The sequence below is a fragment of the Arachis hypogaea genome, chromosome 1, assembly GCF_003086295.3.
Source record: "Arachis hypogaea cultivar Tifrunner chromosome 1, arahy.Tifrunner.gnm2.J5K5, whole genome shotgun sequence".
Taxonomy (NCBI): domain Eukaryota; kingdom Viridiplantae; phylum Streptophyta; class Magnoliopsida; order Fabales; family Fabaceae; genus Arachis; species Arachis hypogaea.
The window spans coordinates 60,366,612-60,438,700 of record NC_092036.1 but is presented as its reverse complement, the minus strand read 5'-3'; the positions used below and the strand labels follow the sequence as shown (position 1 = coordinate 60,438,700).

Below are 72,089 nucleotides of genomic sequence, written 5' to 3'. Positions count from 1 at the left end.
ACCCTTGCATACAGCTTGCCATGGAAGGAGCTTTGCGTGCTTGAAGAAGAAGACAGTAGGAAAGCAGAGATTCAGAAGATGGAGCATCTCTAAAACCTCAACCTATTCCTCATTACTGCAGAACAAGTACTTATTTCATGTTCTTTTACTTTTCACAATCAACCCTGATAATTATTGATATCCTGACTAAGAGTTACAAGATAACCATAGCTTGCTTCAAGCTGACAATCTCCGTGGGATCGACCCTTACTCACGTAAGGTATTACTTGGACGACCCAGTGCACTTGCTGGTTAGTTGTGCGGAATTGCAAAAGTGTGATTGCAATTTCGTGCACCAATGAGCCAATGTTAGTGACACTCACCTTTGTCACTAACGTTGGAGATGGCATTTTCTACCACGTTAGTGGCCACGTTAACTTAGTTAACGTGAGATCTAACGTGGAGAGTAGGGCCACTTGGAGCGTTAGTGACAAAGGTAAGTGTCACTAACGCTCTCGAAGGTGAGGCATAACCATGTTAAGAGCCACGTTAGTTACACTAACGTGAACTCTAACGTTGGACGAAGGGCACAAGGCAACGTTATTGGGAAAGGTGAGTCCCAATAACGCTTGCGAAGGTTTATAAGGCAACGTTATTAGGAAAGGTGAGTCCCAATAATGCTTGCAACGGTTTACAAGGCTACGTTAGTGGTCACGTTGGTGCCACTAACGTTTGAGTTAACGTGGGCTATATGGGGTTGGAACGTTAGTGAAAAACGTAATTGCCACTAACGTTCTCGAACCCACAATGTCACTTAACGTCAACTTCACTAACGCCCATGCCTAATTCATACTTCTCTGCAAGCTGAGCCCACTAAAGATTGTAACTGCTTCAACTCAAGATCTAAGGCCCACATCCAAGACTTGAAGAACTCACTAGAAGATCAAGAGAAGTAGTATATATAGGAGTAGTTTTGAACTATAGAGAAGCTTGGCACTTTAGAGAACTACCCTCTGTATATTTACTTTTCTGCATTTTTAGCTAAGGATGTATTCTTTTCATCCATTTTTCATTTCTAGAGCTATGAACAACTAAACCCCTTTTATTGGGTTAGGGAGCTCTGTTGTAATTTGATGGATCAATTATAGTTTTCATTCTCTTCTTCTTTCTTCTCTTTTGATTTACTAGAAAGCTTTCGATCTTAATTCAATTGGTTAGTTGTCTTGGAAAAGAAACTCTCCATAATTGGATCTCCTCTGAGCCTTGGAAAAGGGATGAGGAGATCATGCTAGAAATGCTTTCTCATGTTGGACCAATTTGGGGTCTGGGCGGATATAGTGACATGTAATCCTCCCAACACTTTGAATTGGAAATATATATGGTATAATCAGTGACCACACTTCATCTCTTCCCATGAGCAATTAAATCAAGGAATTGGGCAATTGTTCAAGCTTAGAGAGATTGAGTTGCCAAGGAATTGGAACCCAATCACTTAAGATTGCCAAGAAGATCAATAGATGCTTTGATTGAGGAAGATATGAAAATGAATTTGATCCAGAGAATACATCTCCTGAGCCCAATGAATTCCCCATTTCTGATCTTACCCATTCTCTTTACTTTCTTCCATTTATTTTCATGCTCATTTCCCCAAATCCCCATCTAAGATTCTGCACTTTATTTGCTGCTATTTACTTTCCTGCCATTTAATTTTCTGCAATTCTCAAACTACATTCTGTGTAGCTCAACTAGCATACTCTTCCAACTAAAGTTTCTTGACCAATCAATCCCTGTGGGATTCGACCTCACTTTATTGTGAGTTTTTACTTGACGATAATTCGGTATACTTGCCGAAGGGAAATTTGTTGAGAGACAAGTTTTTATGCATCAAGTTTATGGCGCCGTTGCCGGGGATTGATTTTGTATCAAAAATGATTAAGTTGGAAGTTCACTAGATTGAGCATTTTTTTCTTTTGTTTGTTTACTTTATTCAGTTGTTTACCTTCAGTTTGTTTCGTTTCTCCCTCACCCCCTATACCCCCTCTGTTTTCTTTCTTTCTTTGTTATTATCTGCAATTCAGCTCACCAGGCTCTGATGAATGGATTTTTGACGGTTTAGAATTCACAAATGAATTCTCGTTGCAAGTATAGTTTCTAAACCAAGCAATAACCCTTTCATACAAAAGATTGTTTGTCACAAGTAACAAACCCCTAATTTTATAAACCGAAGTATTCAAACCTCGGGTCGTTCTCCCTAGGAATTACAATAAAGTGTCTTGTTATTGGTTGTGAGTTATTTTGGGGTTTTGATAAGAGGCGTGAAAGATAAATGGCAAGAAAGTAAACTAACAACTATAAAAGGCTCTTGGTAAGGTGTGAGAACTAGAAGTCCTATCCTAGTTATCCTTCTCAATTGTGATGAGAATTGTTCATTGCTACCACTTAGTTAACCCTTACTAAATAAAGGAAAGTCAAGTGGATGAATTGACTTGAGCCACAAGTTCTAGCCAACTCCCAAGGAAAGACTAGCTTTAGTGCACTCCAAACCAATTAGCAATCTCTCCAATTATCAATCAACAAAGGAATTAGATAACTCAAGTGTCACTAATTACTCTACCTAGGCCAAGAGAAACAAAACCTACACTAAAATCCAACCAAGCATTTCATCAAACACTTGGAAGGCATAAAAGAAAAGCATAGTAAATCAACAACAAGAATGAGATCTAACAACAATTATTGCAAGGAATTAACAACAACAATCAAGGAAATCACAATTATCATGAATTACCTCAAATTGCATTATTGAAAGAAAACAAAGGAACAACAATCTATCCAAAACAAAATGAAGAATTACAATTATTAAAGCACATAACTAGAAAGAGGAAGAGGAGAAGATTAAGACTTGATAAAGGAAAAGTGAATCAAAGCATGAATTAAACCTAGATCTAAGAAGAGAGATTAACCTAACCCTAATCCTAATTCTAGAGAGACGTGAGAGCTTCTCTCTCTAGAAACTAACTAATCCTAATCCTAATGATGCTAAAAGTGATTCCAAGATTGTCTTTCCCTTCAATCCTTGATCCTTTTATTCCTTTCTATCAACAATTGGCGCCAAAATGGGTTCAGAAACCCTTCCAAATCGCCAGGCACGTGTTGCTTTAATGAAGTCATGTGCCGAATGCGATGCGTACCGTGCGCGCCCCTGGCCGATTCTGTAATGTGCGCGCGAGCGCCTTGTGCGCGTGCGCGTGCTTGGCTGATTTCACTTCTTTGACTTTTCATGCTTCTCTCCACTTGTATGCTTCCTTCCTTGCTCCCTTTGATCCATGCCCAGCCTATTTCAATCCTGGAATTACTAGCAAACACATCAAGGTATCTTATAGAATCAAAGAGGAATTAGAATTCATCAAAATAAGGCTTAAAAGGCATGTTTTTACATTTAAGCACAAATACGGGAGAGATCACAAAACCATGCTAATTCATAGGTTAAATGCGAGAAAAGGTCATCAAAATACTCTAAATTCAATACAAGATAAACCGTCAAATTAGGGTTTATCAGGCTCCAAGATGCGCTTTGGGCATATCGGACAGCATACAAGACACCAATCAGGATGAGTCCCTTCCGCTTAGTTTATGGAAAGGCCTGTCACCTTCCAGTTGAGGTAGAGCACAAAGCCTTCTGGGCGGTAAAAGAATGCAATATGGAATTTGGGAAAGCCAGAGCTGAAAGGAAGCTGCAACTGCAAGAATTAGAAAACCTTGGCCTAGAAGCTTATGAGAACTTGATGAGCGGATAATTTATACGCTTTTTGGCGTTGTTTTTAGGTAGTTTTTAGTAGGATCTAGCTACGTTTAGGGATGTTTTCATTATTTTTTATGTAAAATTCACATTTCTAGACTTTACTATAACTTTGCGTGTTTTTTTGTGATTTCAGGTATTTTCTGGCTGAAATTGAGGGACCTGAGCAAAACTCTGATAAGAAGGCTGACAAAGGACTGCTGATGCTGTTGGATTCTGACCTCCCTGCACTCAAAATGCATTTTCTGGAGCTACAGAACTCCAAATGGCGCGCTCTCAACGGCGTTGTAAAGTAGACATTCAGAGCTTTCCATAAATATATAATAGTCCATACTTTATTCGAGATTTGATGACATAAACTGGCGCTCAACGCCAGTTCCATGCTGCATTCTGGAGTCAAACACCAGAAACACGTCACGAACCAGAGTTGAACACCAAAAACATGTTACAACTTGGCGTTCAACTCCAAGATAAGCCTCAGCTCGTGTAAAGATCAAGCTCAGCCCAAGCACATACCAAGTGGGCCCCGGAAGTGGATTTCTGCATCAATTACTTACTTCTGTAAACCCTAGTAGCTAGTCTAGTATAAATAGGACTTTTTACTATTGTATTAGATATCTTTGGTCTCAGTTTTATTTTATTATTCATCTTAGGAGACTATTGATCACGTTTTGGGGGCTGGCCATTCGGCCATGCCTGAACCTTCATCACTTACGTATTTTCAACGGTGGAGTTTCTACACACCATAGATTAAGGGTGTGGAGCTCTGCTGTACCTCAAGTTTCAATACAATTACTACTATTTTCTATTTAGTTCTGCTTGTTCTTATTCTAAGATATTCATTTCACTTCAACAAGATGAATGTGATGATCCGTGACACTCATCATCATTCTCACCTATGAACGTGTGACTGACAACCACTTCCGTTCTACCTTAGACCGGGCGCATATCTCTTGGATTCCTTAATCAGAATCTTCGTGGTATAAGCTAGAATTGATGGTGGCATTCATGGGAATCCGGAAAGTATAACCTTGTTTGTGGTATTCCGAGTAGGATTCCGGGATTGAATGACTGTGACGAGCTTCAAACTCGCGATTGTTGGGCATGATGACAAACGCAAAAGAATCAAGGGATTCTATTCCAACATGATCGAGAACCGACAAATGATTAGCCGTGCTGTGACAGAGCATTTGGACCATTTTAACTGAGAGGATGGGATGTAACCATTGACAACGATGATGCCCTACATACAGCTTGCCATGAAAAGGAGTAAGAAGGATTGGATGAAAGCAGTAAGAAAGCAGAGATTCAGAAGGAACACAGCACCTACATGCACTTATCTGAAATTCCCACTATTGAATTACATGAGTAACTCTATCTTTATTTTCTGTTTTATCTATTTACTATTCAAAAACTCCATAACATTTATTATCCGTCTAACTGAGATTTACAGGATGACCATAGCTTGCTTCATACCAACAATCTCTGTGGGATCGACCCTTACTCACGTAAGGTATTACTTGGACGACCCAGTGCACTTGCTGGTTAGTTGTGCAGAGTTGTGACTAAGTCTGATTCACGTTTGAGAGCGCTACCAAGTCTTTGGAGCCATTGTTGATGATCACAATTTCGTGTACCAAGTTTTTGGCGCCGTTGCCGTGGATTGTTCGAGTTTGGACAATTGACGGTTCATCTTGTTACTCAGATTAGGTAATTTTCTTTTTATTTTCTTTTCAAAAAGTTTTCAAAAATATTTTTCAAAATTTTTCCCTTTGTTTTCGAAAATTATTCAAAAAATTTTAAGAATGAATTCTAGAGTTTCATAGTAACATGTTGAAGCCTGACTAGCTGTAAAGCCATATCCAAATCCTTTTGGATTGAGGCTTCCACTTGTCAACATAACGGGTATGTATATGGAGTTGGATGAAATATCAGCTATTGCATGCCTGATTTATATATTCTAAAGCTGGCTGGCTATTAAACCATGCCCAACCCTTGGATTGGAGCTTTAGACTAACATTGAAAGATTCCTGGAATTCTTATTAAAATTTTTTGAATCTCTTAATTTCTTTTTCTATATGTTTTTCGAAAAAATAAAAGAAAAATACAAAAAAAATCATAAAATTATAAAAATAAAAAAAAATATTTTTGTGTTTCTTGTTTGAGTCTTGTGTCATGTTTTAAGTTTGGTATCAATTGCATGCTTTAAAAATATTTCTTGCATTTTTCGAAAATTCATGCACTCGTAGTGTTCTTCATGATCTTCAAGTTGTTCTTGGTAAGTCTTCTTGTTTGATCTTGATGTTTTCTTGTTTTGTATCTTTTGTTGTTTTTCATGTGCATCTTTGCATTCATATTGTCTAAGCATTAAAGATTTTTAAGTTTGGTGTCTTGCATGTTTTCTTTGCATCAAAAAATTTTTCAAAAATATGTTCTTGATGTTCATCATGATCTTCAAAGTGTTCTTGGTGTTCATCTTGACATTCATAGTGTTTTTGCATGCATCATTGGTATTGATTCATAATTTTCATGTTGTGAGTCATTTTTGTTGTTTTTCTCTCTCATCATTAAAAAAAAACTAAAAAATCAAAAAATTATCTTTTCCTTATTTCTCTCAAAAATTCAAAATTTTGGGTTGACTTGGTCAAAATTTTTTAAAATAAGTTGTTTTCTTATTAGTCAAGTCAAAATTTCAATTTTAAGAATCTTATCTTTTCAAACCTTTTTCAAAAATTAAATCTTTTTCATTTTTCTTATTAATTTTCAAAAATTCTTTAAAATATTTTTCAAAAATCTTTTTCTTAATTTTATCTTTATTTTCGAAAATTATGCTAACAATTAATATGATTGATTCAAAAATTTGAAGTTTGTTACTTTCTTGTTAAGAAAGGTTCAATCTTTAAATTCTAGAATCTTATCTTTTAGTTTCTTGTTAGTTAAGTAATTAATTTTAATTTTGAAAATTAAATCTTTTTCAACCATATCTTTTTATCATATCTTCTTATCATATCTTTTATATCATATCTTTTTCAAAATTTTATCTTTCTCAAAAAAATTGATTTCAAAATATCTTATCTAACTTCTTATCTTCTTATCTTTTCAAATTTGATTTTAATATCTTTTTCAACTAACTAATTAAATTTTTGTTTGTTTCTTATCTTTTTCAAAACTACCTAACAACCTTTCTCTCTCTAATTTTCGAAAATACCTCCCTCCTTTTCAAAAATTCTTTTCTAATTAATTAATTGTTTTAAATTTAAATTTTAATGTTATTTCTTATCTTTATTTTCGAAAATCATTTAACTCCTTTTCATAATTTAATTTTGAAAATTTCTCCCTCTCTCATCTTTTACTATTTATTTATTTATTCACTAACACTTCTCTTCATCTCAAATCACTACCTCTATCCTTACCCTTGTGTTTGGATTCTCCATTCTTCTTATTCCCTTTCTTCTTTTACTAATAATAAGGAACCTCTTTACTATGACATAAAGGATTTCTCTTCTTTTTTTGTTCTCTTCTCTTTCATATGAGTAGGAATAAGGAAAAATGCATTCTTGTTGAAGCTGATCCAGAACCTGAAAGGACTCTGAAGAGGAAACTAAGAGAAGCTAAATTACAACAATCCAGAGACAACCTTGCTGAAATTTTCGAACAAGAAAAGGAGATGGCAGCCGAACCCAACAACAATAATGCAAGAAGGATGCTTGGTGATTATACTACACCTACATCCAAGTTTGATGGAAGAAGCATCTCAATTCCTGCCATTGGAGCAAATAATTTTGAGCTGAAACCTTAATTAGTTGCTCTAATGCAACAAAACTGCAAGTTTCATGGACTTCCATCAAAAGATCCCTACCAGTTCTTAACTGAGTTCTTGCAGATCTGTGAGACTGTTAAGACTAATGGAGTAGATCCTGAAGTCTACAGGATCATGCTTTTCCCTTTTGCTGTAAGAGACAGAGCTAGAGCATGGTTGGACTTTCAACCTAAAGATAGCCTGGACTCCTGGGATAAGCTGGTCACGGCCTTCTTGGCTAAGTTCTTTCCTCCTCAAAAGCTAAGCAAGCTTAGAGTGGATGTTCAGACCTTCAAACAAAAAGATGGTGAATCCCTCTATGAAGCTTGGGAAAGATACAAACAGATGACCAAAAGATGTCCTTCTGACATGTTTTCAGAATGGACCATGATAGATATATTCTATTATGGTCTATCTGAGTTCTCTAAGATGTCATTACACTATTCTACAGGTAGATCCATTCACCTAAAGAAAATGCCTGCAGAAGCTCAAGAACTTATTGACATGGTTGCAAACAACCAGTTCATGTACACTTCTGAGAGGAATTCTGTGAATAATGGGACGCCTCAAAGGAAGGGAGTTCTTGAAATTGATGCTTTGAATGCCATTTTGGCTCAGAACAAAATGTTGACTCAGCAAGTCAACATGATTTCTCAAAGTCTGAATGGATGGCAAAATGCATCCAGCAGTACTAAAGAGGCATCTTCTGAAGAAGAAGCTTATGATCCTGAGAACCCTGCAAAAGCAGAGGTAAATTACATGGGTGAACCTTATGGAAACACCTATAATTCATCATGGAGAAATCATCCAAATTTCTCATGGAAGGATCAACAAAAGCCTCAAAAAGGCATTAATAATTGTGGAAGAAATAGGCTCAGCAATATCAAGCCTTATCCATCATATTCTCAGCAACAGACAGAGAATTATGAACAGAGTACCTCTAACTCAGCAAACTTAGTCTCTGATCTGTATAAGGCCACTTTAAGTTTCATGAGTGAAACAAGGTCCTCTATCAGAAATCTGGAGGTACAAGTGGGCCAGCTGAGTAAGAAAATCACTGAAACTCCTCCTAGTACTCTCCCAAGCAATACTGAAGAAAATCCAAAAAGAGAGTGCAAGGCCATTGATATAATCAATATGGCCAAACCTAGAGAGGAAGGAGAGGACGTGAATCCCAATGTGGAAGACCTCATGGGATGTCTCTCAAGCAAGAAGGAGTTCCCTATTGAGGACTAAAGGAATCTGAGGCTCATATAGAGACCATAGAGATCCTATTAAACCTCCTTCTGCCATTCATGAGCTCAGAAGACTATTCCTTCCTATGAAGAGGATGAAGATGTAACTGGAGAGCAAGTTGCTCAATATCTAGGAGCTATCATGAAACTGAATGCCAATTTATTTGGTAATGAGACTTGGGAAGGTGAACCTCCCTTGCTCATTAGTGAACTAGATGCCTGGGTTCAGCAAACGTTACCTAAAAAGAGACAAGATCTTGGCAAATTCGTAATACCCTGTACCATAGGCACCATGACCTTTGAGAAAGCTCTGTGTGACCTAGGATCAGGCATAAATCTTATGCCACTCTCTGTAATGGAGAAGCTGTGGATCATTGAGGTACAGCCTGCCTTATTCTCATTACAAATGGCAGACAAGTCAGTAAGACAAGCTTATGGATTGGTAGAGGATGTGTTTGTAAAGGTTGAAGGCCTTTACATCCCTGCTGATTTCGTAATCTTAGACACTAGGAAGAAGGAGGATGAATGCATCATCCTTGGAAGACCTTTCCTAGCCATAGCAAGAGCTGTGATAGATGTTAACAGAGGAGAATTAGTCCTTCAATTGAATGGGGACTACCTTGTGTTTAAGGCTCAAGGATCTTCTTCTTTAACAATGGAGAGGAAGCATGAAAAGCTTCTCTCAGTACAGAGTCAAACAAAGCCCCCACAATCAAACTCTAAGTTTGGTGTTGAAAGGCCACAACCAAACTCTAAGTTTGGTGTTGAATCCCCACATCCAAACTCTAAGTTTGGTGTTGGGAGTCTACAACATTGACCTGATCACCTGTGAGGCTCCATGAGAGCCCACTGTCAAACTATTGACATTAAAGAAGCACTTATTGGGAGGCAATCCAATTTTTATTTATCTAATTTTATTTTATTTTCATTGTTCTTTTATGTTTTATTAGGTTCATGATCGTGTGGAGTCACGAAAAAAATATGAAATTAAAAACAGAATCAAAAACAGCAGAAGAAAAATCACACCCTGGAGGAAGGACTTACTGGCGTTTAAACGCCAATAAGGAGCATCTGGCTGGCGTTCAATGCCAGAACAGAGCATGGATCTGGTGTTGAATGCCAGAAACAAGCAACATCCTGGCATTCAAATGCCAGGAATGCACCCTGAGGAGAGCTGGCGCTGAACGCCAGAAACAAGCATGGAACTGGCGTTCAACGCCAGAAACATGCTGCACATGGGCGTTGAACGCCCAGAACATCCATCACTTCAGCGTTTAAATGCCAGAATTGTATGCAAAGGCATTCTACATGCCTAATTGGTGCAGGGATGTAAATCCTTGACACCTCAGGATCTGTGGACCCCACAAGATCATCTCAGGATCTGTGGACCCACAGGATCCCCACCTACCTCACCATCTCTCTCTCCATTCACGGTCATCCCTTCTGTTTTCCATTCACCACTCACATCTATCCACTCTTCCTCATACACCCCACCTACCTTCAAAATTCAAAATCTCTTTCCCACCCAATCCCACCCATATAGCCGAATACACACATCCCTCCATCTCCTCCATATCTTCTTCTTCTTCTTCTATTCTTTCTTCTTTTGCTCGAGGGCGAGCAACATTCTAAGTTTGGTGTGGTAAAAGCATAGCTTTTTGTTTTTCCATAACCATTGATGCCACCTAAGGCCAGAGAAACCTCTAAAAAAGGGAAAGGAAAGACAAAAGCTTCCACCTCTGAGTCATGGGAGATGGAGAGATTCATCTCAAGGGTCCATAGCTCAGTAGAAAAGCATTTGACTGCACATCAAGAGAGCATGAGGAATTCCCTCATCAAGAAATCCCTGAGATACCTTAGAGGATGCACTTTCCTCCCAACAACTATTGGGAACAACTCAACACTTCTCTTGAAGATTTGAGTTACAATATGGATCAATTAAGGGTGGAACATCAAGAGCACTCCATCATTCTCCATGAAATTAGAGAAGATCAAAGAGCAATGAGGGAGGAGCAACAAAGGAAAGGAAGAGACATAGAAGAACTCAAGGACATCATTGGTTCTTCAAGAAGAAAGCGCCACCATCACTAAGGTGGACTCATTCCTTGTTCTTAATTTTTTTCTGCTTTTCGGTTTCTTTATGTTAAATGTCTATCTATGTTTGTGTCTTCATTACATTATCATTAATATTTAGTAACTATGTCTTAAGGCTATGAATAATTCCATGAATTCTTCACCTCTCTTAAATGAAAAATGTTTATAATTCAAAAGAACAAGAAGTACATGATTTTCGAATTTATCCTTGAATTTAGTTTAATTATATTGATGTGGTGACAATACTTTTTGTTTTCTGAATGAATGATTGAACAGTGCATATTTTTGATATTGTTGTTTATGAATGTTAAAATTGTTGGCTCTTGAAAGAATGATGAACAAAGAGAATGTTATTGACAATCTGAAAAATTATGAAAATTGATGCTTGAAGCAAGAAAAAGCAGTGAAAAAGCAAAAGCTTGCGAAAAAAATTTGGCAAAAAAAATAGAAAGAAAAATAAAAAGCAAGCAGAAAAAGCCAATAGCCCTTAAAACCAAAAGGCAAGGGTAAAAAGGATCCAAGGTTTTTAGCATCAATGGATAGGAGGGCCCAAGGAAATAAAATCCAGGCCTAAGCGGCTAAATCAAGCTGTCCCTAACCATGTGCTTGTGGCATGCAGGTCCAAGTGAAAAGCTTGAGACTGAGTGGTTAAAGTTATGATCCAAAGCAAAAAGAGTGTGCTTAAGAGCTCCGGACACCTCTAATTGGGGACTCTAGCAAAGCTGAGTCACAATCTGAAAAGGTTTGCCCAGTTATGTGTCTATGGCATTTATGTATCCGGTGGTAATACTGGAAAACAAAGTGCTTAGGGCCACGGCCAAGACTCATAAAAGTAGCTGTGTTCAAGAATCAACAAACTTAACTAGGAGAATCAATAACACTATCTAAAATTCTAAGTTCCTATAGATGCCAATCATTCTAAACTTCAAAGGAAAAAGTGAGATGCTAAAACTGTTCAGAGGCAAAAAGCTACAAGTCCCGCTCATCTAATTAGAATTAATATTCATTGATATTTTGGGATTTATAGTATATTCTCTTCTTTTTTATCCTAATTTATTTTCAGTTGCTTGGGGACAAGCAACAATTTAAGTTTGGTGTTGCGATGAGCGGATAATTTATACGCTTTTTGGCATTGTTTTTAGGTAGTTTTTAGTAGGATTTAGCTACTTTTAGGGATGTTTTCATTAGTTTTTATTTAAAATTCACATTTATTGACTTTACTATGATTTTGTGTATTTTTCTGTGATTTCAGGTATTTTCTGGCTGAAATTGAGGGACTTGAGCAAAACTCTGATAAGAAGGCTGACAAAGGACTGCTGATGCTGTTGGATTCTGACCTCCCTGCACTCGAAATGGATTTTTTGGAGCTATAGAACTCCAAATGGCGCGCTCTCAACGGCGTTGTAAATTAGACATCCAGAGCTTTCCCGCAATATATAATTTGATGACGTAAACTGGCACTCAACGCCAGTTCCATGCGGCATTCTGGAGTCAAACGCCAGAAACATGTCCCGAACCAGAGTTGAACACCAAAAACACGTTACAACTTGGCGTTCAACTCCAAGATAAGCCTCAGCTCGTGTAAAGATCAAGCTCAGCCCAAACACATACCAAGTGGGCCCCAGAAGTGGATTTCTGCATCAATTACTTACTTCTGTAAACCCTAGTAGCTAGTCTAGTATAAATAGGACTTTTTACTATTGTATTAGATATCTTTGGTCTCAGTTTTATTTTATTATTCATCTTAGGAGACAATTGATCACGTTTTGGGGGCTGACCATTCGGCCATGCCTGAACTTTCATCACTTATGTATTTTCAACGGTGGAGTTTCTACACACCATAGATTAAGGGTGTGGAGCTCTGCTGTAACTCAAGTTTCAATGCAATTACTACTATTTTCTATTCAATTTCGCTTGTTCTATTTCTAAGATATTCGTTGCGCTTCAACATGATGAATGTGATGATCCGTGACACTCATCATCATTCTCACCTATGAATGCATGACTGACAACCACTTCCGTTCTACCTTAGACCGGGCGCACATCTCTTAGATTCCTTAATTAGAATCTTCGTGGTATAGCTAGAATTGATGGCGGCATTCATGGGAATCTGAAAGTCTAACCTTGTCTGTGGTATTTTGAGTAGGATTCTGAGATTGAATGACTGTGACGAGCTTCAAACTTGCGATTGTTGGGCGTGATGACAAACGCAAAAGAATCAAGGGATTCTATTCCAACATGATCGAGAACCGACAGATGATTAGCCGTGCTGTGACAGAGCATTTGGACTATTTTCACTGAGAGGATGGGATGTAGCCATTGACAACGGTGATGCCCTACATACAGCTTGCCATGGAAAGGAGTAAGAAGGATTGGATGAAAGCAGTAGGAAAGCAGAAATTCAGAAAGAACACAGCACCTCCATGCACTTATCTGAAATTCCCACCATTGAATTACATGAGTAACTCTATCTTTATTTTCTATTTTATTTATTTACTATCCAAAAACTCCATAACATTTATTATCCGCCTAACTGAGATTTACAAGATGACCATAGCTTGCTTCATACCAACAATCTCCGTGGGATCGATCCTTACTTACGTAAGGTATTACTTGGACGAGTGCACTTGCTAGTTAGTTGTGCAGAGTTGTGACTAAGTGTGATTCACGTTTGAGAGCGCTACCAAGTCTTTGGAGCCATTGTTGATGATCACAATTTCGTGCACCAGAACTCCAGGCTGTACAAAGAGAAAGTGAAGGCTGTGCATGATAAGCACATCAAGAGGAGAGAGTTCCAACCTGGGGACTTAGTCCTCTTTTACAACTCCAGATTAAGGCTCATGCCAGGCAAGTTGAGATCAAGATGGGACGGTCCCTATCGAGTAGAGAAGGCTGAGCTATACGGAGTCTTTCACTTGAGTCATCCTTCAAATTCTGAATTCATCAAGGTCAATGGACATCGCCTAAAGCTATATCATGGTGAGAAGATGCAGAAGAACAAGGAGCTAGAGATCCTCCTCTTGGAGGATCCACCAACAGCAGGAGACTGAGCTAGTGGAGCGTCCAACTTAAGGACGTTAAAGCAAAGTGCTGGGTGGGAGACAACCCACCATGGTATGACCGTTCCGTTTCAGTCTTAGTTTTATTTTACTTTATTCTATTTTTATGGTGTTAATGACTCTTCTCTTAATCTTTGCATATAGTCTGCATTCACATTTGCATTTGCATTCTACATACACAAAAAAAGGGCACGTGACGCGATAGCGTCGCCAACGCATTCGCGTCATATGTGCCTTGGGAAGAGAAAAGAATTTTACAGAAAGTCGCGCGACAAAGTGGCTGGAGGCGTGCCTTTGGCACAAACACGACCACGCAACCGCGTCATTAACACGTTCGCGTCGTTTGCGAAATAGCCTCCCCACGCGAACGCGTGGCCCTATAAAATCGACGTAAAAAGGGTGTATGCCAGCAAGTTGTGATGGAGTGGGACTAGAATCATGCTAGAAGCACAAGCTCTACCACGCGAATGCGTGCTCCACGCGTTCGCGTCGTTTTAAAAATATGGCCATTCACGCGATCATGTCAACCACGCGAACGCGTCACCCTAAAATTTGGCAAAATAAGTTTCAAACAGAGAGTTGTGCGAACACGAGGCTGCTCTCGCACCAACAGCACAAATCAACTCACGCGATCACGTGACCCATGCGTTTGCGTCACTCAAAAACACCGCACACCATGCGACCGCGTCACATGCGGTGCACAGCTTATCCAGATCAGCCAAATATCTTATCTTTTCTTCCCTAAATCCTAATTTTTCTTGTCCCTTCTTATTTCTTTCTTCTCCCTTCTTCCTTCTTCCTTCTTCCTTCTTCCTTCTTTCTCACTTTCTACTTCCTCTTTTTCACCACCATTATCAAGTTTTTTTCTTTTCTTCTTCCCTCTTTACTTTAGTTTCATTATCTATGTTTTCTTTTTCTTTTAATTGGTGTTGGAAATTTATTTCGGTCATTATTTTCTATATTTTGCTTGTGGATTATTAAGGAATTATTTGACAATTATATATTACTTTTTATAGGGTTGCTTGCATGTTCAATTTAATACTTTCAATAACTTATTTACCATGAATGCTAAGTGTTTATGAAAACGCTCGTATGGCATCATGCACCACTTTTATGTTATCCTACTACTTTAATGCCTGTTTTTCACAAAATCCCTTTTATATTTTATTAATTAAATATAATTGTCAATACAAATAGATTGTTAGTTTGACAGACTTGGTAATCTAACTTGGACATTGAATGCATGATCTATGCTACTCATGCCTTTGCCAGCATGCCAATAAATGTCTTGCATTTAATTGTCATTACATGCACTTGCTATATTTCCATTGATGGACTTTTCACATGTAGTCATGACCATGTGTTAACGACATTCTTCTTTACCGTGCATTGATTATCACCTTTTACGTTCGCTCTCTTGCTCTAACCCTTAGCTTTACAAGTTACTTTCTTTTTTCCTTTTCAGGATGGCCACCAAAAAAGGTAAAGAGAGAGCTCCTCCCAAACCACTAGCAAAGAGAGGAACGAAACAAGCATTAGTGGCAAAGCCATCTTCAACAGCGGTTAAGCCCTCAACCAAACGAATCAAGAGGATCATCAAGGTCGATGAAAAAGAAAAAGCCTTTCCATCAACGGACACTACGCGGTTCACTAACTGCTAATGTGAGCAAATGTTCCCCATTCTAGTGAAAAGGAACTATATCAATGAGCACCTTCTCATCCTCCCGACCCAAATTGCTGAATTTGTTGAGCCCCACATTGAGCGAAGACAGTGGGGATTCCTACAGAGACAGCCACGACAGGTTAACCTATCATGGGTAGTTGAATTCTACTCCAACTTTCACTTGCCAACCCTGCAGTCTGTCTATGTCCGTCAGAAGCAAGTCCCCATTACAGAAGAGGTCATTCAAAGAACTTTAGATCTTCCCCCTATTCCCGAAGGACTGGACGTATTTCAAGAAGTCGCACTCAAACGCCAGACATACCAATTTGACTGGGACGTCGTTCTCAGAGTTATCGCACAACCTGGCAGCAGATGGATTTACGGATACCATCGTTCCCGACCTAAGGGAGTATCGGCATCCACACTTACATTAGAAGCTCAAGTATGGGCGCAGATTATGTCCCATTCCATCTTTCCAAGCACTCATGAGTCCTCCTTCACTGCAGACATGGCGGTTCTACTATGGTGTATCATTACAGACCAGCCTCTAAACCTACCAAGACACATTCAGAATACCATGGGACACGTATAAATTGCGGGCAACTTATCTTTTCCCGCCTTGGTCTCAGATCTCGTCTCAGTAGCCGGTGTCTCCTACAGGACTGGGGACACCAGAGCCATGCTTCCACGGAGTGATCAATACGTCCCTAACAGGAAATATATCAGACCTCTAGCAGCCACTACCAGCCAACCTGCAGAACAGGCTGAACATATTCCTCCTTCCACACCACAAGCACCTTCAACAAGTCAACTGCTCCATCAGATACTAGAGAAGTTGGACCGACAAGAATAGAAAGCAAAGCTACGAGAGCGCCGCAACCAGCACCGATTCAAATACCTCAAGGAGCTACTCACAGGAAACCACGGACCTGACAAAGACCCCGACACTTCGGACTCCACTTCATTTACCAGCACAGGGAGCCTTGACGGTGCCGACTGTGGAGATACTGCTACCAGCCCCCTTTTGTTCCTGACAGATGGCACCGAGGGCGGTGCAAAGCCTTAAGTGTAGGGAGGTCAGTCAGTACCTAACTTCCGGAGGTAACTTCTCTTCCCTAACATCATAAAGTATGATATTTAGTTATTTTTCCTTTGATTAGGATAGGATAGATTGTTTAATGATAGGTTATTTGCATGCATGTTCTATTTGGTTGAAATATAATGAGTTTCTTTTTAAGACCTTATTTTTGAAAATTTTCACTAATTTAAATCAAAAATTTTTTATGTTAAATTTGTTTAAAGTTGTAATTGGAACATGGTTTTTGAGCTAAAGAACACACAACCCATGAGATTTTGAGCTTATTTATATGGTTATACTATTTAACAATAAACATTTTATTCTTGTGTGTTTACTTCTCTATGATTGTAATTTATATTTTGTTTCATCCTATATGTCCAATGTTTAATGTGTTATATGCATGCATATGATTGAGGCCATTATTTGTTTAGCTCACTTATCCCAAATAAGCCTAACATTTAAATTACCTTTGTTAGCCACTTTGAGCCTTTTAATCCCATTTGTTCTATATTTTACCACATTACTAGCCTTAAGCAGAAAAATAATTAAATATTCCAATTGAATCTTTGGTTAGGTTAAGATAGAAATTGTGTTAATTGAGTATGGGAAGATTGTGGGAACAATGGTTAATAAGGGAATGTGTCATGATAAAATAAGGGGAATTTGGGTACCTACTCATGTGAAACTAGAAAAATTAAAAATCCATGTGCATTGATAAGCTATGTTTATATATAAAAAAATTCAATAAATATATAAATAAATAAGGGGACAAAATTACCCCAATGCTAAGTTTAAGTAAAGATCAATGCATATGTGATAAAAAAAAATTAAAAGAAAATTTGATACATGAGTATGTAATGCAAAGTGAGAAATTATGGGTAGCTAGGTGTAATTTTTAGAATTATATAGAGTGTATGTATACTAGGTGAGAGCTTAGGTTAGTCAAAGATTCATATTTTAGCTCACTTAACCTTATATATATATATCCTTACCCTTACCCTTAGCCCCATTACAACCTTGAAAAGACCACATGATGTTTGCATTGGTACATTGAATATTGTTGATTGGTTAGGAGAAGAACAAAATTTATAAAGCATGATTAGAAAATGATGGAGTGATTACCCTATACACTAGAGAGATTAGAGTGCACATACACCATCAGTGAGGGTTCAATGCTTGATCCTATGTCCCCTGCTTTTATGAGCTGTTTTCTTACAAATTTACCTATTTTTACTATATAGTTTGAATTAGTGGAATTTGATTTATGTTTGTCTTAGAGAACTTATTTGTTTTTAACCAAGTAGACAAAAATCATATAGTTGCATTCATATATATAGGCTGCATTGTATTGCATGAGTCTTACATTTCCCCTACTCATTTATTTTACCCCCTTGAACTAAGCATGAGGACATGTTAATGTTTAAGTGTGGAGAGGTTGATAAACCATTATTTTATGATTTATATTGTGTTTAATTGAGTGGTTTTATCAAGTCTTTACCCACTTATTCATATGATTAGCATGATATTACAATTCCTTCCCAAAGTTGTTCTATGGTTGTAAACTTGCTTCCTAGAGATATTTTTATTGTGTATTTTAATTCTCTTTTACCATTCGATACCGTGATCCATGTGTTAAGTGTTTCAGGTTTCATAGGGCAGGAATGGATCAGAGAATGAAGAAGAAGCTTGAAAAAATGGAAGGAACACAAGAAATCAAGGAGATAACCAGTGAACACTAACGCGGACACATGGCTCACGCGACCACGCGAAATGAGAAAATCGCAGTGATGCGTTTGCGTGCCTGATGCGAACACGTGGATTGGAATCTGCACGAATGATGCAGACACATGGACGATGCAAAAGCGTGGCGAGGAAAACGCTGAATGACGCGCACACGTGGACGACGCGTACGCGTGACATGCGCGATCTGCAGAATTAACAGAATATGCTGGGAGCAATTTTGGGCCGCGTTTTGACCCAATTTTCGGCCCAGAAACACAGACTAAAGTCGGGGAACATGCAGAGACTCAGGGGGATTCTCATGAGGATAGTTTTTAGTTTTTAGATCTGATTTTACTCCTCCTCTAGGTTTTTACACTACGCATTCATAATTCTTAGAATTTTCATTTTGCTTTTGGATTGGGATATTGAGAAAAGTTGTTACCTCCGCCAAGACTTCGTCATTCTAGTTTGTTTTCATACTTTTCACTTACTCTTTCATATCCGTAATTTGTCTAGAGTTACAATTGGATTATTTTTAGAGTTTATTAAAACAAGAACTATTTTTATTTTTAATTGATCTTTTTTATTATTATTTATCATGTCTTTATTTATTTTCCCTTTTAATTTTATGAAGTCTACATTTATGATAATAGAGTAGTTTCCCAGTTATCTTAAAGTCTTATTTCTGAAAACTTTAAGAGATAGGTTGTTGATGTTTTAAACTTCAAAACCATGTTGTATTCAGTTTGACTAGTTGGCCTAAACTCTGCAAGCTGTGACTAGTCCTCTTTTTGTATACCATATATATATACATATATATATATATCTTGTTTAATTTAATTATTTATATATATACATATACATATATATATATATATCTTGTTTAATTTAATTATTACCTTGTGTATCCTGGAGCTATTTACAAGGTTTTGTATATATTATGTCATATTCTGTCCATGTCTACGCGTTTAGTCATCATGTGTGAATGCTTCGCGTTTTATAATTCTGCTGTATGCGACTTTGAGCTTTATTCCTTCATCAGGCTTCTAGTTATATAAATTCTTGGATATATATTATGTATTATAAGCTTTAGAACTATCGTCGTACTTTGTTATCCTTTGCTTTACAACTAGTGGTAACGCTTAGGGTAACAGAGTGTTACATATTACAACTAACAGAATAATATTTTTCTGAAAAATATGTAACTAAATATGTAATTATGTTCCTAATTATAAAATCTATAATGAATAAAAAACTGTTTATTTATCGTTAATATTTTTTATATTGAAAAGATCTAATTACAAAATTTAAAATAGTGTAGGAATTTAATAAAAAAATATAGAAACCTATTTAAAAATTTAGTGATATTATAAGGACATTTAAACTTAAAAGAACCAATAAAAGTTTTAAAATTACTTATTAATAATTGTGAACATATATTTTTCTCCAGAGGCCTCGCCTCCTACTTCCCCGGCGAGTGAGTCATACCCTTCCTCCACCTGACCCCATCGTCCCGTATCTGAGGGAGGCTAGATTCGGCTACACGGTGCCTCTTAGGAATTTCACATTCGACAATGCATTGATTACAACATTCGTAGAGCGATGACATCTGGAAACCCACACGTTTCATCTCTCGTGGGGTGATGTCACTATCACCCTACAGGATATGGCGTATCACCTAGGGCTACACGCCCATGGGGACCCTATTAGGGGGTGCTTCTGTGACTTTGGTAGGTGGTACCAGATGGAGACGTGGCAGTTGGTGAAGCGGCTGTTGAGTGCCAAGCCTCCGGTGGCTCCATAGCAGGCGACACAGAGGAAGTAGTCATTCACGCTGAATCTCGTATGGTTGCGGGATTGTGTCTGGAAGATGCCCCCTACAGATGACCTAGAGATCCTCCGACAATATGCTAGATGCTACATCATGTTACTGATCAGAGGATATCTAATGACAGACAAGTCGAACAACTTGGTCCACCTGCGTTGGCTCTCACTTCTTGGGGACTTTGGGCAGTGTCGGGTATTGTCTTGGGACTCGGCCGTGCTGGCTTGGACGTACCAGTCATTGTGCTCGGCGGCACACCGAGGCATCACAGACATCACTGGCTGCACTCCGATGTTAATGTACTGGATATACCAGGGATTTCCTCAGTGGTGTCCACCGGAGCGAGTCATCTACATGTATCCTATGGTTGCGAAGTAACAATTGTTTATGTCTTTATTTAGTAATTGATGAGTCCATATTTTCCAATATATTTTAGCTTGATTTGAGTGAATTTCATCACATAAACCTACACTTAAGCACCATAATAGCATACTTTTGTGTTTGATCCCTAAATTGAATCTAAATGTGAAAACATGCATTTTTGTGATTAAATTAAGCAATTTAATCCCACTTTTATTCCATTCAATGCCGTGATATATTTGTTAAGTGATTTCAGGTCCTAGAAGCAAGAATGGGTTGGTATAAGTGGAAGAAAGCATGCAAAAAGGGAGAAAACATAAAAAAAACAAAGGAGGAGAGCTCAGCCATGCGGGCGTGCGCACAAGGATGTGCGTACGCACAGAAAGAATCAGCATGCGTGCATGCGCACAACAACCCGTGCGTATGCACAAGAACCCAAGCAAAGCGAATCCAGAGCATCGCGAAGTGTGTGCGCGCACAACAATCTATGCGTACGCACAAGTGGAAATTTGGCGAAGTGTGCGGACTGATGATTGGACTTTTGTGTGGTTTAGAATTTCACAAATGAAAGCTCGTTGTAAAGTATAGTTTCTAAACCAACAATAGTCCTTTCATACAAAAATTTTGGTTGTCATTAAGTGCAAACCCCAAATAAGAATTAACCGGAGTATTTAGACTCCGGGTCATCTCACAAGGAATCGCAATGAAATGTATGATTATTTGCTATGAGGGGATAAGGGGGTTTTAATTTGATGTTGGGGCAAGAAATTAAATGGGCAAGAAAAGTAAATCAAGTAAGCAATTAAAGAAAGCAAGTAATAAAGAGAGACATTCATGGCAAGGGTTGAGATCATAGGCTTTCTATCCTAGTCATGCATTGATTAATTCATCTTATTTAGTCAACTCCAACAAATGGAAGAAGGTATCATGTCATCTTCACATAGGAAGAATGTCAAACAAGACTAATTAATCATGTCACAATATAAACAAGAATTTATCTCATTACGTCATCTCCAACATTGAAAGAAGGTATCATATTATCTTCCATGAGAGAAAGTCTAATAAGACTAGCTAATCTAAATCCAAAAGTCCTAATCAACTTACTAACTAAATTAGCAAAAGATTAGCGTCAATGGAAACAATATTAGCTAACAACTCTAGATCACCAACATGAGTTGGGTTTTCATAACTCAAGATTGCCTAATTACTCTTTCCAAGCCAAGAATGCTCAAAATCTACTCTAAATTCCAACCAAGCATTTTGTCAAACACTTGGTGGGTACAAATGGAAAGCATGGTAAAAATGCAAGAATAGTAAATCTACACTATTCAATTACAAGAAATTAAATACAACAAATCAAATCAACAATAAAAAGAACATCAAACATAAATTTCATAAAAGAGATCCAAATCCTACAAGTGTTCATTAATCACAAAAAGATGCTCAAAAGGGAAATTAACAAGAGAATCAAGAAGAGTAGAGATGTAGCTACAAGAAATCATAAAAGAAACAAGATGAAAACATGTAATTGAGCCTAGATCTAAGATGGAAATTAACCTAACCTAATTCTAGAGAGAAGAGGGAGCTTCTCTCTCTAGAAACTAACCTACATGATGCTAATGCTACAACTAATTGCTTCCCCTTTGCCCAAGCTTGATGTCTGCATTAAATAGCATTGGAGATGAGTTGGGTTGGGCCCAAAATGAGCTAGAAATCGCTGGCCACGAGTTGCTTCTTAGTGAATCACGTGCTGCATCGGTGTGTCCATGCAAAGTGCACGTGTGCGCTCCTATACGTCAGGAAACTATGGCAAATTTTATATCATTTTGAAGCTCCAGATGTTAGCTTTCCAACGTAACTTAAACCGTCTCATTTGGACCTCTGTAGCTCATGTTATGATTGTTTGAGTGTGAGGAGGTCAGGCTTAACAGCTTTACGGTTCCTTCATTTCTTCATGAGTTCTCCTATTTGCATGCTTTTATCCTCTCTTCTTCCATCCAATACTTGCCTTATGAACCTGAATTCACTCAACAAACACATCAAGGCATCGAATGGAATTTAATGTGAATTAAAATCACCAATTTTAGGCCTAAAAAGCATGTTTTTACACTTAAGCACAAATCAAGGGAGAATTACAAAACCATGCTATTTCATTGAATAAATGTGGAAAAAGGTGATAAAATCCCCCAAATTAAGCACAAGATAAACCACAAAATTGGAGTTTATCACGGACGCACACGTCTGTGCGTCCGCACAGCTCCCAGTGTGTGTCTTCATTAAAAATGCACGTGCACGCACGATTTAGGGCTCCTTTTGGCCAATTTCTGAAGGCTTGAGGCTATTTCAAGAGGTTATATTAAGGGAGCAACAACACATTAGCTTGGAGAGCCATCTTAGAATAGGAAAAATACATAGTAGGAGTAGGAGTAGTGTAGATTAGGAAATTCTCTCTTAGGGTTTTAATTAGGGTTTGTAGCATTTTATACTTCAAGTTTGATTTTGGATTCTAGCAATTGCATTGTAAGTATTTCTTTAATTTCTCTTTCAATTACACTACTTGTTCTACACTTTCATATATTTCACTCTCTTTTGTCAACATTTACATTGTCTTGCAATTTTGATTTCTAGTTGTTTAATTTGATGTTTGATGGCTTTTATATGTTTGTTTGAGTTGCTTTTATTGATTTTGATCATTTATGGTTCATAGCTTTTACCATTTTCCCAATTTTGCCATGTTTTATGTTTATGCCCTCTATATGTTTGATGAAATGCCAATCTTAGTTATGGGGTAATTTCCACCCCTTGGCTTGGGAAAAATGAGTTTATGGATTACTAGAGCCATAATGTCCAAAATTTAGTGATAATGTTTGGGGAGTTAGTTGATTCTTGTTTCCATTAAAGCTAGCCTTTTAACAACTAGTTCGTAAGTTGGTTAGAACTTATGGATTAAGGTCAATTATGCTTGCTTGACTTACTCCTCGATGTTAGGGGTTAACTAAGCGAGATTAACTCGTGATAATTATCATAGTTGTGGTTATGGCAAGGAAGGGATTCCATAATTCATCCCAAGTCAAGGTTGCATTTATCTTTTAAACCATCTTTCCATCACTTTATAGCTTTACTTGTCCATATTACATACATAGTTCTTTAGTTCTTTTATTAGTTTATTAATTGCAATTTTGAATCGTTCTTTTATCTCTTTATTGTTTGCTTTCATCATTGAAAATCCCCCTTGCCTTCCACAACCAAAATTGTGCGCACTCGTTGGCATTCGTTCCTAGGAAAGATGACCAGAGGTTTGATTACTCTCGATTGTTTAGAAATTTTAAACTTTAATCGGCCATTACTTGTTGGTTGAGAGCTATACCTGCAACGAAGTTATCTCTCCTTTACTGAAAAGGAATTCTTAACCGACGGTTTTGTTTGCATCAAGTTTTTGGCACCGTTGCAGGGGAGCTAGCGTTATGAGTGCTATATTTTGGTTGTTGTAAATATGTGAATAGTGTGAATAAATACTCTTTTGGGGTTATTTGCTTATTTTTACTATTAATTAGGATTTTGCTTCTTTTGTTATTTGATGTCTTTTGTCTTTATTTTCTATTTCCTCTATGAGTTATCACCCTCTTGGTTTGAAGTTTGGTTGTGATCATTTTGTAGGATTTGATAACTTCAAGTGTGGATTTTATCATGGGTTTGGAGCATCAATTTTGGGAGGGGCAACCTCCTCCATACTACAATGAACCATACCCTCCCCAATATGCATACCCAACCCAAGGATATGGTGGATTTCACTATGATTATACACCTCCACCACCATATACCTATGAACCCTACCCTCAACACAACCCTCAATCACCATATTTTCAAACACCACATCAATACCACCATCCACCTCCTTATACACCACCTCAAGATGCCTATCAACATGAACTACCTCCCACATATACAACCTTCTTCCCTTCCAATGAACCTTCCCTTTCACACCAATGTGAAACTTTCCCACCCTTGACCCAAGACCATCAAGACCTTCAAGTTCTTTTCCAAGAGAAAGAAGGATCCCGAAGAACTCAAGGGCAAATCATGGCTACCATAGACGAAGTGGTAAACCGCTTAATCCTCCTACGCTCATCCGATCAAGGCATTCCTCTTGAGGAATGTGAGGGATCAACTAAAGCCTGTAGTGAAGAGGAGAGCATGGAGCCACAAGGGGAAGAAGAAGGGTTAGAGCTTGAAGTGCAACAAGAGGAAGATAGTGAAGTATGTGAACCGGAGGAGAGAAGGGGAGAATTGAGGGAGGTTGATCAATATGAGGATTCCATCATCAATGATTTTTTGTCCTCCTTGATCAATCCCCTTGATGATCCTAATGAGCCTCTTCCCATTGAGCTTGAGAAAGACATGGAGGTAGACTTCTCACAACCTCCTTGTTGTGATGTGAGTGATGAGGAAGAGGAGGAAGAGGTTAGTAAGGAAGGAGTGGACAACCAAGAGCATATTGAGTGGGTGGCAATTTCACCTATAAGCTTCATTGGCCCCCACCAATATGCTATCTTGGAGTCAAATTATCAACTCAAGGTCCTTCTTGTGTTGGTACATGGTGGAGGAAGGAGTAGTGGTTGCCGAGCAATTCCAGGATTCTTCAAGAAAATCAATTCAAGAATTAGAGTTCGAGTGGGGTGTAAACCACAATTGGGTGATTTTTGGAATATGTTGTGTTGCTACAAGGGTCAACTGAGACTTTGTTCATCCGGCTTGGAGCATAGTGATCAACAAGAAGGTGACCGGACGCCTAGGATATGGGATCCCAGAGTAGCCTTAAGAACCAAGTATGGATGGAGATTCAAGGAGGAGTGGAAACACAAGCCACCCTAGCAAGAGTCTCCTCATTAAGTCCAACTTAAGGACTAAAAACCAAAGTACTAGGTGGGAGACACCCCACCATGGTAACATCTTTCTTACCCTTTCTCTTTGTTTATAGTCTTGGTATTGCATTTTTTGTTTATCTTGGTTAGCTTATGATTAGTTTAATTTTGAGTTTGGTAGGTTAAGTTTTTGTATGGATCGTGATTTTGGAAATGTTTGCTTGTTTGGGGATGAAAAAGTTGTTGAGTTAAGCTGGGATGCCCTAGATTTTGAAGAAAAATTTTTTAAAAGCAGGGCATCTGTACGTGCGCACCATGCTGTGCGTGCACACAAATCTGCCTTTCTCATCACCTGTGCGGCCGCACAAGTCTGTGCATCTGCACACCCTTTGAAAACCACTCTAGTGGGAGCGACGGCATGCCTTGTGTGTCCGCTCAACCCACCCCATTTTGCCCTTGTGCGTGCGCACAGAGGTGTGTGCGCTCGCATACATGATCCTTCCCTCTTCCAAAAAAAAAGTGTTTTGTGCGTACGCACAGCCCTGTGCGCACACACACGCCTTGTTTCCCTCTCTGTCCAGAGCACTCACACAGCTTGTGCGAGCGCACACCTCCTCTTTCTCATGAAGTGTGGGTACGCACACATACCTGTGCGTACGCACAAGTGCTGTTTTGGAAAAATATTTTATTTCTCTTCCAATTAAGCCCTAAAGCACTTCCACCATCTCCATCTCTCTCTTTTCTTGTTTTTTTTTTCCATACTTTTCCTCTTTTTTTACTTGGTTTTCATTGCATCTCATTTTCATTTTAGTAGTTATATTAGTTTGGTTTTATATTCTTGTTAAATGAATAAGTTGCAAGTGTTTGTTTGCTAGTGATGGGGTTGCCTCTTGATTAAATACAATGCACTCATACTTTGCTTTAATATGCAAGTACCTAGTGGATTTGAATACTCATGTTTTAATTGTACCACTAGGACAAATTCTATAAGTGCATTGGATTAAGTGATTTGAGTTGAAATTACCTGTTCATCATGATTTTCATATCAAATTCATCACATGTCTAGTACTTGTTCCTTGTTAATGCTTTGCATTTGTTTGGGTGACCTAACTTTTCTTATCAAGCTTATCACTTTTTGTAACAAGTACCTTTACCATGTAACTTTTTCCTTATATCTCATGATGAATAAGTCGTTCTCTTTTCATGAATAGATTGGTTGTTTTTTATTGTGCTATTTTACACCAATATGCGCTTTCACTTGCACAATTTCAATATCCAATACCTCATACACTCAGTTCACTTTTGTGCTAACCTAGGGTTGTTTGTGCCTTAAGTTTTGCTCAGTCTCCACTTGCAACCTAGGTTATCTAATTGAGGAACATATGCTTACTTTTTTGTGGATGCCACGTTAGCCGGCCATTGTGTGTATTCCATACCGCTATGCCAAATTCCTCAATTAGATACTTATTTACTCTCCCATTTATCTTTTGCGCTACTTGCCCTATGATTCCTAATTATAGTTTATTCATTCTTTTGAAGATGAGACATACTGGCAAGGAGCCAGGAGAGGAGGATGACACCAAGAATGGAGAAGCCAAGCCCGCATTGGACTTGGAGATTTTGTCACAACCCGAGCCCCCGCATCCACCAGCTAAAGGTGGAGGACCGTAGAGCCATTCTCCCCGGATTATGTTCGTGCACGGAGGACCATGCAACGCTTAAGTGTGGGGGAGGATTCGTCATTTTGGGGAGTAAAATTTCTTTTTCCAAACACTTTGCACTTTTATTTTTGTTTTCTTTTATTATGTTTCTTGTAGATAGTTGTTAGTATTTTTTATTATTGCACCTTTACTCTAGTTAATATATATATATTGCATTTTCATGGTATACATAGTATAGATATTGGTTGTGATTGGATGTTGTGAATAGCATGTGCCTAGTTCAATTTTGTCCTAATTGTTTATGTTAGTTTTTTTTTTTTTTTGCAATGTTGAAAATTAGGAATAGGACTAGGAAATTTTTGAAAAAATTGCATCCATCACATTATACATATATATAGGAAATAATTTTGGTGAAAAACAATACAAATTTTCCAAGAATTTTGTTTAAGGGCATTCTATTGAATTGATTTGGAAAATTATTTTTAAAAAGTTGCTTGAATGATTTTTATGGAACATAGAAGAGAGATAGAACAAAATACCTTGTGAGTTTTTGAGCTTTAATTAGTGGTTACACATTTTAACCACTATTTTTTGTTCATTGTGTGCTATGCTTCTTCTATGATTGTAATCTTGGTTTTGCTTGATTCTTTATTTCCGATGTTTGATGTTTTGAATGCATTTATCATGATTGAGACCATTTTTGAATTAAACTCATTCACCCATATGGACCTACCCTTGCATCTACCTTTGTTAACCCCTTTTGAGCCTCTTAATCTATTTGTTCTAATTGTTAGCACATTACAACCTTAAGCGGAAAAACCATAAATCACCTTGAATTGCACCTTTGATTAGCTTAGGTTAAAGGTGTGTATTTCATTTAAGTGTGGGAGAAGTTATGGGAAACATCGGTAGTGAATGAAAAAGTTTATTTTGGGTATTTTATTGGAAATTTTGGAAAATGGGTGTACATTCATGTATCATCAATTTGCTTTAACCATATGCATTTGTCATAGAAAAAGAAAAAGAAAAAAATATAGAAAAAAAATATAATAAGATGGGACAAAAGTTATCCCAAAGAAAAAAATGAATAAGAAATGCATGTGTGGACTTGTATGAAAAAGATGCATGAATGTGTATAAAAAGTGTGATTATGGGAAGTTAGGTTGCATATTTTGTTATTTGGTTGAGTTGGACACTTGAGCTAATCAAAGACCCAATTTCTTAGTCCACTTAGCCATATTATCCTATCTTAACCCCATTACAACCCTCTAAAGACCTCATGATACTTGCACTCGTGCATCACATATTTGTTGATTGTTAGATGAAAAACAAATCCTTGAAAGCATGATTAGGAGGAGACTTGAGTGAATTGATCCTAAATACCGAGCGTATTTAGAGTGTATACACACCTAGTGAGGGTTCAATTACTCAATTCTATGTTTCCACCTCACTTTTCATGTATTCTTACAAGTTGCTTCATTTTGAAACTTGAATCAATTCTTTAGATTTTGATTGCATTGAGTTAATTCTTTGCTTAACCCTATATGTCCATATACTTGCTTGGAAATTTGATTGTTTGTTTTCACCAAATCAATAGGAACTATAGATAAATATATAGGTATAGATAGTATATAGTATACTCGCATGCATATAGATAGTTGCATTCAATAAGTTGTTTCCCTTTGATCACTCTCCTTGTTTGGTTTAGCATGAGGACATGCTATTATTTAAGTATGGGAAAATTGATGAGTCTATATTTTCCAATATATTTTAGCTTGATTTGAGTGGATTTCATCACATAAACCTACACTTAAGCACCATAATAGCATACTTTTGTGTTTGATCCCTAAATTGAACCTAAATGTGAAAACATGCATTTTTGTGCTTAAATTGAGTAATTTAATCACACTTTTATTCCATTCGATGCCGTGATATGTTTGTCGAGTGATTTCAGGTCCTAGAGGCAAGAATAGGTTGGTAGAAGTGGAAGAAAGCATGCAAAAAGGGAGAAAACATGAAGAAAACAAAGGAGGAGAGCTCAGCCATGCGTGCGTGCACACAAGGATACGTGCGTACGCACAAGAGGAATCAGCATGCGTGCGTGCGCATAACAACCTGTGCGTATGCACAAGAACCCAAGCAGAGCGAATCCAGAGCATTGCGAAGTGTGCGTGTGCACAACAATCTGTGCATATGCACAAATGGAAATGTGGCGAAGTGTGCGGACGCACACGTCTGTGCGTCCGCACAGCTCCCAGTGCATGCCTTCATTAAAAATGCACGTGCACTCACAATTTGGGGCTTCTTTTGGCCCATTTTTGAAGGCTTGAGGCTAGTTCAAGAGGCTATATTAAAGGAGCAACAACACATTAGCTTGGAGAGCAATCTTAGAATAGGAAAAACACATAGTAGGAGTAGGAGTAGTGTAGATTAGGAAATTCTCTCTTAGGGTTTTAATTAGGGTTTGTAGCATTTTATACTTCAAGTTTGATTTTGGATTCTAGCAATTGCATTGTAAGTATTTCTTTAATTTCTCTTTCAATTACACTACTTGTTCTACACTTTCATATATTTCACTCTCTTTTGTCAACATTTACATTGTCTTGCAATTTTGATTTCTAGTTGTTTAATTTGATGTTTGATGGCTTTTATATGTTTGTTTGAGTTGCCTTTATTGATTTTGATCATTTATGGTTCATAGCTTTTACCATTTTCCCAATTTTGCCATGTTTTATGTTTATGCCCTCTATATGTTTGATGAAATGCCAATCTTAGTTATGGGGTAATTTCCACCCCTTGGCTTGGGAAAAATGAGTTTATGGATTACTAGAGCCATAATGTCCAAAATTTAGTGATAATGTTTGGGGAGTTAGTTGATTCTTGTTTCCATTAAAGCTAGCCTTTTAACAACTAGTTCGTAAGTTGGTTAGAACTTATGGATTAAGGTCAATTATGCTTGCTTGACTTACTCCTCGATGTTAGGGGTTAACTCAGCGAGATTAACTCATGATAATTATCATAGTTGTGGTTATGGCAAGGAAGGGATTCCATAATTCATCCCAAGTCAATGTTGCATTTATGTTTTGAACCATCTTTCCATCACTTTATAGCTTTACTTGTCCATATTACATACATAGTTCTTTAGTTCTTTTATTAGTTTATTAATTGCAATTTTGAATCGTTCTTTTATCTCTTTATTGTTTGCTTTCATCATTGAAAAACCCCCTTACCTTCCACAACTAAAATTGTGCGCACTCGTTGGCATTAGCTCCTAGGGAAGACGACCAGAGGTTTGATTACTCTCGGTTGTTTAGAAATTTTAAACTTTGATCGGGCATTACTTGTTGGTTGAGAGCTATACCTGCAACGAAGTTATCTCTCCTTTACCAAGAAGGAATTCTTAACCGACAGTTTTGCTTGCATCAGTTATCAATTTGTAACTTGTTACAACCTTCTGCATAATGAACTGCTTTTCTTCTTTTGATTGGTTTCTGGTTGGTTGGACTGCAGCAGCAGAGCAGAGATCAGCCTCGGTTAGATCCATCATCTCACCCTCAGCCTCAGTTACATCAGTACGTTACAGTTCCGACTCCGAATGATACTACGTCCTACCTCCTCCACCACCTCTACAGGATTCTGCTCTATAGCACATGCCTATTGGAGACCCTCGACCTACCCGACCTCAACGCCAGATGCAGCTTCCATCGTGTGGTATCGGGCACCTACACCACTATCAGGATCCCCACCACCGCTGATGTGTTATTGTATAATGTCGTTGTTTACCATTACCTTCAAGTAGTTTATTATAGTTATGTTGCATTTTGTTATATGTAGTAATTTATAATGCGGTTGTTTTTGTAATCTAAGAAAACTCAGTGGAGGTTGTATTGTAAACCGCTTTTGTTCATTACATTCTTCTTGTTTATTATATATTTATATGCTTTGTTTAATATGCAGTAATTTTATAATACTGTCATTTTCTACCGCAAGTCTTATAAAAGTACACAACTATAATAAAAGGAAACAACTAGAACATACGATTCCATCCAAAATGTAACATAACAAGTACAATAAAAGAAAATAACAACAATAAGAATAAACTACTACAATAAAAGGATGAAACCATCATAAAAGGACTGTATACACTAAGCATCATCCGTAGGTTGATTAGGACAACCCCGTCTACGACCGACTTGCCTGCAAAGATGGTACACGGAATCGTGATACACAGCTCCGTGCAGCTGACCAGCAAGTACACTGGTTCGTCCAAGTAATACCTTACGTGAGTAAGGGTCGATCCCACGGAGATTGTCGGCTTGAAGCAAGCTATGGTCATCTTGTAAATCTTAGTCAGGCGGATTCAAATGATTATGGAGTTATAATAATTAAAAGCTGAATAAGACATAAAATAAGATAGAGATACTTATGCAATTTATTGGTGGAAATTTCAGATAAGCATATGGAGATGCTTTGTTCCTCTTGAATCTCTACTTTCCTACTGCCTTCATCCAATCATTCATACTACTTTCCATGGCAAGCTGTATGTAGGTAGATCACCGTTGTCAGTGGCTACCATCCATCCTCTCAATGAAAATGGTCCTCTACAGTTTCCCGTATGGCTAATCAGCTATCGGTTCTCGATCGTGTCGGAGTAAGATCCATTGATCCTTTTGTGCAATGTCACTGCGCCCCACAGTCGCGAGTTTGAAGCTCGTCACAGTCATCCCATCCTAGATCCTACTCGGAATACCACAGACAAAGTTTAGACTTTTTGGATCTTAAAAATGCTGCCAATTGATTCTAGCTTATACCATGAGGACTCTGATCACACGGAATGGAAGACTCTGTTGTCAGGAGAGGCAATCATGCGTCGTGAACCAGGAGGCCAAGAGATACACACTCAAGCTATAGCATGTAGAACGGAAGTGGTTGTTAGGCACGCGTTTATAAGGGAGAATGATGATGAGTGTCACAGATCATCACATTCATCAGGTTGAAGTGCGAGTGAATATCTTAGAACAAGAATAAGCTTGAATTGAAAAGAAGAACAGTAGTAATTGCATTAATTCCTGAGGGACAGTAGAGCTCCACACCTTAATCTATGAGGTGTAGAAACTCCACCGTTGAAAATACATAAGAGCAAGGTCTAGACATGGCCGAATGGCCATGCCTCCCAAATAACATGAAACAATCGAAACAAGGTTCAAAGACCTGATCCTAAGATCATAGATGATCAAAAGATGAAAATACAATAGTAAAAGGTCCTATTTATAGTGAACTAGTAACCTATGGTTTACAGAAATAAGTAAATGATGCAGAAATCCACTTCCGGAGCCCACTTGGTGTGTGCTTGGGCTGAGCATTGAAGCTTTCACGTGCATAGGCTTTTCTTGGAGTTAAACACCAGCTCTGGTGCCAGTTTGGGCTTTTAACTCCAATTTTGGTGCTAGTTTGGGCGTTTTACGCCAGAATTTTTATGCTGACTTGAAACGCCAATTTGGGCCATCAAATCTCAAGAAAAGTATGGACTATTATCCATTGCTGGAAAGCCCAAAATGTATAATTTCCAACACAATTGAGAGTTCGCCAATTGGGCTTCTGTAGCTCCAGAAAATTTATTTCGAGTGCAGGAAGGTCAGAATCCAATAGCATCTGCAGTCCTTTTTCAGCCTCTAAATCAGATTTTTGCTCAGGCCCTCAATTTCAGCCAGAAAATACCTGAAATCACAGAAAAACATACAAACTCATAGTAAAGTCTAGAAATGTGATTTTTGCATAAAAACTAATAATTATATACTAAAAACTAACTAAATCATACTAAAAACTACCTAAAAATAATGCCAAAAAGCGTATAAATTATCCGCTCATCACAACACCAAACTTAAATTGTTGCTTGTCCCCAAGCAACTAAAAACAAAATATAATAAAAAGAAGAGAATATACAATGAATCTCACAATATCAATGAAACTTAGTCCCAATTAGATGAACGGGGCTAGTAGCTTTTTGCTTCTGAACAGTTTTGGCATCTCACATTTTCCTTTGAAATTCAGAATTATTGGCATCTATAGGAATTCCGAATTTAGATAGTGTTATTGATTCTCCTAGTTCAGTATGTTGATTATCGAACACAGCTACCCTATGAGTCTTGGTCGTGGCCCTAAGTACTTTGTTTTCCAGTATTACCACTGGATACATAAATGCCACAGACACATAACTGGGTGAACCTTTTCAGATTGTGACTCAGCTTTGCTAAAGTCCCCAGTTAGAGGTGTCTAGACTTCTTAAGCACACTCTTTTGCTTTGGATCACGACTTTAACCACTCAGTCTTAAGCTTTTCACTTGGACCTTCATGACACAAGCACATGGTTAGGGACAGTTTGATTTAGCCGCTTAGGCTAGGATTTTATTCCTTTGAGCCCTCCTATCCATTAATGCTCAAAGCCTTGGATCCTCTTTACCCTTGCCTTTTGGTTTAAATGGCTATTGGCTTTTTCTGCTTGCTTTTTCTTTCTCTTTCTCATTTTTTTTGCCAAATATTTTTTTTTGCAAGCTTGTGTTTTTCACTACTTTTTCTTGCTTCAAGAATCAATTTTATGATTTTTCAGATTATCAACAACATTTCTCTTTGTTCATCATTCTTTCAAGAGCCAACAATTTTAACATTGATAAACTTCACTATCAAAAATATGCACTGTTCAAGCATTCATTCAGAAAAACAAAAAGTATTGCCACCACATCAAAATAAGTAAACTAATTTCAAGATAAAATTTGAAATTTATTTACTTCTTGTTCTTTTGTAATTAGGAACATTTTTCATTTAAAAGAAGGTTAAGGATTCATGGAATTATTCGTAACTTTAAGGCATAGACACTAGACACTAATGATCATATAATGAAGACACAAACATAGATACCACATAAAGCATAAAAATTGAAAAACAGAAAAATAAGAACAAGGAAATTAAAGAACATGTCCACCTTAGTGATGGCGGCTAGTTCTCCTTCTTGAAGATCCTATGGAGTGCTTGAGCTCCTCAATGTCTCTTCCTTGCCTTTGTTGCTCTTCCCTCACGGCTATTTGATCCTCTCTAATTTTATGGAGAATAATGGAGTGCTCTTGGTGCTCCATCCTTAGTTGCTCCATATTAGAACTCAAATCTCCCAAAGAGGTATTGAGTTGCTCCCAATAGTTGTTTGGAGGAAATTGCATTCCTTCAGGCATCTCAGGGATTTCTTGATGAGGGACTTCCTCATGCTCTTGTTGAGGTCCATGAGTGGGCTTTCTTGTTTGCTCCATCCTCTTTTTAGTGATGGGCTTGTCCTCTTCAATGAGGATGTCTTCCTCTATGACAATTCCAGCTAAATTGCATAGGTGACAGATGAGATGAGGAAAGGCTAACCTTGCCAAAGTGGAGGGCTTGTCAGCCACTTTGTACAGTTCTAGAGGTATGACCTCATGAACTTCCACTTCCTCTCCATCATGATGCTATGGATCATGATAGCCCGATCCACAGTTATTTTGGATCGGTTGCTAGTAGGAATGACAGAGCGTTGGATGAACTCCAACCATCTTCTAGCCATAGGCTTAAGGTCAAGCCTTCTTAGTTGAACCGGCTTGCCTTTGGAGTCTCTCTTCCATTGAGCTCCTTCTACACATATATCCATGAGGACTTGGTCCAACCTTTGAGTAAAGTTGACCCTTCTAGTGTAGGGGCGTGCATCTCCTTCCATCATTGGCAAGTTGAATGCCAACCTTACATTTTCCAGACTGAAATCTAAGTATTTTCCCCGAACCATTGTAAGCCAATTCTTTGGGTTCGGGTTCACACTTTGATCATGGTTCTTGGTGATCCATGCATTAGCATAGAACTCTTGAACCATTAAGATTCTGACTTGTTGAATGGGGTTGGTAAAAACTTTCCAACCTCTTCTTCGAATCTCATGTTGGATCTCCAGATACTCATTCTTTTTGAGCATGAAAGGGACCTCAGGGATCACCTTCGTTTTGGCAATAACTTCGTAGAAGTGGAAGCTTTTGTCTTCTCTTTCCTCTTTCTAGAGGTTTCTCTGGCCTTAGGTGCCATAAATGGTTATGGAAAAACAAAAAGCAACACTTTTTCCACACCAAACTTAAAAGGTTTGCTCGTCCTCAAGCAAAGGAAGAAAGAAGGATAGAGAAGAAGAAGAAATGGAGGAGAAGGAGAGTGAAGAAAGGTTCAGCCAAGGAGGGGAGAAGTGTGTATGATGTGTGAAAATGAAGGAGTGAAGAGGGGTTTATATAGGAGTGGAAGAGAGGGGTGTCCGTGTATGAGGGTTAGATTGGGAGGGAAAGTTTTTTAATTTTGGATGGTGGGTAGGTGGGGTTTTTGGGGAAGGGTGTTATTGGAATGTGTGAAGAGGAGATAGATTGAGGTAGGTGGGGATCCTGTAGGGTCCACAGATCCTGAGGTGTCAAGGATTTCTCATCCCTGCACCATTCTAGCGTGTAAATGCCCTCTGAGTGCTAATCCTAGCGTTAAATGCCAGGTTGCTACCCATTTCTGGCGTTTAACGCCAGCTTTTCTTACCTTTTGGCGTTGAATGCCAACTTGGTGCCCTTTTCTGGCGTTAAACGCCCAGAATGGTGCCAGACTGGGTGTTTAACGCCCATTCTGCTACCCTTACTGGCGTTTAAACGCCAGTAAGCTCCTTCTTCAGGGTGTGCTATTTTTAATGATGTTTTTGAGTTTGCTTTGATTTTTGCAGTTGTTTTTGTGACTCCACATGATCATCAACCTAAAGAAAACACAGAATAACAATGGAAAATGGAAATTTAACATAGATAAATAAAGATTGGGTTGCCTCCCAATAAGCGCTTCTTTAATATCAATAGCTTGACAGTGAGCTCTCATGGAGCCTCACAGATTCTCAGAACATGTTTCGGGCCTCCCAACACCAAACTTAGAGTTTGAATGTGGGGGCTCTGTTTGACTCTGTATTAAGAGAAGTTTTTCATGCTTCTTCTCCATGTGTACAGAAGGAGATCATTGAGCCTTAAACACAAGGTAGTCCTCATTCACTTGAAGAACCAACTCTCCTCTATCAACACCAATCACAGCTTTTGCTGTGGCTAGGAAGGGTCTGCCAAGGATGATAGATTCATCCTTATTCTTCCCAGTGTCCAGGATTATGAAGTCAGCAGGGATGTAAAGGCCTTCAACCTTCACTAAGACATCCTCTACAAGTCCATAAGCATGTTTCCTTGAAGTGTCTGCCATCTCCAGTGGGATTCTTACAGCTTGTACCTCAAAGATCCCTAGTTTCTCCATTACAGAGAGTGGCATGAGGTTTACACTTGACCCAGGTCACACAGAGCCTTCTCAAAGGTTGGTGCACGAAATTGTGATCATCAACAATGGCGCCAAAAACTTGGTGGCGCTCTCAAACGTGAATCACACTTTGTCACAACTTCGCACAACTAACCAGCAAGTGCACTGGGTCGTCCAAGTAATACCTTACGTGAGTAAGGGTCGATCCCACGGAGATTATTGGTATGAAGCAAGCTATGGTCATCTTGTAAATCTCAGTTAGGCAGATTATAATGGTTATAAAGGTTTTCAAATATAAAAATAAATAAAACGTAAAATAGAGATGGAAATACTTATGTAATTCAATGGTGGGAATTTCAGATAAGTGCATAGAGATGCTAGTTCCTGTTGAATCTCTGCTTTCCTATTGCCTTCCTTCAATCCTTCATACTTCTTTCCATGGCAAGCTATATGTAGGGCATCACCGTTGTCAATTGCTACATCCCATCCTCTCAGTGAAAATGGTCCAAATGCTCTTGTCACAGCACGGCTAATCATCTATCGGTTCTCAATCATGTCGGAATAGAATCCATTGATTCTTTTGCGTCTGTCACCACGCCCAACAATCGCTAGTTTGAAGCTCGTCATAGTTATTCAATCCCTGAATCCTACTCGAAATACCACAGACAAGGTTTAGACTTTCTGGATTCTCAAGAATGGCCGCCAAAGGGTTCTAGCTAATACCACGAAGATTCTGATTAAGAAACCCAAGAGATATGCGCTCGGTCTAAAGTAGAACGGAAGTGGTTGTCAGTCACGCATTCATAAGGATGGATGATGATGAGTGTCACGGATCATCACATCTATCAGGTTGAAGTGCAATGAATATCTTAGAATAAGGATAAGCTGAATTGAATAAAAGATAGTAGTAATTGCATTAAAACTCGAGGTACAGCAGAGCTCCACACCTTTAATCTATGGTGTGTAAAAACTACACCGTTGAGAATACATAAGTGATGGTCCAGGCATGGCCGAATGGCCAGCCCCCATAAACGTGATCAAAGGATCATAAGGTAATCCAAAAATAATCCAAATATGTCTAATACAATAGTGAAATGTCCTATTTATACTAGACTAGTTTCTAGGGTTTACAGAAATAAGTCTAAATGCAGAAATCAACTTCCAGGGCCCACTTTAGTGTGTGCTTGGGCTGAGCTTGAGCTTTACACGTGAAGAGGATTCTTCTGGAGTTAAACGTCAAGTAGTAACGTGGTTTTGGTGTTTAACTCTGGTTTGTGACGTGTTTCTGGCGTCTGACTCCAGAATGCAGCATGGAACTAGTGTTGGACGCCAGTTTGCGTCATCTAAGCTTGAAAAAAATATAGACTATTACATATTGCTAGAAAGCTCTGGATGTCTACTTTACAACGCTGTTGAGAGCGCGCCATTTGGAGTTTTGTAGCTCTAGAAAATCCATTTCGAGTGCAGGGAGGTCAGAATCCAACAGCATCAGCAGTCCTTTGTCAACCTGAATCAGAGTTTTGCTCAGGTCCCTCAATTTCAGCCAGAAAATATCTAAAATCACAAAAAATACACAAACTCATAGCAAAGTCCAGAAATGTGAATTTTGCATAAAAACTAATGAAAACATCCCTAAAAGTATCTAGATCCTACTAAAAACTACCTAAAAACAATGCCAAAAAGCGTATAAATTATCCGCTCATCACAACACCAAACTTAAATTGTTGCTTGTCCCCAAGCAACTGAAAATAAAATAGGATAAAAAGAAGAGAATATACTATAAATTCCAAAATATCAATGAATATTAGTTCTAATTAAATGAGCAGGACTTGTAGCTTTTTGCTTCTGAACAGTTTTGGCATCTCACTTTTTCCTTTGAAGTTCAGAATGATTGGCATCTATAGGAACTCAGAGTTTCAGATAGTGTTATTGATTCTCCTAGTTAATTTTGTTGATTCTTGAACACAGCTACTTTTATGAGTCTTGGTCGTGGCCCTAAGCACTTTGTTTTCCAATATTTCCACCGGATACATAAATGCCACAGACATATAACTGGGTGAACCTTTTCAGATTGTGACTCAGCTTTGCTAAAGTTCCCAATTAGAGGTGTCCAGGGTTCTTAAGCACACTCTTTTTGCTTTGGATCACAACTTTAACCACTCAGTCTCAAGCTTTTCACTTGGACCTGCATGCCACAAGCACATGGTTAGGGACAGCTTGATTTAGCCGCTTAGGCCTGGATTTTATTTCCATGGGCCCTCCTATCCATTGATGCTCAAAGCCTTGAATCCTTTTTACCCTTGCCTTTTGGTTTTAAGGGCTATTGGCTTTTTCTGCTTGCTTTTTCTTTTTTTTCGCAAGCTTTTGCTTTTTCACTGCTTTTTCTTGCTTCAAGAATCAATTTCATGATTTTTCAAATTATCAATAACATTTCTCTTTGTTCATCATTCTTTCAAAAGCCAAAAATTTTAACATTCATAAACAACAAGATCAAAAATATGCACTGTTCAAGCATTCATTCAGAAAAAAAAAGTATTGCCACCACATCAATATAATTAAACTAGATTCAAGGATGAATTCGAAACTCATGTACTTCTTGTTTTTTTGTATTAAAAACATTTTTCATTTAAGAGAGGTGAAGGATTAATGGAATTATTCATAGCCTTAAGACATAGTTACTAAATACTAATGATCATTTATTGAAGACTCAAAACATAGACAAATACATAGCATAAAATCGAAAAACAGAGAAATAAGAATAAGGAAGTTAAGGAATGAGTCCACCTTAGTGATGGTGGCGTCTTCTTCTTGAAGGACCAATAATGTCCTTCAGCTCCTTTATGTCTCTTCCTTGCCTTTGTTGCTCCTCCCTCATAGCTCTTTGATCTTCTCTAATTTCTTAGAATGATGGCGTGCTCTTGGTGTTCTACCCTTAGTTGGTCCATGTTGTAACTCAAATTTTCTAGAGAAGTGTTGAGTTGTTCCCAATAGTTATTTGGAGGAAAATGCATCCCTTGAGGTATCTCAGGGATTTCTTGATGATAAGCTTCCTCATGGGCTCTCTTGTTTGCTCCATCCTCTTCTTAGTGATGGGCTTATCCTCTTCAATGAGAATGTCTCCTTCTATGATAACTCCAGCTGAGTAGTATAGATGGCAAATAAGATGAGGAAAAGCTAGCCTTGCCATGGTGGAGGACTTTTCGGCTATTTTGTAGAATTTAAGAGAGATGACTTCATTAACTTCTACTTCCTCTCTAATCATGATGCTATGGATCATGATGGCTCGATCCATAGTAACTTCGGACGGTTCCTAGTGGGGATGATGAAGTGTTGGATGAACTCCAACCATCCTCTAGCCACAGGCTTTAGGTCCAGTCTTCTTAATTGAACTGGCTTGCCTTTTGAGTCTATTTTCCATTGAGCTCCTTCCACACATATGTCCATAAGGACTTGGTCCAACCTTTGATCAAAGTTGACCCTTCTAGTGTAGGGGCGTGCATCTTCTTGCATCATAGGCAAGTTGAATGCCAACCTCACATTTTCTGGACTAAAATCTAAGTATTTTCTCCGAACCATTGTAAGATAATTCTTTGGATTCGGGTTCATACTTTGATCATGGTTCCTAGTGATCCATGCATCAGCATAGAACTCTTGAACCATTAGGATTCTGACTTGTTGAATGGGGTTGGTTAGAACTTCCCAACCTCTTCTTTGGATCTCATGTCGGATCTCCGGATACTCATTTTTCTTGAGCTTGAAAGGGACCTCAGGGATCACCTTCTTCTTGGCCACAACTTCATAGAAGTGGTCTTTGATGGACCTTTGAGATGAATCTCTCCATCTCCCATGACTCGGAGGTGGAAGCTTTTGTCTTCCATTTCCCTTTTCTAGAGGTTTCTCCGGCCTTAGGTGCCATAAGTGGTTATGGAAAAACAAAAAAGCTATGCTTTTACCACACCAAACTTAGAATATTGCTCGCCCTCGAGCAAGAGAAGAAAGAAGAGAAGAAGAAGAAGAAAATATAGAGGAAAGGGAGAGCTGTGTGGTTTCGGCCAAGGTGAAGAAGAGAGGGTTGTGGTGGGTGAAAATGAAGAAGGATAGAGGGGTTTATATAGTGAAGGGAGAGGGAGTAGGTTCGGCCATTTAGGGTGGGTTTGGGTGGGAAAGAGATTTTGAATTTTGAAGGTAGGTGGGGTTTATGGGGAAGAGTGGATGGATGTGAGTGGTGAAAGGGTAATTGGGAAGAGAGATTGAGGTGATTGGTGAAGGGTGTTTAGGGAAGAGTGTTATTGGATTGTGTGAAGAAGAGAAAAGGTAAGTTGAGGTAGGTGGGGATCCTGTGGGGTCCATAGATCCTGAGGTGATCCTATGGGTTCCACAGATCCTGAGGTGTCAAGGATTATCATCCCTGCACCAATGAGGCGTGTAAAATGCCCTCTGCATGCAATCCTGGTGTTTAACTCCAGATTGATGCTTGTTTCTGGCATTAAACGCCAGTTCTATGCTTGTTTTGGGCGTTCAACGCCATTCTGCAACATGTTTCTAGCGTTGAACACTAGTTTCATGTTGTTTCTAGCGTTTAACACCAGCTCTCCTCAGGGTGTAATCCTGGCGTTTAAAAACCAGATTGTTGCTTGTTTCTGGCATTCAATGCCAGATTCATGCTCTGTTCTGGCATTGAACACCAGACAGATACTCCTTACTGGCGTTCAAATGCCAGTAAGCTCTTCCTCCAGGTTGTGCTGTTTCTTCTGCTATTTTTTATTTTGTTTTTAATTTTAGTATTTGTTTTGTGACTCCACATGATCATGACCCTAAGAAAACATAAAAGAGAAGAAGAAAAAAATAAAATAAAAATAAAATTAGATAAATAAAAATTGGGTTGCCTCCCAATAAGCACTTCTTTAATGTCAATAGCTTGACAGTGAGCTCTCATGGAGCTTCACAGGTGATCAGGTCAATGTTGTGGACTCCCAACACCAAACTTAGAGTTTTGATGTGGGGATTCAACACCAAACTTAGAGTTTGGTTGTGGCCTCCCAACACCAAACTTAGACTTTGATTATGGGGCTTTGTTTGACTCTGTATTGAGAAAAGCTTTTCATGCTTCCTCTCTATGGTTGCAGAGGAATATCCTTGAGCTTTAAACACAAGGTAGTCCCCATTCAATTGAAGGACTAGCTCTCCTCTGTCAACATCAATCATAGCTCCTACTGTGGCTAGAAAGGGTCTTCCAAGGATGATGCATTCATCCTCCTCCTTCCTAGTGTCTAAGATTATGAAATCAGCAGGGATGTAAAGGCCTTTAACCTTTACTAACACATCCTCTACCAATCGATAAGCTTGTCTTACTGACTTGTCTGCCATCTGTAATGAGAATGTGGCAACTTGTACCTCAAAGATCCCCGGCTTCTCCACTACAGAGAGTGGCATAAGATTTATACCTGACCCTAGGTCACACAGAGCCTTCTCAAAGGTCATGGTTCCCATGGTACAGGGTATTAAGAATTTACCAGGATCTTGTTTCTTTTGAGGTAGAGTTTGCTGAACCCATGTATCTAGTTCATTAATGAGCAAGGGAGGTTCACCTTCCCAAGTCTCATTACCAACCAACTTGGCATTCAGCTTCATGATGGCTCCTAAATATTGAGCAACTTGCTTTCCAGTCACATCTTCATCCTCTTCAGAGGAAGAATAGTTTTCAGAGCTCATGAATGGCAGAAGGAGGTTTAAAGGAATCTCTATAGTCTCTATATGAGCCTCAGATTCCTTTAGGTCCTCAATAGGGAACCCCTTCTTGTCTGGGAGACGTCCCATGAGGTCTTCCTCACTGGGGTTCACGTCCTCCCCTTCCTCCTTGAATTCGGCCATATTGACAATATCAATGGCCTTGCACTCTCTTTTTGGATTCTCTTCTATATTGCTTGGGAGAGTACTAGGAGGAGTTTCAGTGATTTTCTTACTCAGTTGGCCCACTTGTGCCCCCTAAATTTCTGATGGAGGACCTTGTTTCACTCATGAAGCTTAAAGTGGCCTTAGACAGATCAGAGACTATGTTTGCTAAGCTAGAGGTGCTCTGCTCAGAATTCTCTGTCTGTTACTAAGAAAATGATGGAAAAGGCTTGCTATTGCTAAGCCTATTTCTACCACCATTATTAAAGCCATGTTGAGGCTTCTATTGATTCTTCCATGAGAAATTTGGGTGATTTCTTCATGAGGAATTATAGGTGTTTCCATAGGGTTCACCCATGTAATTTACCTCTGTCATTGTAGGGTTCTCAGGATCATAAGCTTCTTCTTCAGAAGATGCTTCTTTAGTACTATTGGATGCATTTTGCCATCCATTCAGACTTTGAGAAATCATGTTGACTTGCTGAGTCAACATTTTATTCTGAGCCAATATGGCATTCAGAGTATCGATCTCAAGAACTCCCTTCCTCTGAGACATTCCATTATTCACAGAATTCCTCTTAGAAGTGTATATGAATTGGTTATTTGCAACCATGTCAATAAGTTCTTGAGCTTCTACAGGTGTTTTCTTTAGGTGAATGGATCCACCTACAGAATGGTCTAGTGACATCTTAGAGAACTCAGATAGACCATAATAGAATATATCTAAAATGGTCCACTCTGAAAGCATGTCAGAAGGACACCTTTTGGTCATCTGCTTGTATCTTTCCCAAGCTTCATAGAGGGATTCACCATCTTTTTGTTTGAAGGTCTGAACATCTACTCTAAGCTTGCTCAGCTTTTGAGGAGGAAAGAACTTAGCCAAGAAGGCCATGACCAGCTTATCCCAAGAGTCCAGGCTATCTTTAGGTTGTGAATCCAACCATGTTCTAGCTCTGTCTCTTATAGCAAAAGGGAAAAGCATGAGCCTGTAGACTTCAGGATCTACTCCATTAGTCTTAACAGTCTCACAGATCTGCAAGAACTCAGTTAAAAACTGATAGGGATCTTCTGATGGAAGTCCATGGAACTTACAGTTCTGTTGCATTAGAGCAACTAGTTGAGGTTTCAGCTCAAAATTATTTGCTCCAATGGCAGGAATTGAGATGCTTCTTCCATCAAATTTGGAAGTAGGTGTAGTATAATCACCAAGCATCCTCCTTGCATTATTATTTTTGGCTACCATTTCCTCTTTCCTTTTGAAAATTTCTGTAAGGTTGTCTCTGGATTATTGTAATTTAGCTTCTCTTGGTTTCCTTTTCAGAGTCCTTTCAGGTTCAGGATCTGCTTCAACAAGAATATTCTTGTCCTTGCTCCTGCTCATATGAAAAAGAAGGGGACAGAAAATAATAATAGGGATCTTCTTTACCACAGTAGAGAGATTCCTTTATGTTAGTAGAAGAATAAAAGAATAGAGGAGGGAAAAGGTAAGAATCCAAACACAAGGGGGAAGAGTGGGTTCGAATTCTTGAGTGGAAGAGAAGTGTTAGTAAATGAATAAATAAATAGAAATGGATGAGACAGGGAGAAATTTGAAAATAAATTTTGAAAACGGGTTAGTGATTTTCGAAAATTGAGAGAAGAAATAAAATTAAAATTAAAATTTGAAACAATTAGTTAATTAAAAGAATTCTGAAAAAGGGGTGAGGAGTTTTCGAAAATTAGAGAGGGAAAAGTGGTTAGTTGGTTTTGAAAAAGATAAGAAATAGTAAAATAAACAAAAAGTCAATTAGTTAGTTGAAAAAGATTTGAAATTCAATTTTGAAAAGATAAGAAGTTGGAAAAGATATTTGAAATCAAATTTTGAAAAAGATATGATTAAAAAGATATTTTGAAAAGATATGATTGAAAAAGATATTTTGGAAAAGATTTGATTTTTAAAATTAAAATTGATTACTTGACTAACAAGAAACTAAAAGATATGACTCTAGAATTTAAAGATTGAACCTTTCTTAACAAGAAAGTAACAAACTTCAAATTTTTGAATCAATCACATTAATTGTTAGTAAAGTTTTCAAAATTTTGAGATAAAGATAAGAAAAAGGTTTTGAAAAATAATTTTAAATAATTTTCGAAAATAATAGAAAAATGAAAAAGATTTGATTTTTGAAAAAAGATTTTAAAAAGATAAGATTTTTAAAATTGAAAATTTGACTTGATTTATAAGAAATAACTAAGTTTTAAAAATTTTTGACTAAGTCAACTCAAACTTTCAAAAATTATGAGCAAAATAAGGAAAAGATAATTTTTTTGATTTTTTGAATTTTTAATGATGAGAGAGAAAAACACAAAAATGACTCACAACATGAAAATTATGAATCAAAACACATTATGCATGCAAGAACACTATGAATGTCAAGATGAACACCAAGAATACTTTGAAGATCAAGATGAACATCAAGACTTATTTTTGAAAAATTTTCAAGAAAAGAAAAACATGCAAGACACCAAACTTAGAAATTTTTAATGCTTAGACACTATGAATGCAAAAATGCATATGAAAAACAATAAAAGACACAAAACAAGAAAACATAAAGATCAAACAAGAGGACTTATCAAGAACAACTTGCAGATCATGAAGAACACCATGCATGAAATTTTCAAAAAAATGCAAAAGTTTTTAAAACATGCAATTGACACCAAACTTAAAAATTGACACTAAACTCAAACAAGAAACAAAAAATATTTTTGATTTTTATGATTTTATTAAAATTTTTTTGGATTTTCCGAAAATTAATTTTTTTTGAAAAACGAAAAGAGAAAAAATTTTTGAAGGCTTTTTGACAACTTTTTGAAAAGAAAATTACCTAATATGAGCAACAAGATGAACCGTCAGTTGTCCAAACTCAAACAATCCCCGGCAACGGTGCCAAAAACATGGTGCACGAAATTGTGATCATCAACAATGGCGCCAAAAACTTGGTGGCGCTCTCAAACGTGAATCACACTTTGTCACAACTTCACACAACTAACCAGCAAGTGCACTGGGTCGTCCAAGTAATACCTTACGTGAGTAAGGGTCGATCCCACAGAGATTGTTGGTATGAAGCAAGCTATGGTCATCTTGTAAATCTCAGTTAGGCAGATTATAATGGTTATAAAGGTTTTCGAATATAAAAATAAATAAAACTTAAAATAGAGATGGAAATACTTATTTAATTCAATGGTGAGAATTTCATATAAGTGCATAGAGATGCTAGTTCCTGTTGAATCTCTGCTTTCCAACTGCCTTCCTTCAATCCTTCATACTCCTTTCCGTGGCAAGCTGTATAGGGCATCACTGTTGTCAATGGCTACATCCCATCCTCTCAGTGAAAATGGTCCAAATGCTCGTCACAGCACGGCTAATCATCTGTCGGTTCTCGATTATGTCGGAATAGAATCCATTGATTCTTTTGCGTCTGTCGCCACTCCCAACAATCGCAAGTTTGAAGATCGTCACAGTCATTCAATCCTTGAATCGTACTCGTAATACCACAGACAAGGTTAAGACTTTCCGGATTCTCAAGAATGGCTGCCAAAGGGTTCTAGCTTATACCACGAAGATTCTGATTAAGGAACCCAAGAGATATGCGCTCTGTCTAAAGTAGAACGGAAGTGGTTGTCAGTCACGCGTTCATAAGGATGGATGATGATGAGTGTCACGGATCATCACATCCATCAGGTTGAACTGCAACGAATATCTTATAATAAGGATAAGATGAATTGAATAAAAGATAGTAGTAATTGCATTAAAACTCGAGGTACAGCAGAGCTTCACACCCTTAATCTATAGTGTGTAGAAACTCCACCATTGAGAATATATAAGTGATGGTCCAGGCATTTCCGAATGGCCAGCCCCCATAAACATGATCAAAGGATCATAAGGTAATCCAAAAATAATCCAAAGATGTCTAATACAATAGTGAAATGTCCTATTTATACTAGACTAGTTTTTAGGGTTTACAGAAATAAGTCTAAATGCAGAAATCTACTTTCGGGGCCCACTTTGGTGTGTGCTTGGGCTGAACTTGAGCTTTACACGTGTAGAGGCTTCTTCTGGAGTTAAACGCCAAGTTGTAACGTGTTTTTGGCGCTTAACTCTGGTTTGTGACGTGTTTCTAGCGTCTGCCTCCAGAATGCAGCATGAAACTGGCGTCGGACGCCAGTTTGCGTCATTTAAGCTTGAACAAAGTATGGACTATTATATATTTCTGGAAAGCTCTGGATGTCTACTTTCCAAAGCCGTTAAGAGCGCGCCATTTGGAGTTCTGTAGCTCTAGAAAATCTATTTCGAGTGCAGGGAGGTCAGAATCCAACAGCATCAGCAGTCCTTTGTCATCCTAAATCAGAGTTTTGCTCAGGTCCCTCAATTTCAGCCAGAAAATACCTGAGACCACAGAAAAAAACACAAACTCATAGTAAAGTCTAGAAATGTGAATTTTTCATAAAAACTAATGAAAACATCCCTAAAAGTATCTAGATCCTACTAAAAACTACCTAAAAACAATGCCAAAAAACGTATAAATTATCCGCTCATCAAAGGTCATGGTGCCAATGGTGCAAGGTATTAAGAACCTTCCAGGATCCGGTTTCTTTTGAGGTATCTTCAGCTGAACCAAGGTGTTTAGTTCGTTAATGAGCAATGGAGGTTCATCCTCCCAAGTCTCATTACCAAATAATTTGGCATTCAGCTTCATGATTGCTCCAAGGTACTTAGCAACTTGCTCTTCAGTAATATCTTCATCCTCTGCAGAGGAAGAATACTCATCAGAGCTCATGAATGGCAGAAGTAGGTTCAATGGAATCTCTATGGTCTCTATATGAGCCTCAGATTTCTTTGTTTCCTCAAAGGGGAACTTCTTTTCGTTCAGAGGACATCCCATGAGGTTTTTCTCACTGGGAATAACGTCTTCCTCACTCTCTCCAGGTTTGGCCATGTTGGTCATGGTTATGGCCTTGCACTCTCTCTTTGGATTTTCTTCTGTATTGCTTGGGAGAGTGCTAAGAGGAGTTTCAGTAACCTTCTTACTTAGCTGACCCACTTGTGCCTCCAACTTTCTAATGGAGGATCTTGTTTCATTCATGAAACTTAGTGTGGTATTAGATAGATCAGAGACTATATTTGCTAAGCTAGAGAGGCTCTGCTCAGAATTATCTATCTGTTGCTAAGAAGATGATGGGAAAGGTTTGCTATTGCCAAACCTGTTTCTCCCACCATTATTGTTATTGAAGCCTTGTTGAGGCTTCTGTTGATCCTTCCATGAGAAATTTGCGTGATTCCTCCATGAAGAATTGTAATTGTTTCCATAGGGTTCTCCCATGTAATTCACCTCTTCCATTGCATGATTCTCAGGGTCATAAGCTTCTCCTTCAGAGGAGGCTTCTTCAGCACTGCCAGATGCAGCTTGCAATCCAGTCAGATTCTGAGAAATTATATTGACCTGCTGAGTCAATATTTTGTTATGAGCCAATATGGCATTCAGAGTATCAATCTCAAGAACTCCTTTCTTTTGAGTTGTTCCATTGTTCACAGAATTTCTTTCAAAAGTGTACATGAACTGGTTATTTGCAACTATTTCAATGAGTTCCTGGGCTTCTGCAGGTGTTTTCTTCAGATGAATAGATCCACCTGTGGAATAGTCCATTGACATTTTGGATAACTCAGACAGACTATCATATAAGATACCTATAATGCTCCATTCTGAAAGCATGTCAGAGGGACACCTTCTACTCAATTGCTTGTATCTTTCCTATGCTTCTTAGAGGGATTCACCTTCCTTTTGTTTGAAGGTTTGAACTTCCACTCTAAGCTTACTCATCTTTTGAGGTGAAAAGAATTTAGTTAAGAAGGCATTGACCAGCTTTTCCCAAGAGTTCAGGCTGTCTCTAGGTTGTCAGTTCAACCATATACTAGCTCTGTCTCTTAAGTAAAAGGGAAAAGCATGAGTCTGTAGACCTCAGGATCAACTCCATTGGTCTTAATAGTGTCACAGATTTGCAAAAATTCAGCCAAGAACTGATGAGGATCTTCCAATGGAAGTCCATGAAACTTGCAATTTTGTTGCATCAGAGAAACTAATTGAGGCTTAAGCTCAAAGTTGTTTGCTCCAATGGCAAGAATAGAAATTCTTCTCCCATAGAAGTCGGGAGTAGGTGCAGTAAAGTCACCAAGCACCTTCCTTGCATTGTTGGCATTGTTGTTATTTTCGGCTGCCATGTCTTCTTCTTTTTCAAAAATTTCTGTTAGGTCCTCTCTAGAGAGTTGTGCTTTAGCTTCTCTTAACTTCCTCTTCAGAGTCCTTTCAGGATCAGGATTAACTTCAATAAGAATGCCTTTATCTTTGTTCCTACTCATATGAAAGAGAAGAAAACAAAGAAGTAGGGAATTCTCTATGTCACAGTATAGAGATTCCTTGATGTGTCAGAGGAAAAAAAGAATAGAAGGATGAGGTAAAGAATTTGAACTTATAGAGAGAGAGGGAGTCTGAATTATCAAAGGATGATAAGTGTTAGTGATTAAATAGAAAGAGATGAGGGAGAGAGTTTTCGAAAATTAAAATGACTTTTGAAAAAGTGGTTAGTGATTTTCGAAAATTGGGAGAGAAAAAGTGATTAGGTGGTTTTTTTTTAAAGATAAGAAATAGTGATTATTTGAAAAAGATTTGAAAATAATTTTAAAAAGATAAGAAGTTAGAAAAAAAAGTGAAATCAAATTAGAAGAGATATGATTGAAAAAATTTGATTTTAAAAAGATATGATTGAAAAGATATGATCGAAGAAAATTTTATTTTTAAAAAGATATGATTGATAAGAGAGGATATGAAAAAGATTAAATTTTGAAAAATTAGTTTTAAAACTTGAAAAATTGAAAAAGATTTGAATTGAAAACAAAACTACCTCCTTGGTGCTATCCTGGCGTTAAACTCCCAGAATGGATACCATTCTGGGAGTTTAACGCCCACTTGTCTACCTCCTTGGGTGTTAAACGCCCAGCCAGGTACCCTGGTTGGCGTTTAAACGCCAAAATTCCTTCTTCACTGGCCATTTTGAACGCCCAGCTTTTTCTTTGTGAATCCTCTGCTATATGTTCTGAATCTTCAATTCTCTGTATTATTTACTTGAAAAGACATAATTTTGAAATTTTTTTTGAATTTTTAATGATGAGAGAGAAAAACAACAAAATGAAACTAATCATAAAAAACTAAGATCAAATAAACAATGCATGCAAGAACACTTTGAATGTCAAGATGAACATTAAGAACATATTTTTTTGAAAGTTTTTAAGAAAAGAAAGACATGCAAGACACCAAACTTAGAAATTTTCATACTAGAGACACTAACAAATTGAGAATGCACATGAGAAACAACAAAAGACACAAAACAAGAGAATTTAGAGATCAGACAAAGAAAATCATCAAGAACAACTTGAAGATCATGAAGAACACCATGCATGAGTTTTCGAAAATTTGCAAGAAAAATGAAAATATGCAATTGACACCAAACTTAAAAATTGACACTAGACTCAAACAAGAAACACAAAATATTTTTTATTTTTATTATTTTATAAAAAAAATTTGAAAATTATTTTGAAAAAGAAAATAAGAAACTCAAATTTTTTTTTTCATAAGAATTCTAGGAATCATGCAATGTTAGTCTAAAGCTTCAGTCTAAAAAGATTAGACATGGCCAGCCAAGCTTCAACAAGACATTACATACAACAGCCAAATTGATGGGAATCAACTAGCCCCTGTGATGATAAAAGCATCATCTGAAACTTTAGAATTCGTTCTTAAAAATTCTGAAGAACAAAATAAAAAAGAAAAATACCTAATCTAAGCAACAAGATGAACCGTCAGTTGTCCAAACTCGAACAATCCCCGGTAACGGCGCCAAAACTTGGTACACGGAATCGTGATACACAACTCTGTGCAGCTGACCAGCAAGTGTAATGGGCGTCCAAGTAATACCTTACGTGAGTAAGGCTCGATCCCACGGAGATTGTCGGCTTGAAGCAAGCTTTGGTCATCTTGTAAATCTTAGTCAGGCGGATTCAAATGATTATGGGGTTTTAATAATTAAAAGCTGAATAAAACATAAAATAAGATAGAGATACTTATGCAATTAATTGGTGGAAATTTCAGATAAGCGTATGGAGATGCTTTGTTCCTCCTGAATCTCTGCTTTCCTACTGCCTTCATCCAATCATTCATACTCCTTTCCATGGCAAGCTGTATGTAGGTGGATCACCGTTGTCAGTGGCTACCATCCATCCTCTCAGTGAAAATGGTCCTCTACGGTTTCCCGCATGGCTAATGATGACATGTCATCATATACCTATTTTTCTATGCTTTTTTATACAAGAAATTGATGATTAGTGCTTAAATATTGCATTCTTTTATACTTAATTGGAAGATTTCCGTGATCTTTTAATTTTATAAATCTTGTAGGAAATAAGAAGAAAAAGAAGCAAAGAAGCACAAAAAAAGGAGAAAAAAAGAGCTTTGGGGTACACTTTGAAGTTGGGGTACACTTTGGAGCCTTAGGCCACGCTTTTAAAAGCGTGGCCCATGACAAAATCAAAGGAGAAAACCACCAGCACGCACCCTGCCCTGCCCTTGGCAAGGGCAGGGCAGAATCATGATGAAACAAAGTGAGGTTGGAGCAAATTTTCGCTAAGTTAAAATCTGGCCGCTCACAGCATGACCATGCCTACTTCAAAGGGCTATAACTTGAGCTACAGACGTCCGATTGATGTGCTTCCAGTTGCGTTGGAAAGCTGACATTCAGAGCTTTCCAACGATATATAGAAATCCATATTTGGCGTACAATTGAGGCAGGAACGAAAGGCATCTTTAAGGGCCAAAAATAAGCAAAAATAAACCAAGGAAAAGAAGTAGCGTGTGCATCCACCAAGTCTCGAACGCGGAGCTTCATTTTTTGGAAACACTGCCCTGCCCTCCGTGAGGGTAGGGCAGCATTTTGTTGTGGCACGGCCAGAGCACCAACCTGGCGCACCAAAGCAACATTCGGCAGCACCAGCAGCGCGCCCAGGCACCAATCTGGCGCACCAAACTTTTCTGCCCTGCCCTCCGCGAGGGCAGGGCAGCATCCTGCAGCGCACACCAACGCACCACGCACGCACCAAGGGCGCAAGCAACATTTTCTGCCCTGCCCTCCACAAGGGCAGGGCAGCCTCCTGGGAGCAACATGGGCCAAAATTCAACCAAAATTTCATTTAAATGCAATTCCTCTCCAAATTGAATCAAGGCCAACCAAACCCATTTCTCCTCAAATCCAAAGCAAGCAAAGCCCACATCATCACTCAAAGGCACATGGATCAATTAAATTAGAATTTTCATTTTTGTAATTTGTTTTAATTTCATTTTCATTTTATTTTGTAAAGCCTATATAAGGCATCATTTCCATCTTTGTGAGGGGGCTTGCTCCATTAGGGAGTCGTAGTAGTAGATAGCTCTCTCTCTTTGAGTTTTCATTTCTGTCTTAAATCTGGGATTGAGAGTGAAGGAATTCTGTTTCCCTCTTGGTCTAAGATTTCTCTTGTTATTCTTCTGCAAAATTCAAGTGAATTAAGGATTTGAACCAAAACTCTCTTTACTGCTTTCATCTTCTTTCCTTTTGCAAATATTCTTTGTTGGATCAAGGAAGGAATAGAGATCTAGACTTATTTTCTAGTCTCTTTGATTTCCTGAGATCTTCAATCTCATTTGGAAATTAAATTGAATTTAATTTCTATTTGCTTCTTCAAGCAATTCTGCTTTCTGTTTAAGATTTGTTGCAAGTTACACTTCTGCCTGATTGCTCCCTACATTCTCTTGTTGAATTTTAGTTCCCAGCACCCAAGTCCTTTTACTTTTCATGCAATTTAATTCTTATGCAATTGTTCCAGGTTCTGCTTGCTGCTTGCTTTAATCTCCTTGTTCCCAATCCCCTTTACATTTAATGCAATTTACATTTCGTGCAATTTAAGTTGCAGCTCTTTTACTTTCTTGTTCTTTAAGTTTCCTGCAATTTTATTTTCTGCATCTTTTAAATTCCTTGCAATTTACTTTCTGTTGATCAACTTCACACAATTCACTCAATGTTAGCTTGACTAAACTAATCACCCACTATAGTTGCTTGATCCATCAATCCCTGTGGGATCGACCTCACTCTTGTGAGTTATTATTACTTGATGCGACCCGTATACTTGTCGGTTGGATTTGTGTGTTGGAAATTTGTTTTTCCACAAAAACACCATCAAGTTTTTGGCGCCGTTGCCGGGGATTGATTAGATCAACAATGATTAAGTGGGTGAGAAGTCTAGATCAAGCATTTTCTTTGTTTTTGTTCTCTTTTCTAAGTTGAAACCAAGGTGTTTGAGTTATTGCCTCACTAAGAAATTCTGTCTCTGTGACATGAATTTCAATTTCCATTGATGTTGCATTTTACAAAATACAAATGGAGTTCAACTCATCTTATGGTCAAACAAAATTTTACGGGATATTGCCCACCATCATCACCTTCTAATGGTGGCTGGGAATATCACCATGAATTAACAGAGTCTGAGAACTCCAATTCATGGAGATTTGCCTCAGAGACACAAGATGAGCAAGAGAATCATATGGGATACTTCCCACCACAAAATAATTCAAGTCATTATTCTAATGATGGCTGGGAGTATCACCAAGGAATGAAAGAGCATTCACCCTCACATCCCAGTTGCTCATTTGAAAGTTCTTCATCACTTGATTATGCCTCAACACAAGGTTTCCTCCAAAATCCATACAAGTCATCCCATCAATCACACAACTCATTCCACACCCCTCAACACAACTTCACCACAACATATCCACGTCACCAAAATTACTCTCAACCTTCATCTCTTGAACCACCAGATGAGGATTACCTTCAAGCCATTGAAATACATAGAAAACTCGTGGAAAGATACACACAACCCCAATCCTGGAAAGAAATCGTCTTCAATAAGATGAATGGCCCCTTAGAGAAAACAAGGAAGAGCGTAGAACCACTGAGTAAGGAAAATGAAGGTCAATTGATGGATGTGAAGGAGAAAGTGGAAGAGCAAGATAAGGAGGCCACTGCATCAAGTGAACTTTCAATGAAGAATGAGGTGGTTGAAAATGAAACTGCACTTGAGGTGACAAGGGAAGAAGTGGAGGATCAAGAAAGTGAGGAAGACACTCAGGAGAAGTCACCCTCAATTGAAGCAGAGAGTTGCATAGAAGAAGGATTCATGGAACCACCAATTCAAGAGGCTCTTAATGAAGAAATCACTCCAATAATCACACAGCAACCATATCTTGACATCCAAGAAGTGAAGGCAATTAACAAAAGCACCAAGAAGAGGATTGTGACCAAGATACCAACGACAACATTCAAGAGAAGGTCAACTGCAAACAATCCTCCCCCTGATTCAGCAAGCAAGATTAATCAAGCCAATTTCACAAGGAAGCTTGCTGAAAGGAGACCAAGACAGGGGACAATAGCTGAAACTTCTCCCCTCTTGAAGTCATTCCTCTTAACAAACTGGAAAAAGAGGAAGAAAGTAAATAACAGGTAGATAGTAGGTACATTTCTTCTCCGTGCTTTGTTTAAATTTCAATAAATTGGCATATGATCACATTCTAAGTTTGGTGTTGCCTTGCAACAAATTATTTTCAATCTTTTTGGATGATTGCATCAATTCTACATGAAAGTGTCACACTAAGATTCTAAGTTTGGTGTGCCACTTATTTTTCTATGCAACTCATCTAGCAACATCACTTGTCTGCATAATCATATTGCATTTGCATTGTTATTTTTCTTTTATTTTTGACATTTCGTTTGCATTCTCTTTGTTTTAGTTATTTTTTTCTTTTATTAACTGTTTTTGTAAATACATCACCAAGACATCCTTATTCATGACAGACTATTCATTTGGTGATTGTATTTAACAAATAACAGTTTCTCTTGTTTAGTTTTAGTTCAAATAAATTGACATTTGGTTGCATTCTAAGTTTGGTGTTGCTATGCAAAAAAATTTGGTTCCAATGCTTACTAGATACTTGCATTAATTTCAAGTGAAAGTGTCACACTAAGTTTGGTGTGCCACTTATCTTTTATGCAATGTATTGTGCACACCTTCTTATGCTTGCAATCAAAATGTCGCTGTCTCTATGCCTTGATTGTTATCTTTAATTTTGCTTGCTTGAAACACATGTGTTACTAACATATCATTGTGTAAGACATTCATGATCCATCTTAGCCCCATAGCCATTGTTATAATTGTTGCTTGAGGATGAGCAAGCATTCTGAGTTGGTATGGGAAGGAGAAGAATGGGAGGAAAATGACAACAATAGAGAAGATGAATTGCAAGGTTGTAAAGTTCCTTTTCCTCTCATTTATTTCCAGCACTTTAAATTGCATGATTGTCTTTATATTTTCTGTATACATGTGTGGTATGACTAAGCATAGCTTGAATTTGATTTGAAATATGTTGTTGTGACATTGTGACTACCAACTTGAGTTTTGTGAATTCAAAAGCAAAAAAGCATCATGATCATAAACAAACAAGGAATTAAAGAAGAATTTAGCATGTGCATACAAGTATTGGAAAGCTAGTATGATTGATTGTTGCTCAATTGCATTGGATTTTATTTAATTGAAGTTTTTCATCTTGTACATTTTGTGAAATCTTTTGAAATCATGAAAACCTTGAAGGAAGTAAATGCAAAAAAAAAAGCAAAAAAGGAAAAAGGGAAAGAATGAGAAAGCTGAAGGCTCTGAGTATCAATGGCAATTTATTTGCTAAGTGCTTGTGGTGTTTATGTATCAAGCCAAATGCTTGAAAACAAAACACTTAGAAGTCAAGGCTAGGCTCAAGTGCAAAAGCACTCCCTCAAAGCTCAAGGCTCTGAGCATCAATGATTAGAGAGTCAAGAAAAGAAAAGAAAAATGAGCTTAATGAAGTCCTCTAATTAAATGCTTGTGGTTCTTATGTATCAAGTGGTAATACTTGAAAACAAAGCATTTAGAAGTCGTAGCTTTGTTATTAACTCATGGGGCAAAGCACCCAAAAGGAGAAGCTAAAAAAAAATCAAAAGCTTGTTTCAAGGAAGAATTATAAGAAAAAGATTTCATAAATTGAGCTAAATGGAAGCATCAATCATTTACATTTCTTTTGTGATTGAAGCATGCATAGAAAACTAGCTTACCATGAACATTGAGTTGCTATTCTTCTTACCTTGGATTGTCAATCTTTATTGCATAATTCTTTTCTTGCTTGGGGACAAGCAAGGTTTAAGTTTGGTGTTGTGATGACATGTCATCATATACCTATTTTTCTATGCTTTTTTATACAAGAAATTGATGATTAGTGCTTAAATATTGCATTCTTTTATACTTAATTGGAAGATTTCCGTGATCTTTTAATTTTATAAATCTTGTAGGAAATAAGAAGAAAAAGAAGCAAAGAAGCACAAAAAAAGGAGAAAAAAGAGCTTTGAGGTACACTTTGAAGTTGGGGTACACTTTGGAGCCTTAGGCCACGCTTTTAAAAGCGTGGCCCATGACAAAATCAAAGGAGAAAACCACCAGCACGCACACTGCCCTGCCCTTGGCAAGGGCAGGGCAGAATCATGATGAAAAAAAGTGAGGTTGGAGCAAATTTTCGCTAAGTTAAAATCTGGCCGCTCACAGCATGACCATGCCTACTTCAAAGGGCTATAACTTGAGCTACAGACGTCCGATTGATGTGCTTCTAGTTGCGTTGGAAAGCTGATATTCAAAGCTTTCCAACGATATATAGAAAATTGAGGCAGGAACGAAAGGCATCTTTAAGGGCCAAAAATAAGCAAAAATAAACCAAGGAAAAGAAGTAGCGTGTGCATCCACCAAGTCTCGAACGCGGAGCTTCATTTTTTGGAAACACTGCCCTGCCCTCCGCGAGGGCAGGGCAGCATTTTGTTGTGGCACGGCTAGAGCACCAACCTGGCGCACCAAAGCAACATTCAGCAGCACCAGCAGCGCGCCCAGGCACCAATCTGGCGCACCAAACTTTTCTGCCCTGCCCTCCGCGAGGGCAGGGTAGCATCCTGCAGCGCACACCAACGCACCACGCACGAACCAAGGGCGCAAGCAACATTTTCTGCCCTGCCCTCCACAAGGGCAGGGCAGCCTCCTGGGAGCAACATGGGCCAAAATTCAACCAAAATTTCATTTAAATGCAATTCCTTTCCAAATTGAATCAAGGCCAACCAAACCCATTTCTCCTCAAATCCAAAGCAAGCAAAGCCCACATCATCACTCAAAGGCACATGGATCAATTAAATTAGAATTTTCATTTTTGTAATTTATTTTAATTTCATTTTCATTTTATTTTGTAAAGCCTATATAAGGCATCATTTCCATCTTTGTGAGGGGGCTTACTCCATTAGGGAGTCGTAGTAGTAGATAGCTCTCTCTCTTTGAGTTTTCATTTCTGTCTTAAATCTGGGATTGAGAGTGAAGGAATTCTGTTTCCCTCTTGGTCTAAGATTTCTCTTGTTACTCTTCTGCAAAATTCAAGTGAATTAAGGATTTGAACCAAAACTCTCTTTACTGCTTTCATCTTCTTTCCTTTTGCAAATATTCTTGGTTGGATCAAGGAAGGAATAGAGATCTAGACTTATTTTCTAGTCTCTTTGATTTCCTGAGATCTTCAATCTCATTTGGCAATTAAATTGAATTTAATTTCTGTTTGCTTCTTCAAGCAATTCTGCTTTCTGTTTAAGATTTGTTGCAAGTTACACTTCTGCCTGATTGCTCCCTACATTCTCTTGTTGAATTTTAGTTCCCAGCACCCAAGTCCTTTTACTTTTCATGCAATTTAATTCTTATGCAATTGTTCCAGGTTCTGCTTGCTGCTTGCTTTAATCTCCTTGTTCCCAATCCCCTTTACATTTAATGCAATTTACATTTCGTGCAATTTAAGTTGCAGCTCTTTTACTTTCTTGTTCTTTAAGTTTCCTGCAATTTTATTTTCTGCATCTTTTAAATTCCTTGCAATTTACTTTCTGTTGATCAACTTCACACAATTCACTCAATGTTAGCTTGACTAAACTAATCACCCACTAAAGTTGCTTGATCCATCAATCCCTGTGGGATCGACCTCACTCTTGTGAGTTTTTATTACTTGATGCGACCCGGTATACTTGCCGGTTGGATTTGTGTGTTGGAAATTTGTTTTTCCACAAAAACACCATCAGCTAATCAGCTGTCGGTTCTCGATCGTGTTGGAGTAAGATCCATTGATTCTTTTGCACACTGTCACTGCGCCCCACAGTCACGAGTTTGAAGCTCGTCATAGTCATCCCATCCCAGATCCTACTCGGAATACCACAGACAAGATTTAGACTTTTCGGATCTCAAGAATGCTGCCAATTGATTCTAGCTTATACCACGAGGACTCTGATCGCATGGAATAGAAGACTCTGTTGTCAGGAGAGGCAACCATGCGTCGTGAACCAGAAGGCCAAGAGATACACACTCAAGCTATAGCATGAAGAACAGAAGTGGTTGCCAGGCACGCGTTCATAAGGGAGAATGATGATGAGTATCACGGATCATCACATTCATCAGGTTGAAGTGCGAGTGAATATCTTAGAACAAGAATAAGCTTGAATTGAATATAAGAACAGTAGTAATTGCATTAATTCATGAGGGACAGTAGAGCTCCACACCTTAATCTATGAGGTGTAGAAACTCCACCGTTGAAAATACATAAGAGCAAGGTCTAGACATGGCCGAATGGCCATGCCTCCCAAATAACATGAAATAATCGAAACAGCGTTCAAACACCTGATCCCAAGATCAAAGATGATCAAAAGATGAGAATACAATAGTAAAAGGTCCAATTTATAGTGAACTAGTAACCTAGGGTCTACAGAAATAAGTAAATGATGCAGAAATCTACTTCCGGAGCCCACTTGGTGTGTGCTTGGGCTGAGCATTGAAGCTTTCACATGCATAGGCTTTTCTTGGAGTTAAACGCCAGCTCTGGTGCCAGTTTGAGCGTTTAACTCCAATTCTGGTGCCAGTTTGGGCGTTTTACGTCAGAATTTTTATGCTGACTTGGAACGCCAGCTTGGGCCATCAAATCTCGGATAAAGTATGGACTATTATACATTGCTGGAAAGCCCAAGATGTATAATTTCAAAAGCAATTAAGAGTGCACCAATTGAGCTTCTGTAGCTCCAGAAAATCTATTTCGAGTGCAGGGAGGTCAGAATCCAACAGCATCTGCAGTCCTTTTTTAGCCTCTGAATCAGATTTTTGCTCAGGTCCCTCAATTTCAGCGAGAAATTACCTGAAATCATAGAAAACACACAAACTCATAGTAAAGTCCAGAAATGTGATTTTTGCATAAAAACTAATAATTATATACTAAAAACTAACTAAATCATACTAAAAACTACCTAAAAAGAATGCCAAAAAGCGTATAAATTATCCGCTCATCAAGAGACCACACTGCTTCTCCTGTCGCTCGACCTCATCCATGTCATTCTGGAATCTAGTAGACATGGGTCACCTAGTCGTCTTCTGGCACATGAGTGGGTTAGGATGGAGCATTGTCCCATAGCACTCCGGCCACAAGGACTCATCTGGTATCGGTGGGAACTCCATCTCGTACACCTTGAAAACTGCTTCCTGTCTATAAATCGGATGAACATACGGGGCCAACTCGATGCTAGCGGCGGCACACCCGGCAAGAGCATGGCAGCACGGATAGTGGAGAGACTGAAAGAAGCCACAGTCACACGTACCCGCTGAAAGGCTGACACAGAAGGAACCTTGCGACCAACCCATGAACGACTCTAACTCCTCCACGACAAACACGGAAGCCTGCCTATCACAATGAGTTACACACATCTTCGAGATGCCTTCTTTGTTCTTCTCAATGGATGCCATCAACCTCTGAGAGAAGCAATTTCCAGCAGCCAGCTGTGACTGTGCCTCCCTGCCCTTTGTGACGAACAACTTCTGCAAATGTTCGTACGTGATGCACACGATGGCAGAAATCGGCAAGTATCGTGTACCCTTAAGAACTGAAGTGATGCACTCAGATAGATTTGTAGTCATGTGACCAAACCGCCTATCACAATCGCAGTGTTGTAGCCATATCTCTTTGTTGAAATGACCAGCCCAGTCTGCAATCCCTGAGGACACTCCTCTCAAGGCATCCATGTACCACTCATACCTAGCCTTGCTTGGACTGTAAGTGGTGTTTAAAATGACTAACTTAAAATGAGTCATGAATTTAGCGGCCATGTGTCTGATACAGTAAGCATGGAACGCCCTAGGAGGATGCCAACCACTATCATCAGCACTGAATGTAGCCTTGATGGCCTGCGATCTGTCGGAGATAACCAACAGAACTTCTTGTGGAGTGACATGGCACCTCAGATTAGTAAGGAAGAATGACCATGACTCAATACTCTTAGACACCACAATGGCAGAAGCAATAGACAGGATATTGATGTTGCCGTCTTGTGCCATCGCTATAAGCAACACCCCATCGTATCTGCCATACAGATGCATGCCATCGATGGAAACAAATGGCTTGCAATGCTTGAAAGCCTCAACACAGGATGGAAAAGTCCAAAATACTTTATCAAACATGCTACAGTCGCGTACCAGAAGCTGACCACTGATGAGCGGATAATTTATACGCTTTTTGGCATTATTTTTAGTATGTTTTTAGTATGTTTTAGTTAGTTTTTATTATATTTTTAGTATGTTTTTAGTATGATCTAGTTCGTTTTTAGTATATTTTTATTAGTTTTTAGTTAAAATTCACTTTTCTGGACTTTACTATGAGTTTGTGTGTTTTTCTGTGATTTCAGGTATTTTCTGGCTGAAATTGAGGGACCTGAGCAAAAATCTGATTCAGAGGCTGAAAAGGACTGTAGATGCTGTTGGATTCTGACCTCCCTACACTTGAAGTGGATTTTCTGGAGCTACAGAAGTTCAATTGGCGCGTTCTCAACGGCGTTGGAAAGTAGCCATCCTGGGCTTTCCAGCAATGTCTAATAGTCCATACTTTGCCCGAGATTTGATGGCCTAAACTGGCGTTCCAAATCAGCTCAAAACTGCCCGGCGTTAAAAGCCAGAACTGGCACAAGAATGGGAGTTAAACATCGGAACTGGTACAAGAATGGGAGTTAAACGCCCAAACTGGAACAAAAGCTGGCGTTTAACTCCAAGAAAAGTCTCTACACATGAAAGCTTCAATGCTCAGCCCAAGCACACACCAAGTGGGCCCGGAAGTGGATTTTTATGTAATTTACTCATTTCTGTAAACCCTAGGCTACTAGTTCTCTACAAATAGGACCTTTTGCTATTGTATTTTCATCTTTGGGACGTCTAGTTCTTAGATTAGATCTTGGTTCTTCTGGTTCCCTCTCTGGGGCCGAAGCCAATGATCACCATTATCACTTATGTATTTTCAACGGTGGAGTTTCTACACACCATAGATTAAGGTGTGGAGCTCTGCTGTACCTCGAGTATTAATCCAATTACTATTGTTCTTCTATTCAATTCACCTTATTCTTGTTCTAAGATATTCATTTGCACCCAAGAACATGATGAATGTGATGATTATGTGACACTCATCATCATTCTCACTTATGAACGAGTGCCTGACAACCACTTCTGTTCTACAAGCAAATAAGGCTTGAATGTTTATCTCTTGGATCCCTTGATCAGAATCTTCGTGGTATAAGCTAGAATTGATGGCGGCATTCAAGAGAATCCGGAAGGTCCAAACCTTATTTGTGGTATTCTAAGTAGGATTCAATGATTGAATGACTATGACGAGCTTCAAACTCCTGAAGGCTGGGCGTTAGTGACAGACGCAAAAGAATCACTGGATTCTATTCCAACTTGATTGAGAACCGACAGATGATTAGCCGTGCCGTGACAGGGTGCATTGAACATTTTCACTGAGAGGACGGGATTGTAGCCACTGACAACGGTGATGCCCAACATACAGCTTGCCATGGAAAGGAGTAAGAAGGATTGGATGAAGACAGTAGGAAAGCAGAGAGACGAAAGGGACAAAGCATCTCCATACGCTTATCTGAAGTTCTCACCAATGAATTACATAAGTATCTCTATCTTTACTTTATGCCTTATTCGTATATCATCCATAACCATTTGAATCTACCTGACTAAGATTTACAAGGTGACCATAGCTTGCTTCATACCAACAATCTCCGTGGGATCGACCCTTACTCGCGTAAGGTTTATTACTTGGACGACCCAGTGCACTTGCTGGTTAGTTGTGCGAAGTTGTGATAAATAGTTGAGATTGCACTTGAGCGTACCATGTTGATGGCGCCATTGATGATCACAATTTCGTGCACCAAGTTTTTGGCGCCGTTGCTGGGGATTGTTGAGTTTGGACAACTGACGGTTCATCTTGTTGCTTAGATTAGGTATTTTTCTTCAGAGTTCTTAAGAATGAATTCTAGTGTTTCAAGGTGATGTTCTTATCATCACCAAAGCTGATTGATTCTCATCAATTTAGCTCTTGAATGCAATGTCCTGCTGAAGCTTGGCTAGCCATGTCTAATTCCTTTAGACTGAAGCTTTAGACTAACATTGCATGATTCCTGGAATTCTTATTAAGAATTTTGATATCTTTATTTTCTTTTCCATTTAGTTTTCGAAAAATCCAAAAAATTACAAAATCATAAAAATAAAAAAATATTTTATGTTTCTTGTTGAGTCTAGCGTCTCATTTTAAGTTTGGTGTCATTTGCATGTTTCTATTCTTCTTGCATTCATGCATGTGTCTTCATTAATCTTCAAGTTGTTCTTGATGATTTCCTTGTTCTGATCTTTAAATTCTCTTGTCTGGAGTGTTTTGTTGTTTTTCATATGCATTCTTATTTTGTTAGTGTCAATGGTATACAAACTGCTAAGTTTGGTGTCTTGCATATATTGTTATTTGATTTTAGTTACATTTTGATTATTAAAAATCCAAAACAAATTTTTAATTTGTGTCTTTTCAAGTCAAAAATGCAGAGAATTGAAGATTCAGAAAATACAGCAGAGGAAATACACAGAAAAAAGCTGGGCGTTCAAAACGCCCAGTGAGGAAGGAAAACTGGCGTTTAAACGCCATCCAGGGTGCCTGGCTGGGCGTTTAACGCCCAAAAGGGTAGAGCTTTGGGCGTTAAACGCCAGAATGGATACCATTCTGGGTGTTTAACGCTAGGATGGCACAAGAAGGAAGATTCTGTTTTTAATTCAAATTTTTTTTCAGGTTTTCAAAATTTTTCAAAATCAAATCTTTTTCAAAATCATATCTTTTCAATCAAATCTTTTTCAAAATCAATTTCTTTCCATTTTCAAAAATACTTGCTATCAATTAATGATTTGATTCAACATTTCAAGTATGTTGCCTTTTCTGTTGAGAAAGGTTTAATGTTTGAATCATATCTTTTCTTGTTAGCCAAGTCATTAATTTTCAAAATCAAATCTTTTTAAATTGTTTTTCAAATCATATCTTCTCAATCACATCTTTTAAAAAACCATAACTTTTAAATCATATCTTTTTAATCACATCTTTTTCAAAATAGTTTTCAATCATATCTTTTTACTTTCTAATTTCAAAATCTTTTTCAAAAATCACTTGATTTCTTTTTCCACTCTTAAGTTTTTGAAAATCAATTAGTGTTTTTCAAAATGTTTTTAAAATCTTTTACTTAATTTTCAAAAATTTCTTCCCCTTTTCTCACATCCTTCTATTTATGGACTAACACTCCTCCTTAATGCATAATTCGAACTCCATCTTTCTTGATAAGTTCGAATTCTTCTACCTCTTCCTTCTATTTTTCTTTTCCTCTAACACTTCAAGGAATCTCTATATTGTGACATAGAGGATTCCATACTTTCTTGTTCTCTTCTCTTTCATATGAGCAGGAGCAAAGACAAAAGCATTCTTGTTGAGGCTGACCTTGAACCTGAAAGGACCTTGAAGTGAAAGCTAAGAGAAGCTAAGGCACAACTCTCTGTAGAGGACCTAACAGAAATCTTCAAACAAGAAGAAGACATGGCAGCTGAAAACAACAACAATGCCAACAATGCAAGGAAGGTGCTGGGTGACTTTACTGCACCTACTCCCGACTTCTATGGGAGAAGCATCTCTATCCCTGCCATTGGAGCAAACAACTTTGAGCTTAAGCCTCAATCAGTTTCTCTAATGCAACAGAATTGTAAGTTCCATGGACTTCCATTGGAAGATTCTCATCAGTTTTTAGCTGAGTACTTGCAAATCTGTGACATTGTCAAGACTAATGGGGTTGACCCTGAGGTCTACAGACTTATGCTATTCCCTTTTGCTGTAAGAGACAGAGCTAGGATATGGTTGGACTCACAACCTAAAGAAAGCCTAAACTCTTGGGAAAAGCTAGTCAATGCCTTCTTGGCAAAGTTCTTTCCACCTCAAAAATTGAGTAAGCTTAGCGTGGAAGTCCAAACCTTCAGACAGAAGGAAGATGAATCCCTCTATGAAGCTTGGGAAAGATACAAACAATTGATCAGAAAGTGCCCTTCTGACATGCTTTCTGAATGGAGCATCATAGGTATCTTCTATGATGGTCTGTCTGAACTGTCCAAGATGTCTTTGGATAGCTTTGCTGGAGGATCTCTTCATCTGAAGAAGACACCTGCAGAAGCTCAAGAACTAATTGAAATGGTTGCAAATAACCAATTCATGTACACTTCTGAAAGGAATCCTATGAACAATGGGACAAATCAGAAGAAAGGAGTTCTTGAGATTGATACGCTGAATGCCATATTGGCTCAGAACAAAATATTGACTCAGCAAGTCAATATGATTTCTCAAAGTCTGTCTGGAATGCAAGCTACACCAGGCAGTACTAAGGATGCTTCATCTGAAGAAGAAGCTTATGATCCTGAGAACCCTTCAATGGAAGAGGTGAATTACATGGGAGAACCCTATGGAAACACCTATAATTCTTCATGGAGAAATCATCCAAATCTCTCATGGAAGGATCAACAGAGACCTCAACAAGGTTTCAACAACAATAATGGTGGAAGAAACAGGTTTAGCAATGGCAAGCCTTTTCCATCATCTTCTCAGCAACAGACAGAGAATTCTAAGCAGAGCCATTCTGACTTAGCAACCATGGTCTCTGATCTAATCAAAACCACTCAAAGTTTCATGACTGAAACAAGGTCCTCCATTAGAAACTTGGAGGCACAAGTGGGACAGCTGAGCAAGAAAATTACTGAACTCCCTCCTAGTACTCTTCCAAGCAATACAGAAGAGAATCCAAAAGGAGAATGTAAGGCCGTTAACATGACCCACATGGCCGAACTTGGAGAGGAGGAAGAGGCAGTGATCGCCACTGAGGAAGACCTCAATGGACGTCTACTGGCCTCCAATGAGTTCCGTAATGAGGAACCATGGGAATCTGAGGCTCATAATGAGACCATAGAGATTCCATTGGATTTACTTCTGCCATTCATGAGCTCTGATGAATATTCTTCCTCTGAAGAGGATGAAGATGTCACTGAAGAGCAAGTTGCTAAATACCTTGGAGAAATCATGAAGCTAAATGACAAGTTATTTGGTAATGAGACTTGGGAGAACGAACCTCCTTTGCTCACCAAAGAACTAGATGACTTGTCTAGGCAGAAATTACCTCAAAAGAGACAAGATTCTGGGAAGTTTTCAATACCTTGTACCATAGGCACCATAACCTTTAAGAAGGCTCTGTGTGACCTAGGGTCAAGCATAAACCTCATGCCTCTCTCTGTAATGGAGAAGCTAGGGATCTTTGAGGTGCAAGCTGCAAGAATCTCACTAGAGATGGCAGAGAATTCAAGAAAACAAGCTTATGGACTTGTAGAGGATGTTTTGGTAAAGATTGAAGACCATTACATCCCTGCTGATTTCATAGTCCTAGAGACTGGAAGTGCATGGATGAATCCATCATCCTTGGCAGACCATTCCTAGCCACAGCAAAGGCTGTGATTGATGTTGACAGAGGAGAATTGATCATTCAAGTGAATGAAGAATCCTTTGTGCTTAAGGCTCAAGGATATCCCTCTGTGACTATGGAGAGGAAGCATGAAGAGCTTCTCTCAAAATAGAGTCAAACAGAGCCCCCACAGTCAAACTCTAAGTTTGGTGTTGGGAGGCCACAACCAACGTCTAAGTTTGTTGTTGAACCCCCACATTCAAACTCTAAGTTTGGTGTTGGGAGGCCACAACCAACTTCTAAGTTTGTTGTTGAACCCCCACATTCAAACTCTAAGTTTGGTGTTGGGAGGTTCCAACTTTGCTCTGAGTATCTGTGAGGCTCCATGAGAGCCCACTGTCAAGCTATTGACATTAAAGAAGCGCTTGTTGGAAGGCAACTCAATGTTATATTTATCTAATTTTCCTTTGTTATTTTATGTTTTCTGTAGGTTGATGATCATGGGAAGTCACAAAATCAATTAAAAAAGCAAAAACAGAATGCAAACAGAAAGAAAAATAGCACACCCTGGAGGAAGACCTTGCTGGCGTTTAAACGCCAGTAAGGGCAGCAAATGGGCGTTTAACGCCCAGTCTGGCACCATTCTGGGCGTTTAACGCCAGAAAGGGGCACCAGACTGGCGTTAAACGCCAGAAAAGGGCAAGAAGCTGGCGTTAAATGCCAGAAATGGGCACCAGCCCGGCGTTTAACGCCAGAATTGGTATAAAGAGCATTTTTGCTCGCCACTTGGTGCAGGGATGACTTTTCCTTGACACCTCATGATCTGTGGACCCCACAGGATCCCCACCTACCCCACCACCTTCTCTCTTCTTCTTCACCCATTCACCAATCACCTCAACCACTCTTTCAAAAAAACCCCTCACCTATCAAATCTCATCTTTCTCTTCACCACTCACATCCATCCTTCATAAAACCCCACCTACCTTACCATTCAAATTCAAACCATTTTCCCTCGCAAACCCACCCTTACATGACCGAACCATACCACTCTCTCCACCCCTATATAAACCCATCTTCACTCCTTCATTTTTACACAACCTAAACACTACTTCTCTCCCTTTGGCCAAACTACAAAGCCATCTCCATCTCCTCTATTTCTTCTTCTTCTACTCTCTTCTTTCTTCTTTTGCTTGAGGACGAGCAAACCTTTTAAGTTTGGTGTGGTAAAAGCATTGCTTTTTGTTTTTCCATAACCATTTATGGCATCCAAGGCCGGAGAAACCTCAAGAAAGAGGAAAGGCAAGGCAAAAGCTTCCACCTCCGAGTCATGGGAGATGGAGAGATTCATCTCAAAGGTGCATCAAGACCACTTCTATGAAGTTGTGGCCATGAAGAAGGTGATCCCCGAGGTCCCTTTCAAACTCAAAAAGAGTGAATACCCGGAGATCCGACATGAGATTCAAAGAAGAGGTTGGGAAGTTCTTACCAACCCCATTCAACAAGTCGGAATCTTAATGGTTCAAGAGTTCTATGCCAATGCATGGATCACCAAGAGCCATGATCAAAGTGTGAACCCGAACCCAAAGAATTAGCTTACAATGGTTCGGGGGAAATGCTTAGATTTTAGTCCGGAAAATGTAAGGTTGGCATTCAACTTGCCCATGATGCAAGGAGATGAACACCCTTACACTAGAAGGGTCAACTTTGATCAAAGGTTGGACCAAGTCCTCATAGACATTTGTGAAGAGGGCGCTCAATGGAAGAGAGATGAACACCCTTACACTCGGCTCGGCGTGCGACTTCCCTTTTTGCCGTTTGTTCAGGACTTGCTGAGTCGGTGTTCCGGGGCATCGACTCAGCTCCATCTGAATAGCTAGGCCACCGTCCAGTCTTTTGAGCTGGTGTGTCAGTATCTCGATCTTCCGGTGTCTGTGCCTGTGTTTCTCTTTCTTTTCTTATGCACTCTTCCGACTAAGGAGGGGAAGCATAAGAAAGGGTATATGTCATTCCGGGCTCAGCCTCACCGTCGTATTTTTGGTTTGTTTGAGGATTCTTTCCATGGTTTCAAGAGAGAGTATTTTAAGGTGCGCCCTGTTCGGGGGCATCATCCATTTTGGCTGACCTTAGAGGGTGAGCATCGGTTTCTGACCTACTGGAACTTCGGTGCCGGTCCGTCGGTTTTGACTAAGGTTACCTATGATGGCTTGTCTCCCGAGGATAAGGATATTGCTAGTGTCTTGTGGCATTTGTTCGGGGAGCGCCCGTTAAATCCTCGGGATGTCATGGGAGATCCTGAGGCCTGTCGAACGTATATTGGTGTGTGGTTTTGCTTCCTTTTTCATGTTTGCTTCCCGATTTTGTGCCTTTGTTGTTTTTTGATGTTTTTAATGTTTTCTCTTTGGTTTCTCTTCAGTTGAGATGGCTGGTGGTTTGACTTCTCTGGCGAGGCTGAAGGCTACGATGGATCGGGAGGAGGGGTCGTCGACATTTCCTGCCACCCCTGTCTCTCATCCTGCTGTGGGCTCCCAAGCTGTTTCTCAGGAAGTGGCTTCGGCTGGGGTTAGGGCTGACACCCAGGTTCCCCCCGGTCCCGTGGACTCGCTTGAGGAGGAGGTCGTTGTGGTTTCGGCTGCTGAGGCTTCTCGGAAGAGAAAGAGGCTTGAGGAGCCTAGTAGTGAGACTTTGGGGAAGAGGGTGTCGTTCCTACTGTGATGGATCGACGTTTTGATGATTCAGGGTTCATAGATCAGCACTTGATGCCTGGCACAGAGCCATTTTTTGATGAATGTGATGTCTCTTTTCAAGCCAAGTCGGTGTATCGTGCCCTTCTCCGGTCTGCCGTTATTGTTCGGAAGGCCGAGCCTGTGATGGCTCAGGTCGGTTTGTTGGATAAGAAGCTTCGCCACTCCCAAGCTGATGTGACCAAGTTGAAAGAGCAGCTTGAATCTACCGAGGTAGCGAGGGAGAAGGCGGTGAAGTCTTCTGAGGAGGCCAGAGCAGAGATCCTCCGTCTTTCCGAGGTCGAGACTTCGCTTCTTTCGCAGCTGAGTGTGGAGCGGCAGCGGGCTTCCGATGCGGGTTCTCAGGCTGCTGTGCTTCTCAGTGAGGTGGAAGATTTGAAGGCCGAAGTTGCTATTCTAAAAAAGGAGAAGGCGGAGTTATTGGCTGATGCAAAGAGTGCGATTGCGGCTACTGAGGAAACGATGAGGGCTCAGGCTTTGGTATTGGCCCCGGGTGTGGACGTGTCTGTGATGGGAGCTTTCAAAACCGTCCGTGATGGCCGAATTATGGACCTCGAGTAGCTTCCTTTGTTATCTTGGTTTGTTTTGTTTATTTTGGATATTTGGTTTGGCCTTGGGCCGTATACTTGGTATGTTTTTGAACCTCGGTTTGTGTCTATTGTGGCTGTTGACATTTTGCTTTTGATGACTCGTGTGCTTTTCTGTTTTATTTTGAGCCGTTATGTGTTTAAGCCGTTATGACTTTAAGACCTTTGGTAGGCCGTTAGTATTTTAGGGATATCCATTTGTTAGGCCCTGAGGATGATCAATTCTCGATGTCGCGGCCGTGTCTTTATTCCGTTTTGGGGGAAGAGAAAAGGAAAAAACACAATGGAATTTTCTTGGGCCTCGTTAAAACCCTATGTTTCTGGCGGGAAAAAGTACCCGTGATTAAAAAAAAGGGAAATAAATGTAGCGTGATAGAAGGGAAATGAGTAAAATCTAAGAAACATTTAGAGAGATAAGGGACGACCTAAGGAGGTCGGTCTAAGTGTAGTAGCGTCGTAGGTTGGCGGCGTTCCATGTTCTCGGGACTTCGTCGCCGTTGAGTCGTTCGAGTTTATATGCTCCCCTTCCGATAGTGGCTTTGATTCTGTATGGTCCTTCCCAATTGGGGGTGAGTTTTCCCTCCCCTAGGGTCGGAGCTCCGACATCGTTTCGTCGTAGGACAAGGTCGTCGGGTGCAAAGTCTCGTTTGATGACGTCGTGGTTGTACCTTAAGCTGATTCTTTGTTTTAGGGCTAGTTCTCTGATATGAGCTATGCTTCTTGCTTCGTTGATGAGGTCGCGTTCCGCTTCTTCGTCGTTCCCTCCGATCGTTTTTCTGGGGCTTGGGTCTCCTATCTCCACTAGGATGACGGCCTCTATACCGTATGTTAATCGGAACGGTGTTTCCCCTGTGGTCGTTTGGAGTGTTGTTTGGTATGACCATAGGACCAAACCGAGTTTGTCGGCCCATAGTTCTTTGGCTTTGTCGAGCCGTTTCTTGAGTCCTTTGACGATTATTTTGTTTGCGGATTCCACATATCCATTTGTTTGGGGGTGCTCTACCGAGCTGAAAAGGTGGGATATGCGTAGTCCTTCTAGGAATTCTCTGAATTTTTTGTCAGCAAATTAGGTTCCGTTGTCCGAGATAACGATCTCGGGGATCCCGAATTGGGTGATAATCTGTCGTCAGAGGAATTTTCGGCATTGGGTTGCTGTGATGGAGGCTAGAGGCTCGGCCCCGATCCACTTGGTGTAATAATCTATGGCGACGATGAGATATCGGAGTTGGCCGGGTGCCGTAGGAAGGGGTCCAACGAGGTCGATTCCCCAGGTGCCGAATGGCCGCTCTGTCGATATGATGCTGAGCTGGTGCGGGGCGGCCTGGTGGATGTTGGCGTGCCTTTGGCATTTATTGCAGTTTTTTATTAACTGCGTGGAGTCCCGGATAACCGTAGGCCAGAAGTAGCCGGCTCGGATGACTTTCTGGGCGAGGGTTTTACCTTCGATGTGGTGGCCGCAACAACCTTCGTGGATTTCGCGGAGTATGTATTCCGTGTCCCTGGGTTCGACCCATTTGAGAAGGGATTGTGAGAGTCCACGTTTGTATAGTTGTCTTGCGACAACCGTGTAGTTGGCGGCTTCTCTTTTCGTCCGTTTCTCCTCTTTGGGGTCTTCAGGTAGTGTTCCGTTGAGGAGGTATTGTAGGATAGGGTAGGTCCATGATCCTTGGATAGAGAGTGTCAGGCAAGCATTAGCCGTAGTGGATATGGACGGCGATTTGACGACTTCCTGAATTAGCGATTTGTTGCCGTGTCCTGGTTTGGTGCTGGCTAGCTTAGAGAGGAGATCTGCTCTGGTATTTCATTCTCTGGGAACGTGTCGTATGGTGATGTGATTAAACCCTTCTTTTAATTCGTTTACCTTGGCGAGGTATTGTTGGAGTAGAGGGTCTCGTGTTTGGTAGTCTCCGTTGATTTGGGAGCTGACTACCTGCGAATCGGTGCTTACTTCTAGGACTTTTTCTCTAACGTCTTTGGCTAGGGCTAGGCCTGCCAGGAGGGCCTCGTATTCTGCTTGATTATTAGAAATTGGGAATTCATATCATACTGACTGTTCGATTAAGACCCCATTTTGGTTTGCGAGTATGACCCCGGCACCTCCGGAGGTGACATTTGATGAGCTGTCGACGTGCAGCTTTCATGACTCGGGAGTGGGGTTTCCGGGAGTCATTTCGGCGATGAAGTCGGCCATGCCTTGTGCTTTGATTGCGTTTCGGGGTTCAAACTTGATTTGGAATTGGGACAACTCGATGGACCATGCTCGCATTCTTCCCGCTAGGTCGGGCTTTTGTAGTACCTGTTTGACCGCTTGGTCGGTTCGGACCGTCACGGGATGGGCCTGAAAGTATTGTCGTAAGCGTCGGGAGGCCGTGAGGAGCACGAAGGTGAGTTTTTCTAGACATAAGTAGCGAGTTTCTGCGTCTTGCAAGACTTTGCTTATAAAGTATACGGGTTTCTGTTCTTTCTTCTCGTTTTCGCGGATGAGTGATGCTGCGAGTGCTTCTTCTGTTATGGAGAGGTATAAGTAGAGTGTCTCCCCTGTTTGGGGTTTGGCGAGGACTGGTGGTTTTGCTAGGACTCTCTTGAAATGTTGGAATGCTTCTTCACATTCTGTCTCCCATTTGAAGGGGGCTCCTTTCTTCATCAGTTTGAAGAAAGGGATTGCTTTTTGAGCCGACGCTCCGAGAAAGCGTGATAGCGCCGTCAGTCGGCCGGTGAGCTTTTGGATGTCGTTAAGGTTTTTTGGGCTCGTCATCTCAAGGATGGCGCGACATTTCTCCGGGTTTGCTTCAACTCCGCGTTGTGTGATCATAAAGCCGAGGAACTTCCCTGCCTCCATCCCGAAGGCACATTTTGCCGGGTTGAGTCGCATTTGGTGCTTTCGTATGGTGTTCATTATGACCTTGATGTCGCCGATGAGTTGTTCACCGGATTCGGTTTTGGCGAGCATGTCGTCTATGTAAACTTCTAGTTTGCTTCCGGATAGGTTTTGGAATATCTTGTTTACAAGTCTTTGGTAGGTGGCTCCGGCGTTTTTCAGGCCGAAGGGCATCATTGTGTAGCAGTATGTCCCGTCTGGGGTGATGAATGCTGTTTTTTCCTCGTCAGGTCGGTGCATCGGAATCTGGTTGTAGCCGGAGTACGCGTCCATGAAGCTGAGGTATCGATGGCCGGATGCGGCATCTACTAAACCGTCGATGTTTGGTAGTGGAAAGGCGTCTTTTGGGCAGGATTTGTTGAGGTTCGTGTAATCGACGCACATCCGCCACTTCCCGTTAGATTTCTTTACTAGTACGACATTGGCTAGCCAGGTCGTGCAGGGGAGTTCCCTGATGAAGTTGGCTTTGAATAGGGCTTTAACTTGCCTTTTGACCTCTGCGGCTCGGTCTGGTG

At 39.2% G+C, this 72,089-nt stretch overlaps 1 protein-coding gene and 2 non-coding genes across 3 annotated transcripts; 1 reads left to right on the top strand and 2 right to left on the bottom strand.

Annotated features, from left to right (window-relative positions):
• Positions 1 to 7,841: 7,841 nt before the first annotated feature.
• LOC112712570 (small nucleolar RNA R71) lies at positions 7,842 to 7,945 on the bottom strand. The gene has a single exon (XR_003157828.1). It is a non-coding gene; the product is annotated as a small nucleolar RNA R71 (small nucleolar RNA).
• Positions 7,946 to 43,076: 35,131 nt separating this feature from the next.
• On the top strand, positions 43,077 to 43,184 carry LOC112716559 (small nucleolar RNA R71). Its single transcript, XR_003160401.1, has one exon. It is a non-coding gene; the product is annotated as a small nucleolar RNA R71 (small nucleolar RNA).
• A 15,753-nt stretch (positions 43,185 to 58,937) lies between these two features.
• Positions 58,938 to 60,032, bottom strand: LOC112730255 (uncharacterized). The gene has a single exon (XM_025780373.1). It carries the CDS (start codon positions 60,030 to 60,032, stop codon positions 58,938 to 58,940), a length of 1,095 nt encoding a protein of 364 aa, XP_025636158.1.
• Positions 60,033 to 72,089: the final 12,057 nt, after the last annotated feature.

Coding starts and splice junctions, on each gene's coding strand:
- LOC112730255 (XM_025780373.1), bottom strand. CDS start 60,032: ATGTTTGATAAAGTATTTTGGACTTTTCCATCCTGTGTTGAGGCTTTC.